This window comes from Nicotiana tomentosiformis, chromosome 6 (genome assembly GCF_000390325.3).
Source record: "Nicotiana tomentosiformis chromosome 6, ASM39032v3, whole genome shotgun sequence".
Lineage (NCBI taxonomy): Eukaryota > Viridiplantae > Streptophyta > Magnoliopsida > Solanales > Solanaceae > Nicotiana > Nicotiana tomentosiformis.
The window spans coordinates 12,142,096-12,214,184 of NC_090817.1; the positions used below are offsets into that span (position 1 = coordinate 12,142,096).

General features: G+C 38.0%; 1 protein-coding gene and 1 long non-coding RNA gene across 7 annotated transcripts; both read left to right on the plus strand.

Moving 5' to 3' along the window:
• Positions 1 to 899: 899 nt before the first annotated feature.
• LOC104111425 (protein ELF4-LIKE 3) lies at positions 900 to 3,140 on the plus strand. 2 transcript variants are annotated; one of them, XM_009621121.3, is made up of 2 exons: positions 900 to 1,036; positions 2,614 to 3,140. In XM_009621121.3, exon 2 carries the CDS (start codon positions 2,657 to 2,659, stop codon positions 2,972 to 2,974), a length of 318 nt encoding a protein of 105 aa, XP_009619416.1. In that variant the 5' UTR covers positions 900 to 1,036; positions 2,614 to 2,656; the 3' UTR covers positions 2,975 to 3,140. The 2 variants fall into 2 exon arrangements, with proteins under 2 accessions (XP_009619416.1, XP_009619417.1); XM_009621122.4 differs by having other exon boundaries at positions 2,629 to 3,140.
• A 3,989-nt stretch (positions 3,141 to 7,129) lies between these two features.
• Positions 7,130 to 56,652, plus strand: LOC104111428 (uncharacterized). 5 transcript variants are annotated; one of them, XR_011408353.1, is made up of 3 exons: positions 7,130 to 7,259; positions 19,189 to 19,556; positions 56,404 to 56,652. It is a non-coding gene; the product is annotated as an uncharacterized lncRNA (long non-coding RNA). The 5 variants fall into 5 exon arrangements; XR_011408354.1 differs by lacking the exon at positions 56,404 to 56,652 and adding an exon at positions 33,699 to 36,247; XR_011408352.1 differs by lacking the exon at positions 56,404 to 56,652 and adding an exon at positions 23,246 to 23,654 and having other exon boundaries at positions 19,189 to 20,305.
• Positions 56,653 to 72,089: the final 15,437 nt, after the last annotated feature.

Consider the following 72,089-nt stretch of genomic DNA (forward strand, 5'->3'; position numbering starts at 1 on the left):
AAAATAATAATAATAGGTTCGTCAGTAAACAGTTACTTAATTCTCAGAAATTCAGAATTAATTTCGTAAAAGAAATTTTAGAAATAACACTTAAACTTGTTATTTTAATTGTTTTGTTGTTGTTTTTATTAGTTTCTTCTCATGCAATTCAAATTCTTAATTAGTATGAAACTCTTTATTTTCCTTTTTGGATTTGATCATAGGTGAACCCACTGAGCAAATAGCAAATAAGTATGTGAACAAAAAAGTTAATAGGTTAAAAATTCAATATACCAGACAAGTTAAAACAAATTTTAAAGATTTCCAAAAAGAAGAATCTTTCTTGAAAGGAAAAGGTCAAAATACCTTTTTATAATATCTTAATTTTACCTCTATTATATTTTAGGATTAATCATATCTTTAACGTTAATAAATTATTTCGTATTTGCTCTTTAACTCTAATAGGTTCAGCTGAACTATAACTGAATTATAAGGGACGGTAATTATAACAATAGCCAAAAGTATTAAGGGTAAATCTAGATTTTTCTCAAAATTTTTTGACACGTGTAATTCATCCGTAACACATTACTCAGTTAATATTAAAGATAAATATAAGATTTTTTACTAACAAACTACTAAGGGGTGTGGTGAGATGGATGAATTTCTCGAGCCATTTCCTCTTTAATTTTCTTACGGGATGCGGATATGAATTTATTAGGTCAAAATAATAAATACCAAATAATTATACAAAACAAGATAATTTGCTAGATAAAGTGTATGAATAATTAAAAATCGTAACAAAAAATCAAATTAAAATTTATTTTGTATTATAAATAGATAAATTTGGACATTTTCTTTGTGAAAATAAAATAAGAGAACTCTCCATATAAATAGGCGAGTATATTAATAAATTCAGAAAAGGAAGAAATAAACGGGACTGTCAAATCTACATATTCTTTTTCTCTCTGTTTTCTTCCCTTCTCTCTCTCTCCGATCAGTTCTGCCGTTTAAATTTCTGTCCTCTCTCTTTTCAGAATCATGTTCTCAAATCTTCAAGGTACGTAAAAATCCAAACATAATATTAGTACATCATTTTAATTTTGTGTATTTCAATCTTTTTTCCCTTCATTTATCGAGTGTAAAAACTTACATGAAAATTTAATAATTTCTAGTCTACTTTTGGAAGTTAATATGAGTTCCCAAGTTGGTAATTTGTTAAATCTATCATCAGCTAAAAAGAGTCTTGATTTTTACACTTTCAGACATTGGATATTTTTGTTTCTATGCATGTTAATATTGTATGAAATAAACTTGAATGAATTTTCAGACTTTGAAGTATAATTAAGATTAATTTTCTTTTGCTACTTGATATCATCGTACAGCTCCTCAAATTTTTAGTAAGTTTTTTCCTTTTTTTTGGGGGGGGGGGGGGGTTATTCTATGTTCTTGATATTTATGCCTCTGCAACATTGAACAAAAATCCAACTTTGAAAATTCTTGATTTTGGCTTGTTTGTTCTTCAAGATTTTGGTTAGGCAGCCTTTTGATAATGCAAATGGTTTTGACTTTTCAATTTTATCCAAATTTTGTTTCAAGTTTTTTTTTTCCATTAACACATCTATTTTTCTTGAGAAAAAATGGTGTCTTGAAAGGATAGCCATTTGAGAGTTATGGCCAAATTTGTAATGAAATTTTTTTGACTGGTCATATCTGAGATTCTTCTTTTGAAACTCTGAGCTTAGGCCTTTAGCTGAGAGTATAATAGAGTACACACCAAAAAGGTTCCTTTTTATGGAAATGGGATCTGCTTTTTTACATTTTATCATCCCTTAAGTTAATAAATAGACAATAATAACTAAAAATAATAATGATATTAATAATTGCATACTCCATGTTTCATACATGATTCCCTTCTTTACAACCGTGGGGGAAATCATGATGTATCAGGTTCAGATGTTGTCTCTTGTGCACAAATTGTCTTTAAACAATTCAAGTAAAAACTTGTTGAGTATCATGTTTTGTCTGTCCCTTTTCTTGATACTATAGCCAAGTACATATGAGAAGATATGATGATGAGTTCTCAAACTAATAAAAAATAGTTTAACTTATATATATACAGGTAACATAAAGAAATGTTTATTCTATCAGGTCATATAAAACATATCACATATAATTTTTCATAATTTTTACACTATCACGTCATGTAAAACATATCCACACATATAAAATAAGGGCAGACCGATGCACAAAGTATTTTGCGTTCACGCAGAGTCTGGGGAAGAATCGTATCTAAGGGGTGTGACGTAGGTAGCCTAGCCTAACTCATGCATTAGTGGCTAATTCCACGGCTCGAACGTGACTTATAGGTCACACAAAGACAACTTTACCGGTGTTTCAAATCTCCCCTTCAATATCCACATATAACATTTCATAAAAAGTAAAAATTATAGTCTTGAAAATAACGTAGATTACTTGCTACAACTTGTAAAAATAATCTGATAGTGTAAAATCTCTTTATACTGTCGGTGTATATAAGTTAATATAAACTCATAAAAAATCATCAAAGTTGTCTCTCTCTCTTCTTTTTTTCTTTCCTCATATTGTGTTATGTTTTTTTGGTCCTTTTGTTTATAGGATCTACTATTGCAGAACAATCTTTGAACTGAAAGAGGAGAAAATGGAGGGGGATACATTTTCTGGATTAGGCAATGGTACACAAATAGATGGCAAAGTTGTGCAAACATTTCAGAAGAGTTTTGTACAAGTTCAGAATATACTAGATCAGAATAGGCTATTAATCAATGAGATTAATCAGAATCAAGAGTCAAAAATCCCTGATAATTTGAGCAGAAATGTTGGATTAATCAGAGAGCTCAACAATAATATTAGAAGGGTAGTTGACCTCTATGCTGATCTTTCAACTTCTTTCACTAAATCTGTTGATAATTCATCTGAAGGGGATTCAAGTGGACACAAGAGGAGCAGGCCTATTTAGAAGTCGTGGATTTCTCGATTATTATGTAAAAAATTTATGTGTACTTTTTTAACATCAACCTAGTATTCAAGAATCTCCCACAAAAATAATGACCCCCCTCAAATATGTTACATTGTTCATGTGTAACCGCAGATCTAATTGAAGCAAAATTGCATGTATTTTCTAATCTTTTTGGTCAAATTCTTGTTTCTATGCAACTTCTTAATTTCAAGCAGTTAGGATTATGTAACACGGTAAATTGACTATTTTTATGCTGGGAGAAACTAGAGTGCTTAGTAAAAGAAAAAAGAAAAGAAGGATCAATTCTTGGATAGTGCTTCTATCTGACCGTACAAAACAATCTGCTACGAAACTACCGATAAGGGACACAAACATGTTCTATCCTCCACCTCCATCGGTCATTAATTAGTAATCTCAATTCACTTTTGCTATTCACTAATATACCTCACTACAACTAGCAGCCCCTTTACTAGGTTGGGAAAATGCTAGATTGAAGCTATTCATAAAAATGGAAACATTTAGTATAAAAAAAGCCACTTGAAATCCCACCCGTATCAGTCTAATGTTACTCTCCTCCTTTATTCGGGTTTAAATTTGTGTTATTGTCTATATTGATAATTGACACTTTATTAACCTTCTCTATGAATGCACACAATTATGTTGATTCTTGTTAAAGGAATGCTGCAAACTTCCCCCTTTTTTTTTAATTAACTTTTTCAGCTTGTCAAGAGCCTAATGATGGAGTATTTGATAAGGGTCATCTTGGATTTTCTCTATCATTCTCCTTTAAATGAATTTCTTCCATTACCTTTTGTAGATCTACTTTTGTTCCTTTTCTTACTCTCTACTGCTTAAAGCCAATTTTCTTTGTCATATTCCATGAGTGGTGAGAAGTGAGAACTGAAGAAGTGGCAGACAATGTTTCAATGTTCTTAGGATTTAAGTTATATATAAAAATAAGGTAAAATATTTTACAGTAGTTTAATATTGGATAACAGGCTGATTACTATTTTTATCAGGTTATTAATTATTATTTATTTATCATAAAAATTTACAGATACTTACTTTATAGATGACCAAATTATGTAAATATTTTTTGAAGGTAACACTATTACACTATTTACTGCATAGAACGTACCGGTAATATTGAACGTTACCGGTAATTTACTGCGTAGAAGTTAGAACTTACACTATTTTTAAGGGAAGAAATTTGCATTTTCCTTTTTGGAATATTATAGTTAGGAATTTATTTAATATTTTAATATATTCGAAGTTCGAGCCGTAAAATTAGTCACAAATATTTAGATTAGGATAAACAGAATATATATTTCTGTTTGATCGCAAAATACTTTTTACACCAAATTATCATTTCTTTTTAAACATTAGGGTGAGAAAGCAACTTTGGATAAATCTTCTCATTAGTTGCCAATCACAGAGAACCACAAAATCAGAATCTTTATTAGAATGATGATGAATGTATTGACCCAAACGTTAGTAAAAAAAAATCCTCATTTCTTTATGATTTCTTGTTTGTCCCATCTCAAAGTGATAATCTCTTTGGATGACATTGAAAGGGAACAAATAAGTAAACAATTCAGATGATGGCATAAATGAAGAAATAAATAAAGTAGCACTGAGTTAGTTCGATCAAATCATGTAGAATTTGAGAGAACCAATATAAACAAGAAGACAAAGGGCCCCAAAATGAGAGTAAACTTATACATGCTTATCCCCTTCCTATTTAGGTTTCTTTTGTTTGCTTTTCGCTTGGTCTCCTTTTGCAATAAATGCACTTTTTTTTTTGTTTGAATAACGATAAAGTTATCTTTATAACATATATGTCATAAATTTTGAATCGTGAAAATAATCACTAATATTTATATTAAGATAAGTTGTCTTTATCGCACTTTTTAAAATACAATCTTTTTTTAACCCTACTTAAATGTGGGTGCTTTGTGCCATATCCTTTTCGTCCTTTCATGACTAGCTTCCCTTTGATCTCTCAAATTATATATATATATATATATATATATATATCAATTAGCATGTAAATAATAATTAAAATAGCAGTATGTATCATATAAAAAGGCACATGAGTGATTCATGTGGTTGCCCCCTAGTTGTGTTATGAATTTAACCTATCAGGCGCACCCCACTATTAAAAAAGAAACCATTTGATGTTGGTCCACAAATCCAAGCCAAGACAACACTAAACTTATAAATTATAAAAATAAAACATTACATGTGAAGAGGGAATCTACTTTTTCTTCTCCTTTTGTTGTTTCCGGTACATTAGGCCGAATCATGATTTTAAATTTGTTTATTCTAAATTTCTTAAATTATTCATAACCCATCTTAATTATAAATGCATAATTAAATATTTATATATAATTTTTTTAAATATAAATATTATGTTTAACCAAAAGTAATTGAATTTGTTGAACCCACACCTAACTAGCTTCGCCTCTACCAGCATATAGGTTACCTCCCCACCCTAAACCCCAAAAGGGTTTTTAGTCCTTTTTACTCTTTAATATTTCCCGTACCCCTATGATTCAAAAGAAGAAATACAAAAATGGATCTCTCCTTGTATAGATTAGCAGCCTGCATTACATCACTCTTTTTTTTCTTTTATGTATTCGGTATTTAAAACTCATTAACCCGACTAATTAAAATTCATACCGCGCATGATTATTTAAAAGAGAAGTATGCTCTATCAAAGGTTTTTTCATTTATACACCGAACTGAGACTTTAATTAGTTAAGGATAAAGTAATCTCATTTATTTGGATGCACTCCTTGGTGCATAGTATTGGAATAAAAATTTTATTCGCATTTGATGTTTATATTAAACTAATAAATGTAAGATATGTATTTTTTATATAATACATATATCATTTAACGATGACTAATAAGTTATATGCGTTCTCATTTTATTTTTACTGCCAAGATTAAATTATTTGAAATGATATAAACACGGGATAGATAATTTATCCTAGCATATCATATCACTTTTTTACTCACCTAGTTGGATACAGTTGCATTTGTCTCGTTATTAACCTATGCCACACTAATGCATGCACATGCTTCTAGAGACTAATTATGACCTAATTAAAGTAATTAATCACTACGACACAATATTATACTCCCTTCGTCTCAAATTATATTTCTAAAAATAGTTATCTCAAATTATTATTTTAGAGGTTTAAGACTAAATTAATTTTTTTCCCTATTCTATCCTTAATATTAATTGTTCTTGGAGACTACAAATATTTTAATTATGAATAAATATTAAACGAAGAGAGATATAAAACATAAATAAGAGTAAAAGTCAAAAACCTCTCTTATTTAATATTTTTTTAAGGGACGTGTAAAAGTAAAATACAACAGATAATTTGAGATGGAGGGAGTATATGAATAAGTTATTGTTCACAAATTAAAGAAGTATAATATATGTCTATTTTTTGGGGGGGAGAGGGGTCAATAAATGTCTTTTCATTTTACTAGAATAATAGAAATTTTCATGAGTATCTTAGTATATTTTCATTTTACTAGTGTACTTATATTGATTCTCCCTCTGTTTTGTAATTGTCTTTTGTAATTTTTAACCAAATATCATTAGAGAAAAGCTTTTTCCCAGTTTTTGAAAAATTAAAAAGCACCTTTGGAGTGACAAACCTTTTTCTTTTTTACATTGTTTGGTTAATTGTTTATAATTTTGCAAAATTGAAAATTACAAATTTTGGGAAACTTTTCACTTGTTTTTTAAACAAAACAAACAACAAATGAGTCCCGAACGAGACAATCAAGTTAAATCAAAATAGCTTCAAATATGAGCTAATAAAAAGTACTCCATTCATTTTCTGTTTATATGATATTATATTTTATTTTTTAGAAAAAAGAATAATATATTTTTATATTTATAAATAATTAACTTTACGCCTTTTATTTTACGCATAATAAAAATCTTCTTTAGTCACACAAATACTATTATATATTTAAGGCTATACGTTTCAATTTTTTTTTAAACACATAAATATTATATCATGTTTAAAATTATTACTATATTCTTTTTAAAATCCAAATTAGCCGAATAAAGTCATCAAGCCAAAAAAATAAAAACAAAATAAGAAATGAAAAATAAAACAGAGTTAAGGGCGACTCGGGAATATATTGAAAGGTAAACGGTTACAGCGTCTTCGCCAAAAACAACAGACCGTTTTCAGCCCCAAAAATTGAAGGAGCTCTATTCAGTTTGGCGCATCTCTACTCTGTCATATTTACGGGTAACCCCATATTTCTCTTCTCCTTCTAATACTATACTCTTATTCTTCATATTCTTCTACTGTTTACTGTGCTTCTTATTCTAGAATTTACGGTACTTGGAAGCTAAATTCGGAACAATCTTTTGGGTTATTACTCTTTGGAGATCAACCAATCCTATTTTTCTAGTTCATATCTTGTAAATTAAATGGTGATATTGGTTCTATAATTGTTGTTGTGGTCAGAAGTTTAATGATGCTGGATCGAGTAGGAATAGGCGGATCCATGATTTGGAGTTTATGATTTCCTTCAGTGACCTCAAATTAATATTTAAAAATAATTGAGCTCACAATTAAATATTTAAATATATTTAGTGAATTTTTTAATACATATATAGGATCGGCAAATGCTGCTGGGTTCACGTGAACTAGGTAGATCCGCTTCTGGGTGCATGGGTGGTAATAGAAGTCATTTAATTTGTATGGCTTCAGTTCCCCGATTGCTTTCCTGTTTTAAAAGCAAAGTTTGTTAAGTTACTTCTTTGTCAGTTCGATCCATAATTGTAGCTTTTGAATAGTATAATATCAAAACTAATAAAAAGCCAGGGGAAATAGTTCAAGTAGTAAAGTGGACATTTTGGGACAATCCAAAACTATCTTGTATGGATAAGGAATAGTATTAGTTCTATATTTGTAACTAAGGAAGGTGGTCAAGTTTTTTTAATGACGAAGCGAGAAGGAAAGTAGGTCATTCTTTATTGTGGGCATAGTGAGCACTTCATTTGAATATGACTGAACTATTGTTTGAACTACTAGAAGAATAACGGTACATAAATTATCAAATCTGGTTTGAGCTTGAATTGATTCTTTAAGTCACAAATTGTATGTCAAGCACTAATTGATGGGCTGACGAAAGACAGATATGAAAGGTCATCAACTCTATCATATGAGCTACAGGAGAAATAGTTCCAAATAGATTTACTCCTTCTGCCTGTAGTGAAAGACAACCAGACTTTCTGAAAAACCTGCTTATTGTAGAATAAAGGGCAGCCCGGTGCACTATGCTCCCGCTCTGCGCGGGGTCCGTGGAAGGGCCGGACCACAAGAGTCTATTGTACGCAACCTTACCCTGCATTTCTGCAAGAGATTGTTTCCATAGCTCGAACCCGTGACCTCCTGGTCACATGGAAGCAACTTTACAAGTTATTGGTGGGAAATGGAAAGATCAAGCAGCCAGTGCAACCTAGATGATAGGTGTATAGAAGTCCATAGCATAATTTTGATAAGAAACTAGAGAACACAAGGTCCAAAGCATAGATTGTTTGCCGATAGTAAAGCAGAGAAAGGTACTAATAGCTCTGAGGCTATTATTATGCAAATACAGAAATTGTTTACTGATAGTCTTTAAGTTTCTTGCTGGATAGGAAGTTCATTGCATTTAAACCATGATAGTCACACTTCTCATTTCTTTTGGGGAGTTTCAGACTTCTCGCTTCTGATGTACCCTAGCTCAATCACAAGCTCCTTTGTGTCCCACTTATCCTTTCTCCTTCTTGAATTCTGAAGGTCTGACATCCATATAAACTGAATGTCCTTGAGGGTCATACTTTCGTCCAGCTTTTGCCTGCAGCATACAACATCCACCTGCACCAAGTATTATAAAAGATTCAGCGGCAAAGCACAACCTTTTCTACATTTCGTTTTGTATGTATAAAACAATCTGTTTCACTGTTCCATACATGTTTATTTTGTCCTTTTAATTCGAGTCATTAAAATGTTTTGCTCCCCCTCTCATTCATAGGTTCTATGTCTATGTGAAGGAAACATTAGTATATAATCCAAATAGAGGGTAGTTCCTAGTTCTTGATGTATCAATGGTAGTTAAGAAATGATTATTATCTAACTAACTAGTTCAAATAAATGCAAAATTTTGACAATGCATTAAGGCATAGATATTTGTCATTAATTTTCTAGTTACCGAGGAAACTGAAGAGACAGCTGGTTGGAGTGAGTGCTCAGATGTCTGGTTTTCAGATCTTAAATCGTATTTTAGCTCACTCAATTGTTTCCCAACCAAATAAAGGCTGACTTTTTTGTGTATTCTCTGTAAGCTAAGAAGGAAGAAAGATTCATTTAACAGATAGAGACTCTTGAAAAGAAAGCTTAGATCATAAGTTTTTAAGTAATTATGGGGGGTCAGAGGCAGAAGTCTGGCTAAATATATAGTTCACGAGTTGTTTTTGCTTGTGCACTTTGTACAGTGAATTGTGTGATTCCCCTTTAAGAATTTCGAATGGGTTTGCGCTTCTTTCAAAAGTTTCTTTCCCCTTTTGGTTGTTCTCTACGTGAATAAAGGCAATACTTTCTCGATTTTAAAAAAAAGGCAATACGTTGAAATTAGGTTAGCACTCTGTATACAAAATCATTACCTCAGTATGATCATTTATATTTAGCTTCTGTGCGAGGTACTTCTGGATTGCAGATACGGTGATCCTACTGTCCCTGCATGTGATGCAAAATCAGTCATTTCATTTTACATGGTGATGAAAATGAGATTTAAAAATATAGGGGTTAGATCAATATTGAAGACAATTTAAATGCTAGTATTAGATGCTATCGCGTGAAATGCAATTAATAGCTTGGCCCGTCTTGCATGCATGTATCTAATTAAGATTTCAATCTGCTCTATACTTCAGTCTATGCTAAAAGAATAGATGCATAGGTATGCATGTGAAAATCTTACTTGAGATGGATATAGGACTTATTAATGGGCGGCAACCTACGTCCACTCCTGCCAAGAGTAAAAGAACAAAGTTGTGTCAGATCAGTGAAACAAGAATCTTGAGAGCGATGTGACTGGTCGGGTACGTACTTATCTCCCTGTGGTACAAGAGAAAACCAGAAAGAGCAGACTTCCTTTTGTTTTTCATCCAAAACTTGCTTTTTAGGTGTTGAAGACTCTCTGTCTTTGGCATGCTCGTCCTTATGAATGTCATCTGGCCCAATGTCTGACTTTTTCTCCTGAGTCTTACTAGTCTCACCTGGTGTAAGCTGGCATGCTCTTCTGTTCTTGTTCCTCTTTTTCTTCTTTTGCCCTCTGATCTCCTCCGTCTTGGACTTACCTACTTCAGCATTGGTTTGAGATACACCGCAAGCAACCTGAGGCATCTTCAAAGAAACAGACTTTTATATTGAGGTTATGTGAAATACATCTAACCAACAGTACGAACGTAAGGCCAAATTCCTTTCCAAAATATATATGCCAAACACAGTGAACTTTTGATTGGAGAAAAGGAAAAGAGCCGATAAGGCGATAACTACCTTAACTGCAGATGCAGTTGTAGAGAAAGCTGAGCTTTCTTGTGAGGACGTGCGATCTAAGGTATTTTCTTTCTCTGCATGTGCAGGGTTGTGATGAAACTTCTCCTCAGAAATTTCATGATCCTCAAGCTGATTATTAGTTCCAGATCCTTGCCTCACATCATTAGCTTCTGATCCCAGTTGTCCTTCTCCATTAAAGAGGAACTGAATTGTGTGTGCTATGGACCGTATTTTCTCATCATCTCTGTTGAAAATATGCAGTCCATTGGCAAAAAGAAGAGATAAGGTTAGTAAAAGAAAAGTAGGGGTGAAGTTTCCACCCTGGTGTGCCTTCCTTCCATCAATAGAGCATTAACTTATTGGAGTCCAGACATTCTGATCCGGCGTACATGCTGCAACGCTTTTAAAAGCGAAAAGGGCTAAAAACCCACAAGAGTCACTGGACTTGAAGCGAAAAGCGAGAAGTGAAGCACTCTTCTTTGAAGTGATAACCACTATTTACGTAAAATTTTAAAGTACCAACATACACTATGATAAATAATTACGTTGCATTAAAATAACTAGTTTCAGCATTCAGTATACAATTGGATGTGACATTAGTCCAACTCCTCAAAGTTGAGATTAAAAACACCGACTGCTTCCCATTTGGATCACTTTGCGCGTCATTGTTTTAAACACACACTCTACACTCTACTGAAGCACATGGCTTTACTCATGAAGCGATAACAACAACAACAACAACATGCCCATTGAATTCTCTTCTCACAAGTGGGGTCTTGGGAGGGTAAGATGTACGCAGCCTTACCCCTATCCTGGAAGGGAGAAGAGATTGTTTCCGATAGACCCTCAGCTAAAGAAATGATGAAAAGAAGTAATGGCAACAAGTAGTAACAACAACATTATAAAAGAAAACCGAAGCAAAGGTAGCAACTAAAGGGTAGGTAATAATAGCAATCTAACTGTAGAAAGATATCAAACTAGAACTAATGCTACCGAATGAAGGAAAACAAAAGGGAACGCTTGCCTACCTACTAACCTTCTACCCTAATCCTCGACTTTCATACCCTTCTATCAAGGGTCATGTCCTCAGTAAGCTTCAATTGCGTCATGTCTCGCCTAATCACCTCTCCCCAAGACTTCTTAGGCCTACCTCTAACCCTCTTCATACCCACCAAGGCTAACTCCTCACACCTCCTAATTGGGGCTTCTGTGCTTCTCCTCTTAACATGCCCGAAGCAATCTCAACCTCGCCTCCTGCATCTTATTTTCCACAGGGGCCACTCCCACTTTATCCCGAATAACTTCATGAAGCGATAACACTCGCTTTTTATTGCTTCATCGCTTTAAGCAATGAAGCGATAGCTTTTAATAACACTGATGCCCGTATGTGGTTAGGTATGTAGACTCAAAAAGATTGAGAGTTCTATCTGACATGATAGGTTCTTATCGACATAAATGATCTATCCAATTGCCAAACTTCTGGTGATGTGTCAGAAAGAAACTTCAGGTCCTTAAGTTCTGTGCAGCTACTTAATTATAGGTTTGTGTACCATTACTGAAGGATCTGAAGGAGAGGTCCCCATATACAGAATAATATCTCATTTATCCCAAAGTTTTATCGAAAATGGATATAATAGTCCAATGAAATATTCTTGTGCGTAGAGGCAGTTTCTGCTTTAAGAAGCAATAAATCTAACTGTGCAAGCTTTAAAGCTGCGATAATATTAGAGAAGCATTTTGTCCCAGTACTCCGTCATATCCTAATGAACACAGCCAATTTGAAGTGAAATTTGGAAGGGCTTTAAAAAAGGATCTTTGAACCGTCGTAGGCCTATGAAGTTCTCAGTTAATTGGCAAGTGATCATACTCATAAAAAAATGGCTGTTAAAGAACTTTGCGCCTATGAAATGAACTTCTGATTGGCTGCTGACTGTTCCTATTCTATCTGACGCGTGTCAAAAGACATAGGTCACATCAACTATCACATTATTTTTTATTTCTTTCTGCAGCTTCTGAACATATATTTACTTGAGAAAACATTGAGCTTTAAATGAAAGAGAAATGAGGCCAGCTATTACTTGAGATGCTCTTCAGGTGAAGAACCTAGGTCTTCCTTGCATTGTGGGCAGCACTTAGTTTCTTGAACTGCTTGATAGATGCACCTTTTGCAAACTGCAAGCAAGAAGGAATTGTTGTAAGCCTGAGATAAATAAGTTAACAATTTCATGTTCTTTCTTGATTTCTAGATGAACAAGAATCAATCATGGGGCTAATATTGACGAGAATCATAAAATTAAGTAAGCAAGTTAACTATTTTCTTTCATAAAGTAAACCAGCTAATTACCAGTCTCACTAAAACAAACTTATCAACAACAAAAGAAAGATAATGTCCATCTCAACAAATGAAAATACAAACATTGATAGCTGAAGAGATGCACTTCTTATTTGATAACTAGATATTTTCTTATTACTTTATGAAGAGGGAAGCATTCTGGAAAAGGATCAACGTACACCCTCCAAGTCTTAATGTCCAAATCATGAGAATAATACTGCCACTTTTTTTAGTTTAAAGAGCTTTTGGTCTGGAAATCTTATACTTCTGTTATCATAAAGTGAAGAGAATTAGGGCTCGTTTGGTATGAGGGATAAGGAATAATTAATCCCGGGACTAAATTTAAGAAGAGTTTATCCCATATTTGGTTGGTAGAAAAGTGCGGTATAATTAGTCCCGGGATTGTAGTATTTTTTTATCCCCATGGAAAGGTGGAATAACTAATCCCGGGATAATTAGTCCTGGGATAACTTCTTTCCAACCAAACGATCCCTTATATCTCAAGTTTGATAGCCTATAACATATTTTTGACACTCGTCTACCTTGAAGTGCACTTTGCTAGTTGGTTTGTGGTGCTAAACATGCCCATGGACATGTTAAGTATCTGAAGTTGTCTGGTTAAAAAGAAGAAACTGAGCTTTTCGTATTGATAATTCTATTATTAATTGTGTAATAGGATTGGTGGAATAGCTGCAGCTATTTCTTGCTCTTTTTGTGTACCATCTCGGTACCATTTTATATAAAACCTTTACCTTAAAAAAATATTTTTATTAATTGTGCTACTGTATTATTATGGTAATAATATCAAAAGTGAGAAGAGTATAGACTTGGTCACACAACATACGTAAATGTCTGTTTACGTGTGCATGCATATGAATGCAAAAAACACAGAGAAGCAACTCATTGAAGCTTACATGTGTGAAGGCAAAGGTTTACAGTGGTGGCTTCTTCAAACAGTTTACTGCATAGCATACAACATAAAGCTTCATAAATCTCATTGAGCTTGCAATCCATTGATGCATCTGCTTTGACTGATTTCCCAGAGTCTTTCACTTCAGATCTTTGGTCACCCTTGGCCGTATCCATTAGAGAACTTTTGTGTCCTCTGTTTGCCTGCACTATGAGGGTTATTTCCAACTTCTGAAATTATTTGTGACATAGATTACATATAGACTAGATTAGACAAGTTAGTCTTGATAACACGAAGAGCTGCAAGAGGAACCATTGATACATAGAACTATTGAACACAAAAGACACAAACATCCGAAAATTCTGTGGCCTTCATTATGTGTTATGATGCATTGACTCTATGGATTAATGCGATGAACATATAAATTATCAGGTGACAAGGATACTTATTTTCTCAGATATCAGAACAATGATTATCTCAATATGGAAAAATGTGTGGTTCCTTCCTTGCCTTTGACTCATACTTGTGTACCTAAATATGAGAAGTGGAGTATGACCGAGCAATTGTTAGGAACACTATTTTGAATTTTTGTGAGAGGATTAAAAGATAACTGTAGTTGAAACAATTCTAGATGGAATATAGGAAGGATTTATTTTTGAAAAAGATTATATGATTAAATTGTTTCGGCATCAGCTGTACCATCTCATAACCCCCTTTAAAATCATTGTTTAAGTCTCAATTGAGAAAGAAGAAAAAAGTCATCATTTGAATAACCTGGTGTCTAGTAGCTCTCATATGGCCCACTGAATAGGTTTAAATTGTCTACTCCTAGGGTGTCTATAAATTTTCCATTTCATGTTAGTGGATTAAAGGATTCAGGTTGTACAACCACTAAGTATAAACTGGAATGAGCAAGTGATATAACATCTATTCAGTTGGACAAGCTTACAGATCTTTCACACCTCAAATTGGATTTAGTACTAAGCTACATCGAGTTATGAATAATGTATTCCTATTTTGTATGTCAGATCTAGTATGGACCAAGCTTTTGGATTCTACTCTTTAATATGATTTAGTTCTAAGCACATCTTGTAATAAGGGGACACGCTATTTCTTTAGATTCTTTTGGTAAATGTATGTCAACTTTGTAAACTTAGTGTGAGTAATGAATAAGAATCATGTATTTTTTCCTATTAAGTAAAATAGTCTCTATGCAACTGCTGTGCCTATACGGTAGGAATGAAGGTAGTAAATGTGAGTTATATTCTACTAATTTAATGTAATTACTTTAAAAGCATTTTTAACATTCTTTAAGAGAATGGCATTTTGAGTAGGTTTTCTGAATGTTAATGTTATCTTCTGTGGCTAATCTTTCAATGGCATTTATACCTATCACTTGCCATGTAATTGTATATTCCCACATTTTATGCGGGCATCTTTGACATTTACCCATTAATTACATAGGGGTTAGTGCCCTCTTGTTTCATACTTCTTGCAATGCTAATTAGGGTAATTAATTTAACATAGTTGACGAGAAATTAGAAAACAATTAGGGATTAAAGTAAATCTATGTCACTGAAATTTATCTCTTGGAACCAAAGAGCTTTTAAAGTCTACTCAACAGGCTTCATTGAACAAGGATATAAACAATACTGCTAGCAAGAAGGAATGTGCTAAATGAATGACTGATTCACACCCAAGGGTGTGGCCAACTGGTCAATGAAGTGGGTGCAAACCTTGAAGACCAAGGTTCAAATCCCAAGTGACACAAAAAACAGTAGGTGCCTTCTTCCCATCTGCCAAAATCTTGATAGGCAGAATTACCCGGTACCTGTGCTGGTGAGAGATAGCAGGTATCCGGTGGAATAGTCGAGGTGCGCACAAGCTGGCCCGGACACTACCATCCTTAAAAAAAAAAAAAGAAGATTGACCGATTGAGAAGAGCTCAGACCTCTAGAAGGGTAAAACCTGAGTTTAATCTGCCGCTTGAGCAGCAGAGGAAAGATCAATAGTTAGTAGCAAATCTGAAAGGCAAATGTATAAAACTGAATATCATGCAAAGAGAGAGAGGGAGAGGGAGAGGGAGAGGGAGAGAGAGAGAGAGGGGAAAGAACAATTCTTACCAAGTGAAGGAAGTTCTAGTCTAAGAAAAGCTCCTTCCTTCAAGAAAGGATTGCTGCTATTTGTAGCAGCACTAGAGAGAAAATTGAGAAAAGAAATGACCCGAGGAGGGAGGGGGGTGGGGGGAGGGAGGAGGGAGGAGGGAGGAGGGAGGGAACAAGTGTAAACTGATTCTGTATGAGAAAGAACAAGTGTAATCTGATTCTATATGAGAAAGAACAAGTGTAATCTGACTCTATCTGAGATTACCATGATTATATGGATTTTCAGTTACTTACCTTTGGCATTTTCTTGGATGCATTTAATTCTTTTTTCCTTTAAAAATTTCACTTTGTCAAATCTCAATAAACAACTTTTCTAGCAAAAGTATTCTATCTTTTTCACAATTTGAAGACAAAACGTCAGGGCGATGCTTTAACAGTCGGTACAACAATTCAATCATGAATTACTTGTTAGAAAGTTAGTGCACTTGCTTTAGTTTCTGATTGCAGATGCATCACAATTAAAAAATATGAAAGATGATTAATTATTAAAAGATTTTGCTAGAAGAACTTTACAACATATAGATCATCATCGGAACAAGGAAAGGATGGTGAAAGGGAAATTTGTCCACGTGAAAATAATAATGCTTCTCTAACAAATATTTACTTTAATGAAGAATTGAAACTTAAGGGAAGGAAAAAAAAAAATATACAGTTTCTCTTTTAAAAAGATAAGATAAGATGCAGCTAAGTACAAACTGGATTTCTTTAGAAAACTGTTTTCCTTAAATGATTAGCCTTTGAATTGTGTATGATTCTAGAGTTTCAACTGTGGTCACACTTCTCAAATAATTCTGACGTATATGTGCTTGTCAAGGAATGCATTGGATAGTCTGTCGGAACAAGGGGATTAGGTCACTCAATACAGTTATTTGCCTTTAAAAATATGGTAGCATGTTACACGAGTTGGAAAGAATGTATCATTCTGCTGAAAGATTTTCTTCTAGTATTTGTAATGCCTGTAAATAGATTCAGATCAGACTCCTTGTGGGAAGGTGGGGGTGACAACAGAAAGCACCATTTAGTGAAATGGTCGGCAGTCATGAAAGACAAAACAGAAGGTGGTAGGGGAGTTAGAAAATTTGAAAATAAACAACAAAATTTTGTTATAGAAATGGCACCGGAGGTTTAATGATGGAAGAGACTGGAAGAAAGTTATGAATGTAAAATATATGAGATGGAATCTCCCTAGTACACAAAGCCGGTGAAGGCTCCTTATGGAGTAGCTATATGGAAGTAAATTCAAAGTTGCTGGGATGAATTTAATTCACATACAGGCTTAAAAGTCGGAAATAGAAGAAATATCAGGCTTTGGCTGGATAAATACTGCCTTGGGGACGTTTTTCCAGATTTATATTAACTCGTCATTAACAAAACTTGTTACAAGCTGCTTTTCTGAAGGTGGATGGAATCATCTTTCCGGAAGAAATTTCAATGATTAGGAGATTGGGAATGTGAGATGCTTAGTACAAAAATGAGCACGGTATTCTTGTATAGTTGGTGTAAAAGGTGTAGCAGCTGATTTTGTTGATATCCTGGTTCTTTTGGACTACTTACAGGCAGAAGTAGAAGACTGGTACTGTTTGTAAAGTTAAGTACCTCCTTGGTGCTACTCATTTTATAAAATTTTACCTTTTGCCAAACATTTTTTTTTAGTTTTAGCTTGGTGAGAGAATTCCCTGATTCATACGTGTCTGTTTGTAATTAATGTAATTTTTCTTTCTTCTGAGATAGACAGATAGTTCAAGAGTGCCTCGTAAATGAATCACAAGCATCAGGTCTTTCTTTGGGGTTGGAGGGGTGGTGAGGATGGTGCTGAGTGAGGAGATATGTTTGCTTAACTGATTACAGTCTTAAGGTTTCATAAATCCTCGTCCGTGAACAATTTACCACTGAGCAAGGTCTAATAGAGCATTATGGTCCTTTATATCTCTTGGAAAGTCAGATTGAATGAGCTCCTTCTGGATGTGTATTTCAGTTTGAGCTATGACTAGGTGGTTTCTTGAAGTTCAATGTTTCTTATTCTAGAGCTTAACTTATTTGGCTTTCATCTATTACGATCACATGCATGTTGCTCTCACCTTTCCTTTTGTGCACGGTGAAAGGCAATGATAATCTTTTATCCGCTTTCTAAGTGCTTAGCAGGAAAGTTTGAGGACCTCTTAGAAGCGACGACAGTATGTCTGAGTTTACTTATTGTGTAGCTAGATCTTGGTTTTGTAGTTATTGTCTTTTGCCCTGATTTATGTAGTGATTGTTGCAACTTCTTTATATGTACGGTCCTTTTATGCGATATGCACAAGTTAATGTGCTTTCTTCAGATAAACGATATCTGCACGTTTAGCATGGTAATGCATCACTGTTGGTGCCAGTTTTGCTAGACCTTGTATGAAGCAAAGTTGAAGGGTAATTGTACTATATTATTGCATCATGCTCAAAGGAAAAGCAACTGCAAGTAAAGGATAAACAACTAAAGACTATGAAGTTCCCAAGAACAGATTTATCTATTATTTCCATCACATTTTAATGTTTTGACATGCTAAAACCTATGTAAAGGTCCTTCATATTGTGATTTGTCTTGACCTGCTAACAAACAAGGCAAAGGTGTAAGCCTTGAGACCTTAGTAAAAGTCACAGATGTAGATTGCCTTCAAAGGTGTAAGCCTTGAGACCTTAGTAAAAGTCACAGATGTAGATTGCCTTCAAAGGTGTAAGCCTTTAGACCTTAGTAAAAGTCACAGATGCAGATTGCCTTAGTATTACCAAAGCACAATATGTAATACCAGTTGTAAAACAAATGCATCTGTTTGTATTGCCATTCTCTTTTCTTTTCTTGTACGGAAGAGGAAATTGATGTCATAGTTGGATCTTTTAGGGTTGGGGGTTGGGGGTTGGGGGGGGGGGATTATGCATTTCTGTAACAAACTTTTCGTATTACTACCATCTATATTGAAAATTTTGTTTCTTACCCTACTTTTGGGGATATGTTTGTTCCTACAAACTGCTGATTTTTCGTGTGATGGAGTTTAAGTGCCTTTCTCATAACATTGCGATGACCATGAGATTTTCATGTATTTTGGTGGTACCACTAGAGTTTGAATGATTTGTGTGCTTCAGTTATGGATTCGCAAGTTATCTCATCTCTTATTCATTACTCAAAAGTTTCCCAGAATAGCTTAATGAATTTGCTGTTAACTCACAGTGTCTGTTTTTTTCTTTACATGTTAGGTATATTGCTTCAATAATGGAGACGATATCAGGAAGGAGAACAAAGTAACTCAGATACGCCATTGATGCAAAGAGGAGAAAGGAAAAAGTGAAGGCGTTTGATTACTGATGATCGAGAAGGGGATGTCAACTCCTAATTATGATGAAGGGTGGGTTCCAAAGAAAACTGCACCAACCAAAGCTTTTGACGATTTTTGTTTTCCGCCAGACCACAGTCTTGACCTTCGATCGCGCTACGAGCACGGGCAGATAGGTGGTTACAGGAGGGCCTGCCTTTCCAATCAATCTTTGGCTGCTCAATGTCGCTATTGGTGCATGCATTTATTTTAAAAATCTCTGAAGTTCGATTCAAAGTGTGTGAAAACGAGGTAGCGTTTCAATCCTTCCAGAATTTTCTTTAAGATTAGGTATGATCCACACTAGCTTCAAAGCAAAAAACATTAACATTTTCACAAGAAACCAAATACTCATTTTCAAGTCTCATTATAGAAATTTTTCATATGCATCATCTCAATGCTCATGCTTTAGTATTTAAACATCTTTTTTCTATTTTAAAAAAAATAAATCCAAAGCCTAAGTTGCTTAGACTAGGGTGTGGGTATCCGATACGGACACGGATCATAGTGTCGGATTCGGAAAAATCTAAATTTTAAGATTCGGGGGTGCAGATCCAGGTATGGATACGGGTGCGGGGATTCGGCTAAAAAAATTCAAAATTATAAAAAATAGAGCTATAAAGAGAAAAAGAAAGTCATTCAAGGCCTTCCACCAACTCTCCATCTATATCACTGCTATTGTCTACCAGAAGTCCGAATTCAGAACACGACCCCTTGAATTCTTGATTTTTCTAAAACACAAAGCAGCAAATATGAGACAAAAGTACTACAATATTGAAGGTATGCCATTTCCCATGTCTTAAGTCTGTTTTATTTTTAATTTTGAGAAATTAAAATCTCAATTTTCCCCCAAATTTCTCAATGGACTCAGGTCATAGTATCCGAAGGTAGTTGATCGAATCCGGGATGTATCCCGCTCCCATCCCGTGTCGAGACGGGTGCTGCACCAAAAATCAAGAGTCCGCGCAACTTAGTCTAAAGCTTGATTCTTACAAACTCGAGTATGTTACTTTTGTTGCATTGTCAACTTGCAACTTAAAAATTCCCATAATGTTTTTTAACTTCTATTATTATGTGTTGCCTTAGACTAAGGAGCGATTAGCAAATATGCATACTCCTAGGATAGAATGAACTCGACCAGTTAAAGAAAGTAAATCTACCAACTTGAGATCTTGAATAGCGAATCTAAGAAATCTCACAGTACTGACTGGGGCATTTCTCCTAAACTAGTTGGGTTCGCTATGTAATCATCTATATTTATTATGCTTTATTCGAAACTCTTTCATATGTTAAATTAGTCTTATATTAACTTCCCAGACATGTACACAATAATATCTATTAAAAACATCCAAAATCCAGTTTTGATTATATTGTGCATGTGAGAATGCACGAGAGAAAAATCTATTATTGATATTCTATGTTACAATGAGCTTTATTTATATGTATACATAACACACAACCTACTTATATTACATAAGGGACTAGGAGTAATTACATATATTCACATAACTATTCTAACACTTCCCCTCAAGATGGTGCATATAAATCATATGTACCGAGCTTGTTACATATGTAGTTAATACGAGGACCAGTGGGGGACTAGGTGAAAATATCTGCAAGTTGATCATTCGACTTCACAAACTTTGTAGCAATATCTCCCGAGAGTATCTTTTCTCTGACAAAGTGACAGTCAATCTCAATGTGTTTAGTTCTCGCATGAAATACTGGATTTGACGCAATATGAAGATCAACTTGATTATCACTCACAAGTTCCATCTAGCCGAGCTCACCAAATTTCAAAGCAACTGTTTGATCCAAATTAGCTCACATGTCACGATAGCCATTGCTCGATATTCTGCTTCTGCACTAGACCGAGCAACCACATTCTGTTTCTTACTCTTCCAAGACACCAAATTACTTCCTATTAAGACACAATATCCAGACGTAGAACGTCTATCACAAGGCGATCTTGCTCAATCAACATCTGAATATCCAACTGTTAGTATACAGATATGTACATAATGTAGTCTTGTCCCACATTGGAATAAGAGTAATATGTCCTTGTAGAGTATAGCTATAAATAATGACCTCTTGTATTATATTGAGCATCTTATATCAATAATATATTTTCTCCCGTGCTTTCTCACATGGTATCATAGCAATCATGAGAGATTTATCGCTGTGTATAAATTCCAGCGGCTCCGGGAAGAGAAATCAGTCAACCAAAAGTCTTTTTTCCGGCAAACATAGGTCTGTCGTAATTAAAAAAAAGCCATTTTTTGTCAATGTTGTGCAAAAACCAACACCACCACGAAGTAGATCGGCCTTCGGCGATCAACCCATAAAAATATCTCCGTCAGAAGACCCTCCACGCGCTCCCATGCGCCGCCGGGAAAAAAATTTCCGGTGAAGTTACGACGTCATGCGTCGGCGCGTGGGGCCCTTTCCGGTCACATTTTGGAAAAATTTCTTTGGGACAGATTATTCGCAAAGGAATTCCGAGCCCACCCATCCAGGTTACACCAAATTCCGACCACTTTTATATTCTTCCAGCGTGAACATTGTTTTTTCCGGCAGCTACAGTAAGATTCCAACGACTACAATATTTTCTTACTCTGTTTTAGTGGATTACAGTTGATTCTTTCTTTTATTTGGTAATAATTTGCAACAATATCTTTGAGATTTGATATTTTTGGGTCTAGAAACATGAGTTCTGGAAGCTCTAGTGTTATGATTACCTCGGAACCTTTAATGGGAAGTTCAAACTACTTAGCTTAGGCTTCATCTGTCGAGTTGTGGTGTAAAGGTCAAGGTGTCCAAGATCATCTAATCAAATAGTCTAGTGAATGAGATGAAAAGGCGATAACACTTTAGGCAAAGATCGAGGCTCAGTTATATAGCATCTTGTGGTGATCTATTGATTCCAAGTTGATGTCCTTGTTTCATCCATTCCAGACATGTTATTTGGTTTGGGCAAAGGCTCGGACCTTATACACTAATGACATATTTCGCGGATGACAAACTTAAAGAAGTATGGATTAGATATGTCTACTTACTTGGGTCAAGTACAGGCAATCATGGAGTAATTTGAGAAGTTGATGCCAGTTTCTGCTAGTGTTGAAAAACAATAAGAGCAGCAACAGAAGATGTTTCTAGTTCTTACTCTCGTTGGACTTCCTAATTATCTTGATTCAGTACACGGCCAGATTTTGGCTAGTCCGACTGTCCCCACAGTTGATGAAATACTCTCTCGATTACTCCGCTTTGCTGCAGCACCAAGTCACTCAGTGATCTCATCACAGATACTCGATTCCTCTGTTCTCGCATCCTAGACAGTGGATGTTCGGGCATCTCAAACTATGGAGAATAGACGAGGAGGAGGTCGTTTTGGAAGATCTAGACCCAAGTGTTCTTACTGTCACAAACTTGGACACACTCATGAAATGTGCTATTCCTTACATGGTCGTCCACCCAAAAATGCTTACATTGCTTAGACCGAGACTACAGGTAATCAGGGATTTTCTTTATCTAAAGAAGAGTATAATGAGCTCCTTCAGTATCGAGCAAGTAGTCAGACATCTCCACAAGTAGCCTCGGGTGCTCAGACTGATACTTCTGTTGCTCGTAATTCTTTTGCTTGTGTTTCCCAGTCTAGTACTCTTGGATCATGGGTCATGGACTCAGGCGCTTCTGATCACATCTCTGGTAATATATTACTTTTGTCGAATATTGTATATTCAGAGTCTCTTCCCACTATTACTTTAGCCAATGGATGTCAAACTAAGGCAAAAAGAGTTGGACAAGCTAATCCCTTGTCTTCTATCATCCTAGACTCCGTTCTTTATGTCCCTGACTGTCCTTTTATTCTTGCATCTGTTAGTCGTTTGACTTGTGCCCTCCATTGTGGTATATATTTTATTGACGATTCTTTTATTATGCAGGACCACAGTACGTGACAAACAATTGGTACAAGACGTGAATCAGAAGGCCTTTACTACCTTAACTCACTCAGCCCTTCCACAACATGTCTAGTTACAGATCCTCCAGACCTAATCCACAGGCGTTTAGGACATCCGAGTTTATCCAAACTTCAGAAGATGGTGCCTAGTTTATCTAGTTTGTCTACATTAGATTGTGAGTCGTGTTAGTTTGGCAAACATACCCGAGCCTCCTTTCCGCGTAGTGTTGAGAGTCATGCAGAGTCTGTTTTTTCCTTAGTTCATTATGATATATGGGGTCCTAGTAGAGTCAGTTCAACCTTGGGATTTCGTTATTTTGTTAGTTTTATTGATGATTATTCAAGATGTACTTGGCTTTTCTTAATGAAAGATCATTCTGAGTTATTTTCTATATTTCAGAGTTTCTGTGCTGAAATCAAAAACCAATTTGGTGTTTCTATTCACATTTTTGCGCAGTGATAATGCCTTAGAATATTTATCTTCTCAGTCTCAACAGTTTATGACTTCTCAAGGAATTATGCATCAGATATCTTGTCCTTATACCCCTCAGCAAAATGGGGTTGCAGAGAGAAAGAATATGCACCTTATTGAGACTGCTTGCGCATTTCTAATTGAATCTCGTGTTCCGTTGCGTTTTTTGGGCGATGCAGTTCTCACAGCTTGTTAATTGACTAATCAGATGCCTTCATCTCCTATCAAGGATCAGATTCCGTATTCAGTATTGTTTCCCCAATCACCCTTATACTCTCTTCCTCCTCGTATTTTTGGGAGCACGTGTTTTGTTCATAACTTAGCCCCCGGGAGAGGTAAGTTAGCTCCTCGTGCTCTCAAGTATGTCTTCCTTGGTTATTCTCGTGTTCAGAAGGGATATCGTTGTTATTCCCTTGATCTTCGTAGGTACCTTATGTCAGATGACGTCACATGTTTTTAGTCTAAACCTTTCTTTACCTCTGCTGACCACCATGATATATCTGAGGTCTTACCTATACCGACCTTTGAGGAGTTTACTATAGCTCCTCCACCACCACCTTCGACCAATAAGTTTCACCTATACCAACCGTTGAGGAGTCTAGTGTTGTTCCTTTTAGATCCCCAGCCACAGGAACACCACTATTGACTTATCATCGTCGTCTGCGCCCTACATCAGGCCCAACTGGTTCTCGTCCTGCACCTGACCCTGCTCCTACTACGGACTTGTCTCTTCCTAGTACACCGATTGCACTTCGGAAAGGTATACGGACCATACTTAATCCTAATCCCCATTATGTCGGTTTAAGTTATCATCGTCTGTCATCTCCCCATTATGCTTTTATATCTTCTTTATCCTCGGTTTCTATCCCTAAGTCTATAGGTGAAGCGTTGTCTCATCCAGGATGGCAACAGACTATGAGTGACGAGATGTCTACTTTACATACAAGTGGTACTTGGGAGCTTGTTCCTCTTCCTTCAGGTAAATCTACTGTTGGTTATCGTTGGGTTTATGCAGTCAAAGTTGGTCCCGATGGTCAGGTTGATCGACTTAAGGCCCGTCTTGTTGCCAAATGATATACTTAGATATTTAGGCTCGATTACAGTGATACCTTTTCTCCCGTGGCTAAAGTAGCATCAGTCCGCCTTTTTCTATCCATGGTTGCGGTTCGTCATTGGTCTCTCTATCAGCTGGACATTAAGAATGCATTTCTTCACGGTGATCTTGAGGATGAGGTTTATATGGAGCAACCACTTGGTATTTTGCTCAGGAGGAGTCTCGTGACCTTGTATGTCGCTTGCGTCGGTCAATTTATGGTCTAAAGCAGTATCCTCGAGCCTGGTTTGATAAGTTCAACAAGGTTATCCAAGAGTTTGGCATGACTCATAGTGAAGCTGATCACTTTGTGTTTTATCGGCACTCTGCTTCAAGTCTCTGTATTTATCTGGTAGTCTATGTTGATGATATTGTTATTACTGGCAATGATCAGGATGGTATTACCAATCTGAAGCAACATCTCTTCCAACACTTCCAAACTAAGGATCTAGGCAAATTGAAGTACTTTCTAGGTATTGAGGTTGCTTAGTCTAGCTCAGGTATTGTTATTTCTCAAAGAAAATATGCTTTAGACATTCTTGAGGAGACATGGATGATAGGTTGCAGACCTGTTGACACTCCGATGGATCCTAATTCTAAACTTCTGCCAGGACAGGGGGAACCGCTTAGTGATCATGCAAGCTATAGACGACTGGTTGGTAAATTAAATTATCTCACAGTGACTAGACCCAATATTTCTTATCATGTGAGTGTTGTAAGTCAGTTTGTGAATTCTCCCTATGATAGTCATTGAGATGCAATTGTCCGTATTATTCGGTATATAAAATCGACTCCAGGAAAATGGTTATTGTTTGAGGATCGAGGTCATGAGCAGATTGTTGGATACTCAGATGCTGATTGGGCAGGATCACCTTCTGATAGACGTTCTACGTCTGGATATTGTGTTTTAGTAGGAGGAAATTTGGTGTCTTGGAAGAGCAAGAAACAAAATGTAGTTGCTCGGTCTAGTGCAGAAGCAGAATATCGAGCAATGGCTATGGCAACATGTGAGTTAGTTTGGACCAAACAATTGCTCAAGGAGTTAAAATTTGGTGAAATTAGTAGATGGAACTTGTGTGCGATAATCAAGTTGCCCTTCATATTGCATCAAATCCGGTGTTCCATGAGAGAACTAAACACATTGAGATTGATTGTCACTTCGTCATAGAAAAAGTACTTTCAGGAGAGATTGCTACAAAGTTTGTGAGGTCGAATGATCAACTTGCAGATATTTTCGCCAAGTCCCTCACTGGTCCTCGTATTGGTTATATATGTAACAAGCTCGGTACATATGATTTATATGCACCGGCTTGAGGGGGAGTGTTAGTTTACAGATATATACATAATGTAGTCTTGTCCCACATTAGAATAGGAGTAATATGTCCCTGTAGAGTATAACTATAAATAAAGACCTTTTGTATTGTATTGAGGTACTAAAAAGTAGTAGAAAGTATACTTACAAATTGAAAGTTTATTGGAAAAACTTCATTAAGCAAAACATAGGACCATAAGAGAGAATATAAAGATAGTTGTGAGAGAGGTCTTAGAAAATTGGGTAATTTTCTCATGCCTCTTACAATGGGTAAGTGAAGTCTTATATAGATCTAGGGGAGTTTTAGTTATCTCTAGGATGATAACAAGTGGACGGCTTAAATGTTGCCGACAAAAGTAAAGGCCTTGTGGCCGACTATTACAAAAGAGAGATGGTTACTTTTAATAAAAGGTTACTTTTAATAAATTAGGTAATGCTTTTGTCTTTGATGATGATAGATAATAATAGATCCCTTTTAAGAATAGTAGAATGCCCTTTGGAAAAAGCAATTCCGGCTCTTTGAACTTCTACCTTTTCTCAAGGGTCGTTTCTTTTATTCATAATTGGGGTCCATGTAGGCAAGTGCCAATCCTTTAGGATTACATATGTTTCCATTGCTACTTCCTCCGGATGAAGCAACATCTTCGATTAATTGCATAATCTGTTGCTCTTCATATTTATCAACATTTTGTAGAGCTTGTCTGAGTTTTTCTCTAAGCTCTGCTTTTGATGGTGAATCCTTTGTAGAGTTCGGTAGAACACTCTTATGAGGCTTGGGAGTTTGCTGTTTAGGAGTCCAGCCTCTGATTTTAATTTCTTTGGACAAGAATCCGATTCTTTCGAATTCTGTTTTTGAGAAATTTCAACTAATAATAAAGGATATTCTTTATTGAATAAAATATTTGCACATTTTAATATGCTCTGGTAGGGATGAGATTTCTTCTTTGGTCTGAAAATCTTCGAACCTGCTGAGAAATTGTTGTGGTAATATTCTTTTGTTACCTCCGAAAAGATTCCACCACTCGTAGAACCATCTTGGGATAACTGATTTGGTGACTTCAAGACAATATTTAACGAATCAAGTATGTCCTGGCCTGATATATAAAAAGTTGAACCAAGTAGCTTTGTAGTCATGCTAATTGTGAGTCTGAGGTCAGTGTGTCATTGACAATGCTATGGTGGTGTGCAGATGATCTGCAAACCATTCAAATGGAGATAAAATCTTTTTGATAGTAAACCTGGAGTAATTGATATACTCTGGATCCTTTTCATTCACGGGGTGTTCCACTTCTATGGAATCAGTATCTATTTGGATGGACTCATAATATCTTCTTGTTTTGTATGGATTTTCTGTATCCACATAATTAAAATTTGTGTAACATGGCTTGATAAGGTCTTCTACCTTGAAACCTTCATATTCTTTATCAATTGCCATTAGAGGCAGTACCTGAGAAGTGATGAACTCGAATTTTTCTTCTTTAGAAGGAGATGTGCCATCTTGCGGCTTTTTTGGAGTCAATGATGGGTTGACTGCTTCAGCAAAGGTTTCTGGGGCCTTCATGGCATAACTTTCTTTGGTTTGTACCGAGGAACTTGATGATGCTCCTTTTTCAAATGGTTTTGCTGATTTAAGATTAATCACTTTGGCTGATAGGACTGGTACAAGAGCTGATAATTTGGGGTATTCAGCCAGCGTTGTGTACCTATTTTGAAAAGGAATTTGGGGTCTTTGCGAGGTTGTAGTTTTGGTAGGGAAAACAGGGGAAGTTCAAATGGTCTAGCCATTTGGTGATTTTTCGATTCTTTTCCTTTGAGGGAAGGGTCAGGTTTGAAGGGCCTCATTTTTTCCCTGTAGAAATTCTCTAGTTAGAAAATTAGGTAAAGAGGTTTCCTCTCCTTTAATGAAATCAATTTTGTAATCAAAGCTAGATAGTAGAGCTTGCCATCTAGCAAATATTTGTTTTGAAACAAGATTTTTAACATCCTTTTGAAGAATTTCTTTGGCCGATTTACAATCAACTCTTACTAAAAATTCTTTATTAGTAAGATTATCTTGAAATTTAGTGATACATAGCACTATAGACAAGACTTCCTTTTTAACAGTAGAATAATTTTTTTGAGCGGAATTCTAGATTCCTGAAGTAAAACGAATAAGTTGTTCAGAGGACTCAGGGGTCATTCTTTGTTTAAGGATTCCTCCATATCCGATATCTGAAGCGTCCGTCTCTACGATCATAAAGACTTATGGGTTGGGAATACCTAGACAAGGAAGGTTTTGAACCGTTCTTTTGATTCAGATTATTGCCCGTGTTTGCTCAGAACTCCAAGGGATAGGATTCTTCCTAACTCTTTTGTACAAAGGCTCACAAACATGCCTGATGTTAGGAATAAAGTCAGCTACATAGTTGAGACTTCCTTGAAATCTTTGAAGCTGGGTCTTATCCGTAATTTCATTGGGAAACTTGGAAGAGAACTCTATGGCTCTACAAATGGGTTTATAAGAACCTTGATACAGGTCATGGCCTATAAATCTGATAGACTTTTGAAAGAGTTTTTATCTTTTTAGCGCTAACAACTAAACCATTAAATTTTACCACTTTAAAGAAGGTATTAAGATGTTTGAAATGTGAATCGATATTTTTGGAAAAGATAAGAACATCATCTATATAAAAAATAGACATATGACTAAAATTATTAAAAATAGAGTTCATGACATTTTAAAACTGAGAAGGGGCATTCTTGAGCCCAAAAGGCATAACGTTCCATTCGTATTGTCCGAAGGGTACATTAAAGGCCATTTTGTATGTCTTTTTCGGCTACTTGAATTTGCCAAAAACCATATTTCATATCAAATTTGCTAGACATTACCTTTATTATAGGTTCTTTTTAAGAGCTCTCTTTTGTTAGGAATTGGGTACCTAATCCATTTTAAAACAACGTTTAAAGGTTTATAGTTGATAACTAGTCGTAATGCTCCTCTTTCCTTTTCTACATTGTTATTAACATAAAATGCAGAGCAACTCCACGGAGATTTAAAAGGATGAATAATTTTATTTTTTAAAAGATTTAAAATCTCTTTTTTGCGAATTTTCATTATTTCATGATTCATTTGGATAGGTCTTGCCTTAGTAGAAATGACATGTTCATTGAATCCTTCTATGTATGGAATTTCAATCACATGCTTTTTTTTCTTTCCCAAAAAACGTTAGAAAAATTAGAGCATATTTCTTTCTCAAAACGTTTTTGAAGATCGGCTATTTTAGTAACCATCTCCGGGGTTTTTAAAATCGGCTCGATTTTCTTGACCTTAATTTCATCTTTTAAAAAGGTGATGCTGAGAAAGTTGGTTGATTCTAAAAACATTATTTTTTCTAATAAAATTGCTTTCATCTTGTGAAAGAGTTTTAAAAAAAGGAAAATATAGATATTTTTCTAGGATGGTGGTAGTTATACCATTTAAATCAGTGACACAGGGTTTTATCTGGGTGATAAAAGGAATTTCTAAGATGATATCTTCGTTGATATCTTCTGTAATAACAAAATTATTTGTTAGGCAAATACCATTGTTGCAAATATGAGCTTTAGACAGTTTATAGTTAATGCGTAATTGTTCTCCTCTAGCGGAGTAAAACCTAGAGGTACTTTTCTCTAAGTGATGAATAGGAGCAATACCTTTAATTATACAATTACGGTCAGCTTCGCTGTCAAGTAAATCGATTTTGTTAATCATGAAACTCTTATCTACTACTATCCTTATGGGGATATGATGACTCTGAGGCCTAATAGAAGTGATAACGGTGATACCGGGAGTTTCGGAAGTTGAGGTCCTTTTACCAGTGAGGCCGAAGTCAATAGCAGTAGATTCAGTCAAATGATCATTATTGGGGAGGACTTCTTCCTTTAGAGAAAGTTCGTCGTTAGACTTATGATCATAGGAATTAGCATGCCTGAGGACTTGATCTGTAAGAGCATCAAGCTCTACCTTTCCAAGTCTAGACTTTATGTCTCTGATTTCTCCTTTGAGTTCTGCAACTTCATGTCTTAGATCGGAGATTGAAGGTTCGGAAGGTTTATCAAAACGAGACATAATTTGTTTCATGCTAAAAGGTTCAATGATGTCCTTAGTTTTGGGTTTATCTTCTTGATGATTGAGGATAAGATTTTTGAGTTCTAGAAGATAACGTTTTCTAGATTCTTCATCATTGATGTGTTGGATGACATCGAAGAGAGCTTGTTTTGAGTCATTAGTTAAAACTCTGATTCTGGATGAGTTATCACAAATGCATATGGCTTTAGTGCAATTGCATTCACCACTTGATTGACTAGAATCTGAATCATTGGCGACATTGATATTTTCCTCGGCACTATATTCATATGAGGAATGATGAGGTGAGGGATCAGAATAAGCTTCTTCGAGAATAGAGTAAAGCTCTTTCTTTGTGTCATCGTTGATTTCAAGAAGATTGATTTTCTTTTTCTTCTTGCCTGATTTGCATTCACTGGCTCGGTGACCGGCTTTTCCACAGTACCAACAAACATCAGTGTTAGAATTCTTAGAAGGTCTGTGAAATTTAGATCTTCTTTTTTAGTGGGGGGGGGGGAGGTTTGGAATTTTTACTTGATTTTCTATTATTATTTTTCCTATATGATTTTGATTTTTTGTCTTTTTTGGAAGAATGGTTAGAAGGGGCAGAAATATAGGTAAATCCGAAGTCTTGGCAAAATGTGCTTAACTCTCTTCTAGATGAAGATCGCTCTTTTTTGAGCTGGTGTTTCAATTTAATGTCTGTACAGAGTACGAACCCTACTACATTAATGATGCTGATAATGTCTCCATATGTCATTTGATGGTAAGAAATTTTACCATCACATCGATCTTGAATTTTGGTTCTGACCTTTTCTGCGAAAAGAGGAGGTAGTTCGCTAACGAAGCGTTCTTTCCAGAAATCAAGATTACAGTCTGGTCTAATCATAACTTTGCTGATGAATTGGTTTTTATACCATATGAAATCGTCTAGGGTAAGACACGACAAATTATTGAGGATTTGCAAGCTTCTATCTTGAAAGAGTTTGGGTTCTCCAATGAAGTGTTTTGCGATATGATAAACGAGGGTAGCGCAAGCATCCTCTCTGGATACCTGAGTGGTAGTTTCAGAGGTCCCTTCAATCTTGACGACTGTTTCAATAGTTGTGGCATCATAGATGGCACGTTTGATATCATCAGTGAAATAATTATCCCTCCAATGTCTTAACATACCAGTGAAACATGCTACTATCATGGAGGTTGCTTCTTTGTCAGAGGAACCTCTGATTTTGTAAGCAGTTATGGAAACGCTCATTTCATGGAGTTTGTTATATATCTGATGTTCAGCTAGTCCATCGATATTCCATTATGGGATGCTTCTCCCTTCATGAGAGGAGGTAAACAAGAAGGCGTTTTCTTCGTACTGTAGGTCAGGAAAAGAAGGACGTTTGTGATAGTTTTTTCGGTTATGATACCGATCAATAGAGAGTTTTTGGAGAAGAATATCTTTTTCCTGGATGGTAGAAATTCTTTGTTTTTGACTCGTTTTGGTCAGAAATATTGAAGTTGGATAATTGCTTGTTGATTTTGTCAAGCACATTGCCAGAGATCTCAAAAGTTTCTTTAAGCTTGGGGAATTTATCTCTTGAGAATTCTGTAATTTTGAAAACTGGACTAGAATCAATATCTTGACTAGTGTTGGCTTTTGAAGGAGTAGGTTTATGACTGAACGAGGATTTTTCTTTTGTTTCTTCTATTTGTCTAGAAACGATGTTAAGAAGTTGGTATAGTTGTTTTATTCGATGACTCGATCGAATGTCTGAACATGAAACTATAACTTGAGGTTTTCAACTTTTTGTTTTAAAGGGGGAACCTGTAATAATAATATTGGAGACTGGAATGTTGATTCCTTCAAGGAGAGGAATGACAGATTCAACAACTTTGTTTGTGGTGGTATACCACTTGTTGATGATGACTTGGAGGGAATCCTTTTGGTTTTCGAGTTTGCCAGATATCTCAAACCATTTAAAGAACTCGATTTCACATCTAATTCTTTTCATGCCTGACATCCAACAATCTCTAAAAGCTTCCCTTTGCTGAAGAGAGTAGGTGGCGATATTCCAATTTCTATTGGTTTGGTTGTTAGGATCTGTTCAGAGATTTTTGAGAATCTTGGGATTGGGAGTAAATAAATCTTCTGACCTAATCATTTTGACGAATTCAGGTGTAGCAGGAGGAGGGTCCATATCACATCCAACAGAAGAAGGTCGCGCTGATGACGTTCTTCTAAGGGAAGAGGTTCGACTCATCGAATTTTTAAGAAATTTAGGATCGATTGAACCATCAGGGAATTGGATTTCCCTTTCTATTTGAGATCTCTCAGAATGGGAGCGTAGTGGTTGAGTTATGGCATCAAAGTGCCAATCATTACTGGAAACTATGTCGTTCCAGTTGAGGAGTCTAGGTACGAAGACCGTACTGTGCTCATGGTTCGCTTCCATAAGCATGGTAACTACTTTTTCACTTTCAATTCTTGCCTTTGGGGCAAGGGTAGTTGACATAAGCCTATAATATACCTTGTAGATAACGGCTATCTCTTGAGTATTGGCTTTGCTATTCATATTCTTGTTTTTGACATTAAGTGTTAAGGCATCTATGACGTTGGGATCATTGATGTCAACCGAGAAGTTAGGATAGCAATTAAAGTATACCGGGCCATCGGCGAGGTTACTTTGAAGAACACCTAAGAGGGAGTCGTCGAAGTTAAGAAGACGATCGTCTCTAAGGAGAACACAAATAGGAATATCTAGGCCTTTTCGAAAGAGAGGCTTGACAACGACTTGTACGAGTCCTATATGAAGATAATTAAACTAGGTTTTATACCGATTTATATCATGCTCGTTTAAAAGTCTAATAATTTCTAGGGAATTATTGATAGCGGTGGTAGACTCACAGGTCTTAATATTATGTCTTTTAATGAAACTAAAGTTACCTAGTTGGTAAAAGGTTTTGAAAGGTTCTTCTAAAATATTCCAGTTTTGAAGATCATTTTCAAGTTTGGCAATCTTAGTTGCCTTAGAAGAAAGATTAACACTATTCAAAATATAGAAAATATACCGTCTAGGGTCTATATATACTGTTTGGGGCATAGAAAAATTATAATTTCATAATGTTATAGTCGACAATTTTTATGCTATAGTTTTATCTATTTTCAACTGTTACTTATAATCGTGTTCTATTATTGCTATAGCTGTTAGTGTGAGGTATTCATTTTCTCTAAGTGTGTGAGGTAGACGAGTAATACCCGGCCCATACGTTGGCTAGCAAAAATGATAGGTCGTAGCAAGGAGTGCGTTTAGACCTTGTAGGTGATCCCGTAGCCAAGATAACTCTAGAGAAAAATAGATGTAAAGCCAAGAAAATTTCCAGCTTAGCTCAAAAGATCTCTAATTATTTGTTACTAGTTTTCTTTAGATATCTGTATAACATATTGCTGCGTATTATTCATTATTAAACTATTCCGCGGTATTAGCAGGGTCAGGTGCAGGATGTGAATCAGCTGGGCATGATGCTGGGCGCGGGCGACGATGATAAGTTAGGAGTGGTGGAGTTGTAGCAGGTTGAACTGGACTAGGTGGTGGCACTGGAGCTATAGGTGGTGGCACTGGAGCTGTAGGTGGTGGAGCTGCAACTGGAGCTGTAGGTGGTGGAGCTACAACTGGAGCTATAGAGGAATATGAATGGGAGATAGTGACTGAATCTCCAAAAAATAGAACTGGTAGCACCTCAGAAATATCTAAGTGATTATCTGGACCTGTGAAGTATGATCGAGTTTCAAAGAAGGTAACATCAGCACACATAAGGTACCGCTGGAGGTCAGGAGAATAGAATTGATATCCCTTTTGCGTTCTCGAGTAACCCAGGAATACGCACTTAAGAGCACGAGGAGCTAACTTATCTTTTCTTGGAGTAAGGTTATGAATAAAATACGTGCTCCCAAAGACACGGGGTGGAAGAAAGAACAAAGATAAGTGGGGAAACATGACATAGAATGGAACTTGATTCTGGATAGCGGAAGATGTCATACGATTAATAAGATAACAAGATGTAAGAACTGCATCCCCCCAAAAATGCAACGGAACATGAGATTGTATGAGTAGGGTACGAGCAGTTTCAATAAGAGGTTTATTCTTTTTTTCAGCTATCCCATTTTGTTGGGATGTGTACGGGCAAGATGTTTGGTGAATAGTCTCATGAAAGTTCATAAACTGCTAAAATGAGGAAGACAAATACTCTAGGGGCATTATCACCATGAAATGTGCGGATAGAAACCCAAATTAATTTTGAATTTCAGCGTGGAAAGTCTGAAAAATAGTAAACAACTCAAATCAATTTTTCATCAAAAATATCCAAGTGCTTCTGGAATAATCATCAATGAAACTAATAAAGTAGCGGAATCCCAAGGTAGAACTGACCCGACTAGGACCCCAAACATCTGAATTGACTAAAGTAAAAAGTGACTTTGCTCGATTATCAAGATGTCGAGGGAAATGTGAGTGTGCATGCTTACCGAGCTGACATGACTCACACTCTAGAGTGGACAAGTGAGATAAGCCATGTACCATTTTCTGAAGTTTTGACAAACTGGGATGTTCCAACCGTTTATGTAATAAATTGGTGAATCAGTAACAAGACAAGTTGTTGAAAGAAGATAAGATGTGAGTCCATGTGATTTTGTAAGGATAAGGTAATAAAGTCCATCTGATTCACGTCCGGTACCAATGATCCGCCTTGTACTACGTTCCTATATAAAAACAAGGTCATCAAGAAATAAAACAGAGCATTTAAGTGATTTGGCTAAGCGACTAACGACTATGAGATTAAAAGGACTGCCGGGAACATAAAGAACTGAATATAAAGGTAAGGAAGGAAGTGGATTTGCTTGACCTATTCTAGTTGTTATGGTTTGGGACTCATTGGCCATTGTGACTGTTGGCAGAGATTGAGAACATGAAATAGTAGTGAAAAAAGATTTGTTACCAGAAATATGATCAGATGTACCTGAATCAATGACCCAAGACTCAGAGCTTGAAGATTGGGAGACACAAGTCACGCTACTATCTGTTTAAACAACGTAAACTATCCCTGAAGATGTCTGTTTACATGCATTGTACTCAAGGAACTCAATATAATTCGGCAGAGAAACCATCCAACTGTTCATAGTATTGGATCCCATTTTTCTACAATCAATTTTTCAAATTCTTAATAAAAAGTTGTATCGTTAACCTTGGAATGCCAAATTAGAACACCTTTTTTTGTTTGTTGAGAAAGCACTGTTCACTCGCCGGAAAAAATAAAAAATAAAAAATAAAAAAGGATGTCGGAATCTGATGAAACTTGAATGAAAAGACTCGGAATAATCTCCTGAGTAATCTGTCCAAAAGAAGCTTCGTCGAAAAAATCATTATAGCCGCCGAAAAATCTCAAAGTGATCGGAATAAAAAGAAAAAGGTGTGGGTGGGCTCGGAATTACTAGGCGATCAGACTGTTCAAAAGAAAGTTTTTCAAAATCTGACAGGAACAGGTCACACGCGCCAACGCTTGTGACAAACGCACCGCCGGAAGCATATCTCCGACAGGCGCGTGGATAAATATTTTCCGGAGAATCTTTTTGGGGTTTGGTTGGAACTCTCTTAGGAACCTTGTTGAACCTTGTTGTGGTGTTGGATTTTACACAACACTGATAAATAGTGACTTTGGCGCAATCAGTTACTTAGGTCACCGAAAAATTACATGGTGACTGAGTTCTTTCTTCCCGGATGTCACTGGAATGACGCACATCGATCTTTTCTCATTGATGCTCTTATACCATGTGAGAATATACGGGAGAAAAATCTATTATTGATGTTCTATGTTACAATGAGTCCTATTTATATGTATACATAACACATAACCTACTCATATTACATATATTTACATAACTATTCTAACAATGCATGAAATTTTCAAAGGTGTACTAACATGAAGAAAGTCATCGCTTCTACAAGCGAAGAGTAACACATCGGATGAAATGTGATTCCAAAAGGTAAAGAATCAGTTGTATTTATTGTTAGAAAAGTTGTGTAGTATCTCAAAAGGAAGTTGTCCCTTGTGGATTAGGAAGAACTCTCTTTTTCAAATTTATAATGAGTTGTTCTTTATTGGTCTGGTAAAAAGAGTGAGCTCGGCACGTGAGAAATGAGCTTGAAGGCAAAACTGGTGGACGAGCTCGGCACGTGAGAAATGAGCTTGAAGGCAAAATTGGTGGATTTGCCCCCCTCATATGCGTGAGATATACTTGGGGCCTAATCTAAATTTGGCTTCACAAATATTAATTTTGACATTTGAGCGTACCAGAAAAGTGTCTAAGTACATGTTTACAATAATATGTCCAGATATATTCTCTTAGAGATTAATTATGCCATTTATAATTCCAGAATTTTAACCGTTCGGTCTTTTATGACAATTAGTCAGGCCTATAATGTTCATATTTTCTCCACTCCTATAAAAACAAATATTGGTTCCTTTGAGAGAGACCATTTGTCACGACCCGAAATTTCCACCTTCGGGACCGTGATGACACCTAACATTTCACTTATTAGGCAAGCCAATGTTAGAATAATTTTAACTATTTTGAACAATTCAATTTAATTAATAATAAAGAAAACAAATAACTGGAATAAAATCTGAACTAAAGTGAATAAACCAAAATAATAGCGATGTCTAAATACCATCCCAATCCGTTCTTATTCGCCTTGGTGATGGATGCGTTAACCCACGATATTCAAGGGGAGGTGCCATGGTGCATGCTATTCGCCGATGACATAGTTCTGATTGATGAGTCGCGAGCCGGTGTTAACGAGAGGCTGGAGGTTTGGAGACAGGCTCTTGAGTCTAAGGGTTTCAAGTTGAGCAGGACGAAGACAGAATACCTGGAGTGTAAGTCCAGCGCTGAGCCAGGGGAAGTGGGCGTGGATGTGAGGCTTGGTTCGCAGGCCATCCCGAGTAGAGGCAGCTTCAAGTACCTTGGTTCGATTATCCAGGGAGGAGGGGAGATCGATGAGGATGTCACACACCATATTGGGGTAGGATGGATGAAGTGGAGGTTATCATCTGGAGTCCTGTGTGACAAGAGAGTGCCACTGATACTCAAAGGTAAGTTCTATAAAGCGGTGGTTAGACCGACCATGATGTATGGGGCTGAGTGTTGGCCCGTTAAGAACTCACATATCTAGAAGATGAAAGTAGCAAAAATGAGGATATTGCGGTGGATGTGCGGGCACACTAGGATAGAAAAGATTAGGAATGATGATATTCGGGAGAAGGTGCACGTGGCTCCCATTGATGACAAGATGCGGGAAGCGAGGCTTAGATGGTTCAGACATGTTCAGAGGAGAAGTCCAGATGCTCTGGTACGGAGGTGTGAGAGGCTGGTTGTGGAGGGCACGAGAAGAGGTAGAGGGCGATCTAAAAGGTATTGGGGAGAGGTGATCATGCAGGATATGGCGAGGCTCCAGGTTTTCGAGGACATGACACTTGATAGGAAGATGTGGAGGTCGAGTATTAGGGTTGTAGGTTAGGAGGTAGTTGAGTCGTGCCTTACTTCGTACCATTGTGGGACTAGCCATGTAGGGTTTTTGTCTAAGATAGCTAGTGGCAATGTTGTGTCTTACTATTTTGCTTTTTTGTGCAGGTCCAATTTACTAGCTATCGTTTTTGCTTTGCATCTTTCTTCTGGATTTCATGGTGTTCCTATTTTTCTTATGATTGTTGTGGTGATACTAATATTGTATCCCTTTGCTTTGCATCTTTTTTCTGGATTCCATGGTGTTCCTATTTTTCCTATGATTGATGTGGTGATACTGATACTAATATTGTCTCCCCTTGTCTCCTTTTGTCCTTTTGTCTTTTTTGTTTTCTTGAGCCGAGGGTCTTTTGAAAATAGCCTCCATACTCCTTCGGAGTAGGGGTAAGGTCTGCATACACACTACCCTCCCCAGACCCCATTAGTGGGATTTTACTGGGTTGTTGTTGTTCTTGTCTAAATACCATCCCATAACTAGTGTCACAAGTGCGTGAGCTTCTAGAATAATACAAATAAGGGTCTGAATAAAAATAAAGTTGTCTGAAAGAAAATAAATAGCTAAGATAAAATTGAAGGGGACTTCAGAGCTGCGAACGTCGTGCAGCTATACCTCAAGTCTCCTCTGGTAGCTGAATCCGAGTAAGTCTATGATACGATGTTGGGACCAACTCTGGTATTTGCACAAGAAGTGCAGAGTGTAGTATGAGTACAACCGATCTCATATACTCTCTAAGTGCCGAGCCTAATCTCGACGAAGAAGTGACGAGGCTAAGGCTTGTCGCTTACATTAACTTGAACGCAATAATAATAATAATAACAGGAATGGAGGTAAAACATGTAACTCATATCAACAATCGAGGCCAATTCGACAGTCACAATCAATTATTACTTTTATCATTCTGTTGCGGCGTGCAACCCGTTCTCATAATATAATCTTTCAGTTAAATTCTGTTGCGGCGTGCAACCCGATCCCTCAATATAAACCTTCAATTAATTCTGTTGCGACTTGCAACCCGATCCCACAATATAAACTTTCAATTAATTCTGTTGTGGCGTGCAACCCGATCCCACAATATAAACTTTCAATTAATTCTGTTGCGGCGTGCAACCTGATCCCACAATATAAACTTTCAATTAATTCTGTTGCGGCGTGCAACCCGATCCCACAATATAATCTTTCAAATAAATTCTTTTGCGGCGTGCAACCCGATCTAACAATATAAATTAACAACACTTATACCTAATACTACTTCAATAAATGCTACAATTAATATGAAACTATTAGGCAACAAGGTTTACAACTATTATAAATTATGTAGGAAACAAATAGGGATAAGTCATAAATAAATATAGAATCAGGGAGGAGATAGACAATTTAATATATAAAATGCTAAATGTCAAGTAGCAATTATGAAATAAAAGTCAGATAAGCAGGTAACAATTAAGGCATGAATTCAAGGCATAATAGTCGGCAATGAAAATAAGAGAATCAATTAATATAAAAATTATTCATGAAATAAGGCAATTGGTAAAATACGTAAAAACATGGAAACAAGCAATTTGACGACGTATAGACACTCGTCACCTACGTCTCTACACATGAAATTCACATAACACATAGTTCAAGGGTTTTATTCCCTCAAGTCAAGGTTAACCACGACACGTACCTTGCTTCGCAATTCAAGTGATCACTCGACCACGACTTTTCCTTTCGAATTAGTATCCAAACCAATCAAACCTAGTAATTTATTTATCAACAATTCAATTGGAGCTTTAGAAATTATTCATAATTCGAAAGAGACTTAATTTAAGTTATTTCCGAAAAAATCAACCAAAAGTCAGCTTGGGGCCCACTTTTCGGAACCCAACAAAAAACATTCACGTAATCCGAACACCCGTTCCGATACGAGTTCAACCATACAAAAATTATCGAATTCCGACATCGGATCGCCTTTCAAATCTCCATTTCTCATTTTCGGAAGATCTTACAAAAACCCCATTTTCTTCCATTAAATTCACTTATTAATGATATAAATAAGTATGAAATCAATAAATATAACTAATTTCGGATAAAGAATACCTACCCAACTCAAACTCGTGAAAAATCTCTTTGAAATCTCCCAAAACTGAGGTCTAAAACTCTAAAAATGAACAAAAATGTCAGACACCGGACTTATACATTCTGTCCAGGCAAGTCGCGTGTGTGAAATGCGACTTGTCTCATTATTTCCAGGCAAATATTTGCAATGCCAGGCTTCAGTAAATCGACCATAACTTTATGTAAAAATAATGTCCAAATGATGAATGGTTTACCTTTTTGGTAACTAGATTCCAAGGGTTACCATTTTCATGTTTTGATCATCTTCAAATCTTTTATATATTGCGAGATATAAGCTTCCAAAGTCAGCCATGTGCAACAGAAGTTTCTCATGATGCACACTGCCAGGCAAAACAACTACAATACAAGTATTCAGTAAATCGACCTACTCGAGGTCTCAAATCTCAAAACATATTACGGACCTACTCGAGGTCTCAAATCACACATAACAACGGCGAAACTACAAATCGCGCGTCAGAATGAACTCAAATTTTACGTACAAGTCCAAATGCCATAACGAAGCTACTGAAATATCCGGAACCATAATCCGAACCCGATATCATCAAAATCAACTCTCGTTCAACTTATAAATATTTCAAAACTTCAATTTTCCAATATTTTGCCAAAATGCGCCGAATTGTCCTCGAACGTGCCAATAGTTGTTCCTAAACCTTCAAATCATTATTCCACCTTACCACGCACATACCCGGGGGTGATCCCACGCCACCCTATTCCATATAGGCCTGACAACACAACATAATTGAAGATCATTATTTTAACCTTGGTCCGTAAAACTTAAAACCCAATCTCCAACATCCAGAATTTCTTACCAGACCCGAATCTCACATCTACACATTGTATAAGTCTGAACAAGTTGTATCAAGCCATAACTATATCCCCAGATATAATCACATAACATACTACACAACTCGCAACAACATTTCTGATCACAGTAACTACTCAAAACCAACCCGGTACTAGTATTAAACCGCATATCAACAAAACCTCATTCCAAAACCTTCATACACTAGTGATAATGAAAGAAACACTCAAAAACTCATAACCACTTATCAGATCAACTAGTCATGGAGCTTTCTCGCCCCAACCAGAACCAGAATCACTTTCTAAGCCGACTTTCGATATTATCCTCCCAAATATACCATAATCAAATATGATAGTAACCCTTATAGGTCCAATGACCTTATATCATCAAACACTATTCTACAGTCACGCCATACCAATATAACTCAAGCCACAAACTGCGCAATCCATGCACTAAAGAATGGAAAATGTCTTAAAGAAGAGAACCGTTTCACAAGTTCAACAAGAACCACCACAACTGCAATGCTATGAGCTCATCATACATAGTATAACCAAGACACATGAATCTAATAACGGTTGGCAGCTCTCCCAGAGCTCATATAAACATCAATCGCACGGACAACTCACGTGCCAATAATATCAGTGTATGGATCCGCACATACAACTCTTTTTTTGGCAAATTATGCTACTAGGCAGGTTGCCTAGTAGGTATTATATTAATAATAAAAGAAAAACCACAATGGAAGAGTACAAGTAAGGGGGGAAAAAGCTACAGTAGTGTTGTCTCTATGCCTTGGCTATATAGTCATCCCACTACGCCTCCATTGCCTTAATGACTGCTTGATACGTGGCTACCGGCATAGTCTCACGAGGGAGAATAATCTCATAGCCGATTGGATAATTCCCTAAGGCATAGGACATAAGCAAACACATACTGCGCTAGACCTTACCTTATAATTCCTATTGAGGCATGAACAACCTCATGTACTAACTAGCATGTAATCAATAAGAAGTAGAACGAACTAAGTACTATATGATCATCGTAGAGTTTATAACATACCCTATGATGATATTACATATGATTATGCTAATAAAATGGAAAAAAATGATGATGTATATATAATAGTCTTGCCCTCTCTTATCTAATCTTGTGAACTCTTAAACTTGTAGAACCTTGTCTTCATCTTCAACCCTCTTCAAAATGTCTTCAAACTTCATCATTTCTTCTTGGATCGATTCGACTTATTGGACCTTGTGGAGGTGGTAGTGGCATCCACCTTTTTCTTTGCAACTCTTATCGGAAGTCGCCTAATGGCAGCCTCTTGTGTCACCTTACCATTCCAACTATGTTGTCTTTCAAGTGCCTTGTTCTTGCTTTTGTTGGAACAACTTCTCCGGTGTCTATGAGAAAGATCCCCTTCCCTAGCTACATTGGTAAATGATGCATCAAGTAATTCTTCCTCTTCCCATTCTTCATAGAAATCAATCCCCATATCAATAGTAAAGGCTTGAGTAGGATCTAACCCAGGAACTAAAGCTCGTTGCTCATACCTCGGATTATCAAGCGCTCTCAATGTGTCTATATCATGAGAAACAGGAGCATGGAGGATATTGGTAAGTGTCAAACTGTATTTTTCATCCATTGCACTTGAACTTCCAGTAGCACCATTGTTGTGCACAGATGACAAACCTACTGCTCTTGGTGAACGTTGCTGCCCAGATTTTGCGACATGTTTGGAAGCTTGTATTGTCAAACTAACACCCTCCAAAGCAACAACAACTGATGGTTTTTCTGATGCTTGAACATATGCTAATTCGTTATCAGTTGTAACTGCATTTTTGGAATTGGTAGGTACGAAGACAAGAGCATTGGGGCTTAAACCTCTCTTTCTCGACAAAGTAGACGAGGAATTAGGGACCTGTTCATCGTGACCTTTTACTGCCTTGTTATTTGTTTTGTAGCTGTTTGAGACTTGATCTACCTCAGCATTGCTATCATCTATGAGACTAACAACATAATCTTCTTCTTCCTCATCTTCTACTTGATCAACCCAAGTCTTACGATTCAACAAAACTGCATTTGTCACATCTTGTCGACTCTTAGAAGTAGGCTTCTCGCTTGTAGAATTAGATTATGAAATTGGAGCCATGAGTTTGTCTACTTGTTGGTTATTACCTGTAGATAGTAACTGCTACCCAGAGTCACCATCTCGCTCACCATAAGACTCCAATGACTGGGAAGAAATCTCCTGGACTGAAGTATTTAATGTGACCAATGACATGTTGCTCTTTAGATTGGTATGCATCATCATAGCCTCCTGGGATTCCTTGATCATTTTAGCTAATTCTGGACTGGAGAATTGCAGCGTATGAGTTGCATTAGGTACTTGGACATTGTTGTAATCATCTACAGGAATAATGTCCCTTGAAGCCACTGATCGCGCAACCGCAGACTTCATATTTTGTTACTACTTGGAGTGCTGTTTTTTCCAGTGATTGACCTCGCATCAGTATTCAACTGTTGCACATCCTTCCCATTTTCCTTCATAGTATGATTCTGCTCATTAACAAAAACACCAGCTACTCGACTTGCCTCACCAGTGTGATCATCAACAGTTACGATGTCAAGTCGAGCATCTATGCCATTTGAATTTTTTGATGATTTTCGCATACTGTAGAGTTGGTAGTTTTAGCTACTGATCTTGCCACATCATCCACATGCTGCAAATCCTTGCCAATTTTCTTCACTGCAACAACATTCTTATTAACCAACACATCAAAAGTGTTTGAGACTTCAATGTTCTTAGCTGCTAAAATCTGTTTTTTACGAGTTGTAGAATTATTTTTGCTTGGTGATCGATTGACCACTTCCCAATATTGATATACTAGAATTTTGTTTGACTGCCCAACTTCCTCCAGTACTGCCCTAACATCTGAATCATCTGCACTATCCAAGGAAATTATACTTTGAAAAACTTGCTCGTCCTCAGGTACAACAGTTGCCTCAGGTACAACACGGACAACTCACGTGCCAATAACATAATCCCCCCGTCATGGTCACAGGTCTCGAGTCCAAGCATATCATACAGGAGCAATCAAACAAGTACACACGTATATGATAAATGAAATACGATTCTCATGCTCCTAGACTGGTATAAATAACACGCCATAGTGTAGGCATGTGCAAAGTGTGCTACCACAGCTCAAATCGGCAAGTTATCGCAGAAATAGTAACTACCAAGTTTATTCAGGGAATTAACATGTGATGACCCAAAAGGTCATCTTATGTTTTAGAACTCGAATTTGCGCTCTTAAGCCTTTAAAATCTCATTTTTACCCTCATTGGTTTGCGTGCGCAGTCCGGGCAAGTTTCCGAAAAGCTTTTATGTTGAAAATTGATGTAAATAAGATTTTTATTTAATTTGGTGCTAAATTCGTAGTTCTAGGTGTTATTTTGGCGATTTGATTGTGCGAGCAAGTCTGTATGATATTTTTAGACTTGCGTTCATGTTTGGTTTGGAGCCCCGAGGGGTCGGGTGCCATTCAGGCAATGCGCGAGTTGAGTTCAAACCTCAACAAGGCTGTTGGTGCACCAAATCTGGTGTGCTTGCGCATGCGAGCCTTTGGTCGCAGGTGCGAGCGATAGCCCTACAGGTGCGACCCAAGCCTGGACTTCATTTTTCCGCAGATGCGGACTTCTCTCCGCAGGAGCGAGACCGCAGAAGGGGAACCTTGTCCGCAGGTGCGGTCCTAGTTGGCCCAGTCCTTTTCCGCAGAAGCGCACGTCCTTTCCGCACGTGCGGATGTGCAGGTGCGACCAAAGCACCGCAGGTGCGAAGGTCATTGGGCAGTGAGTTCATTTAATTCGGACTCTAACCATTTTTCTTCTCATTTCAAAAGGATAGGAGGCCTTGGGCGATTTTTCAAAGACATTTGCTTCTTTAAAAAAAAAATCAGTTACACCAAATCACAACGCATAATGAACCCCACACTGGTAGGGCACATAATTCACGATTTGTAATTAATTATCTGGAAATTACATCAAAACTTACCGAAATGGGTAACAGAAAGCTACCTTTAGCCTCACATCTCTTATTAGTGACCAACATGGAATGATAGGCGTAGTTATCTCCATAGAACCTCCCAACAGGAGTAAACACATAAGTAGATTATAAAATCACGAAGCTCACTCATAAGTAGAGCACAATAGGAGGACTCGTTTTGATACTCAGAATCGAATCAAGTTAAGGAAATTATTCCTTTATATTAAATCGAAGTCATACCTGTAATGATACCATCTGATGTAGCGACCTCCGCTATACCATAAAACAAATATAGCAATGGCTAGGTCTCCATCTCTAAAACGCCTTCTACTCGCCTGTCCTCCACCCTTTCTCTCTCGGTGGGAAGCAGAAGAATAGCATGACGGGCCAAATCCACAAAACGGGTCTCATACTGAGTAACAATCTTACTACCCTGCTGGAGACGCTCAAATTGACGGCGACGCTCCTCTCTCAATATGATAGGCAGAAACTTCTCTATGAAGAGCTGAGAGAACTGGTCCCAAGTAAGAGCAGGCGACCCAACTGTTTTGGTCAACAAGTAATCTCTCCACTATTTCTTGGCGGAACTTGTCATCTGAAATACAACAAAATTGACCCCATTGGTCTCCACTATACTCATGTTTCGTAGAACCTCGTGACAGCTATCAAGATACTCCTTGGGGTCCTCTGAAGGAGCACCACTGAAGTGAACAGGAAATAGCTTGGTAAACCTGTCCAATCTCCATAAAGCCTCAGAAGACATAGCTGGCCCATCTCCGACCTGTGCCGCAATAACCGGCTGAACTAATCCGACTGGCTTAGCTGCCGGAGCCTGATACTGGGGAGCTATCTGCTTAGGAGCGGGAGTGGTGGGAGTCTGCGCTTCTCCTCCAGCCTGAGAGTCTGCTGGTGCCATGGGAAATGCTCCAGTCTGGGCCACAATCTCCATAAGGCCCACAAAACGGACCAAAACGTCCTAAAGTACTGCGGTAACATTGAACCCCTCCGGAACCTGAGCTGGTCCGGCAGGAATAGTTTGGGATGGAACCTCCTCGTCAAGCTCTAACTGAGGCTCCACTGCTGGGGCTGCTGCTCGGGCTCTAGGCTGAGCACTGTCCTTGCCTCACGGCCTCGGCCTCGACCTCTGCCCCGCGTAGGAGCTGCCAGTGGAGGTTGTGGCTGCTGCTCAGCTGAGGAAGCGATACGTGTTCTCACCATCTGCGAGAGAATAAGAATAGAAGAGTTCAATCAACTGGCGAACTTGCTGGGCTAGAATTTTCATCGGCTCCTCCTCGTAAGTCAAATCCTTGTCCAACTCGACAGAGCTGAAATCTAACACATGAGACGGATCACCGTGATACTTTCGAAGCATGGACACGTGGAATACCGGATGAACAACTGCTAAACTAGGTGGCAACGCAAGCTTGTAAGCCACATCTTCCACTCTATCCAGAATCTCAAAAGGTCCGATATACCTAGGGCTCAACTTGCCCTTCTTTCTGAACCTCATTACACCTTTCATGGGTGATACCCGAAGTAACACTCTCTCTCTCCGACCATGAATGCAACATCATGAACTCTACGGTCGGCATATCTCTTCTGCCTGGACTGAGATGTGTGAAGTCGATCCTGAATAATCTTGACCTTATCCAAGACATCCTATACTAAGTCTGTGCCCAACAACCGAGCCTCTCCTGGCTCGAACCACCCAACTGGCGAACGGAATCGCCTTCCATATAATGCCTTATATGGAGCCATCTGAATGCTCGACTAGTAACTATTATTATAAGCAAACTACACAAGTGGCAATAAATGAACCCAAGAACCTCCAAAGTGTATAACACAAGCGCGAAGCATATCCTATAATATCTTAATAGTGCGCTCTGACTGCCCGTCCGTCTGATGATGGAATGCGGTGCTCATCTCAACCCGCGTACCCAACTCACGTTGTACTTCCCTAAAGAAGTGCGAGGTGAACTATGTACCTCAGTCAGATATAATAGACACTGGCACACCGTGAAGACGGACGATCTCTTGGATGTAAATCTCTACCAACCGCTCCGAGGAATAGGTAACTGCCACAGGAATGAAATGCGCTGACTTAGTCAGCCTGTCCACAATGACCCAAACTGCATCGAACTTCCTCCGAGTCCGTGGGAGTCTAACAACAAAATCCATAGTGATATGCTCCCACTTCCACTCAGGAATCTCTAACTTCTGAAGTAAACCACCAGGTCTCTGATGCTCACACTTTATCTGCTGGCAATTTAGGCACCGAGCTACATAAACAACTATGTCTTTCTTCATCCTCCTCCACCAATAATGCTGCCGCAGGTCCTGGTACATCTTGACAGCGCCCGGGTGAATAGAATACCGAGAACTGTGAGCTTCCTCAAGGATCAACTCACGAAGCCCATCCACATTAGGCACACAAATACGACCATGCATCCTCAAAACTCCGTCATCTCCAACAGTAACACGCTTGGCACCACCATGCCGCACTGTGTCTCTAAGGAAAAGTAAATGAGGATCGACATCTTGTCGATCTCTGATGCTCTCAAACAAAGAAGACCGAGCGACTGTACAAGCTAGGACACGGCTGGGCTCAGAAACATCTAATCTCACGAACCAGTTAGCCAAAGTCTGAACATCCAATGCAAGCGGTCTCTCACCAACTTGAATATATGCAAGGCTACCCATACTGACTGACTTTCTACTTAAAGCATAGGCTACCACATTGGCCTTCCCGGGATGATACAATATGGTGATATCATAGTCTTTCAATAGCTCCAACCACCCCATCTGCGTCAAATTGAGTTCCTTCTACTTGAACAAATACTGCAAGCTCCGATGATCAGTGAATACCTCACATGGCATGCCGTAAAGATAGTGCCTCCAAATTTTCAGCGCGTGAACAATGGCTGCCAGCTCTGATACCAACTGTCACGACCCGAAATTTTCCACCGACGGGATTGTGATGGTGCCTAACATTTCACTTGCTAGGCAAGCCAACGTTAGAGAATCATTAAATCAATTCCTTATTCTCATTCAGTAATTAACAATAATTAACTAAGATGAAATATAATAAGTGCAGAATATCCTAAAACTGTATTAATTACTACCACCCGAATTCATAGTCATAATTCACAAGCATTATAGAATTTACTACAAGTAGTAATATGAAGAAATACAACGGTCTGAATAAAAGAAACAGTAGAGCAAAAAAGATAGATCGGGATTTCAAGGTCTGTGAACGCCGGCATATCTACCTTGAGTCTCCGGACAGCGGACCAATAGAAAAATCCCAATCAACCCGAGCCGATATCAAAATCTACATAGAAAGTGCAGAGTGCATTATCAGTACAACTGATCCCATGTACTGGTAAGTGTCGAGCCTAACCTCGACGAAGTAGTGACGAGGCTAAGGCAAGACACCTACAAATCAACTTGTACAATTTAACAGTGTGTATACAAATAACATAAATGAAGAATTAAACAGGAAATGTCGGGAGGGGAACATACTGAGGGGAATACAAGATAATGAACTACAACAGAATGATCACCGGAGCAGTCAATATACCATGAATCAACAGGAATAGTGAATACAATAAGGAAAAATGCACGGCATCACCCTTCGTGCTTTTACTCTCAATCTCACCATAAAATTAATAGAAACGGCACGGCATCACCCTTCGTGCATTAACTCTCATATCATGGCACGACATCACCCTTCCTGCATTAACACTCTCCCTTACTATAATGCAATGCATAAATAACAACAGGGAGATAGAATAACAAGTACAAACCTTACTTCAATATTTGGTTCCACAATATAAATCTCAAATTTTAAATAAATACTCGATTACCAACAAAAAATCCGTAAACATGATAATGACAATCAATTTAACAACACTAGTATAAACATGTAGCAATTAGTCATAGGAAGAGACAATATAAGAAAACGGAAGAAACATGGAAAAACAAGTAAATTGGCGGCGCATAAGTACTTGTAACCTCATATATATGCCGCTCACATGAATTTTACTTAGCAAGTAATCTAAGGTTCCTAATTCCCTTAAGTTAGGGTTAAACACAACACTTACCTCGCTCTGAAGGCCACTTAATTCTCAATCACAGCTTTTCCTTTGGAATTCACCTCCAAACCACTCGTATCTATTCAAAAATGACTCAATAAAATCAAATATTGCTAAAGAAATCAATTATATTTGCATGAATTAAATTTCTCAAAATTTCCTTCAAAAAGTTGAAAAATTGACCCCGGGCCCGCTTGGTCAAAATCCGAGGTTCAGACTAAAATGCACTTACCCATTCACCCCCGAGCCCGAATATATAATTAGTTTTGGAATCCAATCTCAAATTGAGGTCTAAATCCTCAGATTCTCGAAATCTCTAGTTTCTACCCTAACCCCTAATTCTACCATGAAAACTCTAGATTTTAGGTTGAATTCTTGTAAAATGAAGTGAAAGATTGAAAGAAACGAGTTAAGGAACACTTACCTATGATTTTGGGAAGAAAATGTCTTTGAAAAATCGCCCTAGGCCTCCTATCCTTTTGAAACGAGAAGAAAAATGGCTGGAGTCCGAATTAAATGAACTCACTGCCCAGCGACCTTCGCACCTGCGGTGCTTTGGTCGCACCTGTGCATCCGCACGTGCGGACAGGACGTGCGCTTCTGCAGAAAAGGACTGGGCCAACTGGGGCCGCACCTGCAGACAGGGTTCCGCTTCTGCGGAAAAATGAAGTCCAGGCCTGGGTCGCACCTGTGGGGATATCGCTCGCACCTGCGACCAAAGGCTCGCAGGTACGGGCACACCAGATTTGGTGCACCAACAGTCTTGTTTAGGTTTGAACTCAACTCGTACATCGCCCAAATGGCACCCGAGCGCTCGGGGATCCAAACCAAATATGTACGCAAGTCTAAAAAATCATACGGACTTGCTCGCGCGATCAAATCGCCAAAATAACACCTAGAACTACGAATTTAGTACAAAATCAAATGAAATTCTCAAGAACACTTTAAAGTTACTATTTTTTCAACCGAAGGTCCGAATCACGTCAAATCAACTTCGTTTCTCACCAAATTTCACAGACAAGTCTTAAATATCCTAATGAACCTGTACCGGGCTCCGGAACCAAAAATACGGACCCGGTACTAATAATGCCAAACATCAATCATTTCTTAAAAATGAATAATTTCCAAACATTTAATTTTCATAAAAAATTCATAACTTGAGCTAGGGAGCTCCGAATTCGATTCCAGACATACGCCTAAGTCCCATAATTCGATACGGACCCACCGGGACCATCAAAATACGGGTCCGAGCCCGTTTACCAAAAATGTTGACCGAAGTCAACTAAAATCAACTTTTAAGGCATAAATTCTTATTTTCATTAATTTTCAACATAAAAGCTTTTTTGGAAACTTGCCCGAACTGTGCACGTAAATCGAGGAGGGTAAAAATGAGATTTTAGGGCATAAGAGCCCAGATTCGAGTTCTAAAACATAAGATGACCTTTTGGGTCATTACATTCTCCACCTCTAAAACAACTGTTCGTCCTCGAATGGACATAGAAAAGTACCTGGGCTAGTAAAAAGGTGGGGATATCTACTCCACATATCGGACTTAGACTCCCAAGTAGCTGCCTCAATAGGCTGACCTCTCCACTGCACTCGAACTGAAGGGTAATTTTTTGATCTCAACTAGCAAACTTGCCGGGCTAGAATTGCCATCGGCTCCTCCTCGTAAGTCAAATCCTTGTCCAACTCGACAGAGCTGAAATCTAACACATGGGACGAATCACCGTGATACTTTCGAAGCATGGACACGTGGAATACCGGATGAAGATCTGCTAAACTAGGTGGCAATGCAAGCATGTATGCCACATCTCCCACTCTATCAAGAATCTCAAAAGGTCCGATATACCTAGGGCTCAACTTGCCGTTCTTTCCGAACCTCATTACACCCTTCATGGGTGATACCCAAAGTAAAACTCTCTCTCCGACCATGAATGCAAAATTATGAACTCTACGGTCGGCATAAATCTTCTGCCTGGACTGAGATGTGCGAAGTCGATCCTGAATAATCTTGACCTTATCCAAGGCATCCTGTACTAAGTCTGTGCCCAACAACCGAGCCTCTCCCGGCTCGAACGACCCAACTGGCAAACCACATCACCTTCCGTATAATGCCTCATTTGGAGCCATCTGAATGCTCGACTAGTAACTATTATTATAAGCAAACTCCGCAAGTGGCAAGAAATGATTCCAAGAACCTCCAAAGTGTATAACACAAGTGCGAAGCATATCCTATAATATCTTAATAGTGCGCTCTGACTGCCCGTCCGTCTGATGATGGAATGCGGTGCTCATCTCAACCCGCGTACCCAACTCACGTTGTACTTCCCTCAAGAAGTGCGAGGTGAATTGTGTACCTCGGTCAGATATAATAGACACTGGCACACCGTGAAGACGGACGATCTCCTGGATGTAAATCTCTGCCAACCGCTCCGAGGAATAGGTAACTGCCACAGGAATGAAATGCGCTGACTTAGTCAGCCTGTCCACAATGACCCAAACTGCATCGAACTTCCTCCGAGTCCGTGGGAGTCTAACAACAAAATCCATAGTGATACGCTCCCACTTCCACTCAGGAATCTCTAACCTTTGAAGTAAACCACCAGGTCTCTGATGCTCACACTTTACCTGCTGGCAATTTAGGCACCGAGCTACATAGGCAACTATGTCTTTCTTCATCCTCCTCCACCAATAATGTTGCCGCATGTCCTGGTACATCTTGGCAGCGCTCGAGTGAATAGAATACCGAGAACTGTGAGCCTCTTCAAGGATCAACTCACGAAGCCCATCCACATTAGGCACACAAATACGACCATGCATCCTCAAAACTCCGTCATCTCCAATAGTAACCCACTTGGCACCACCATGCCGCACTGTATCTCTAAGGAAAAGCAAATGAGGATCGTCATCCTGTCGATCTCTGATGCGCTCAAACAAAGAAGACCGAGCAACTGTACAAACTAGGACATGGCTGGGCTCAGAAACATCAAACCTCACGAACTGGTTGACCAAGGCCTGAACATCCAATGCAAGTGGTCTCTCACCAACTAGAATATATGCAAGGCTACCCATACTGACTGACTTTCTACTCAAAGCATTGGCCACCACATTGGCCTTCCCGGGATGATACAATATGGTGATATCGTAGTCTTTCAATAGCTACAGCCACCTCATCTGCCTCAAATTGAGTTCCTTCTGCTTGAACAAATACTGCAAGCTCCGATGATTAGTGAATACCTCACATGGCACGCTGTAAAGATAGTGCCTCCAAATCTTCACCGCGTGAACAATGGTTGCCAACTCTAGATCATGAACATGGTAATTCTTCTCGTGAACCTTTAGATGCCGTAAAGCATATGCAATAACCTTGCCACCATGCATCAATACCGCACCCAGACTAATACGAGATGCGTCACAATATACTATATAAGATCATGAACCTGTGGGTAATACCAATATCGGAGTCATAGTCAAAGCAGTCTTGAGCTTCTGAAAGCTCGCTTCACACTCGTCTGACTACCTGAACGGGGCACCCTTCCGGGTCAATCCAGTCAACGGGGATGCAATAGATGAAAACCCCTCCACAAATCGACGGTAATTGCCCGCCAAACCCAAGAAACTACGGATCTCTGTAGCTGATGTGGGTCTAGGCCAGTTCTGAACTGCCTCAATCTTCTTTGGATCCACCTGAATACCCTCTGCTGATACAACGTGACCCAAGAAAGCAAATGAACCCAACCAAAACTCGCATTTTGAGAACTTAGCATATAACTGGCTATCTTTCAGAGTCTGAAGAACGATCCGAAGGTGCTTCTCATACTCCTCTTGATTGTGGGAGTAGATCAAGATATCATCAATAAACACAACCACAAAGGGATCCAAGTAGGGTTTGAACACTCGGTTCATCAAATCCATGAATGTTGCTGGGGAATGTGTCAGCCCAAATGATATCACTAGAAACTCATAATGCCCATACCGAGTCCAAAAAATTATCTTAGTAACATCGGATGTCCTAATCCTCAACTAATGGTAGCCAGATCTCAAATCAATATTTGAAAATACCTTGGCACCCTGAAGCTGATCAAATAAATCATCAATCCTTGGCAATGGATACTTGTTCTTTATGGTAACTTTGTTCAACTGCCGATAATCTATACACATCCTCATCGATACATCTTTCTTCTTCACAAACAATACGGGTGCACCCCAGGGAGAGACACTAGGTCTAATGAAGCCCTTATCAAGAAAATCTTGCAATTGCTCCTTCAATTCTTTCAACTCTGGCGGGGTCATGCGATATTGCGGAATGGAAATAGGCTGAGTGCCCGGAGCCAAATCAATATAGAAATCAATATCCCTATCGGGTGGCATCCCCAGCAGGTCTGCAGGAAACACCTCTGGAAACTCACGAACAACCGACACCGAATCCATAGAAGGAACCTCCCCACTAATATCGCGGACATAAGCCAAATAAGCTAGACACCTCTTCTCGACCGTATGCCGAGCCTTCACATAAGAGATAACCCTGCTAGCATAATGGCCAAGATTCCCTCTCCACTCTAATCGAGGCAACCCCTGCAAGGCTAAGGTCACCGTCTTGGCGTGACAATCTAATATAGCATGATAAGGTGACAGCCAATCCATACCTAGTATGACATCAAAATCAACCATATCGAGTAGTAGAAGATCTACACGAGTCTCAAGACTCCCAATGGTGACCACACACAAATGATAAACACGATCTACAACAATAGCATCTCTCACTGGTGTGGACACATACACAGGAGCACTCAAAGAATCACAGGGCACAACCAAATAGGAAGCAAAATAGGATGACACATAGGAGTAAGTAGATCCCGGATCAAATAGAACTGAAGCATCTCTACTGCAAACTGAAACAGTATCTGTGATAATAACGTCAGATGACTCAGCCTCATGCCTGGCTGGGAAAGCATAACATCGGGACTGGGCCCCACCACCCTGAACTGTGTCCCTGGGACGGCTTCTAACTAGCTGGTCTCCACCTTTAACGGTCTGACCTCCACCTCTAACAGTCTGGCCTTTACCTCTGGCTGCCTGACCCCTGCCTCTGGTTGGCTGAGCAGCTGGTGCAGCAACTGGTGCCGGAACCATGGCACGAGAACTCTGATGCTGTGAGTTGCCCGTTGCTCGAGGGCAAAATCTAGCAATGTGCCTCAGATCACCACAAGTATAACATAACCTCGGCTGCTGTGACTGTTGACCCTGAAACTGAACCTGTCGACCAGAATAACCACCCTGATAACTGTAGAGTGGAGGTGCACTAATAGAAGCTGGTGGTGCACTATAGGCTAGTTGGTCGGAATAATGCATCTGAGGGCCACGACCACCTGAGGCACCGTGGGATGCCTGGAACGCTGAATGAAATGGCCTGGGAGGATGGCCTCTACCAAAAGTACTCCTGCCTCTAGATGAGGCACCACTGAACTCACCGGAATGACGAGGTCTCTTGTCAGACCCCTAACTCGTCTGGCGACATTAGTAGCCACCTGAAAAGAAATCTCACTCCTAGTCTCCTTAGCCATATCATACTGCCCTACTGGAGATGCTCAAACTGATAGCGACGCTCCTCTCTCAATATGATAGGCAAAAACTTCTCTATGAAGAGCTGAGAGAACTGGTCCCAAGTAAGAGCAGGTGACCTGGCTAGTCTGGTCAACAAGTAATCTCTCCACCATTTCTTGGCGGAATCAGTCATCTGAAATGTAGCAAAATCGACCCCATTGGTCTCCACTATATCCATATTTCGTAGAACCTCGTGACAGCTGTCAAGATACTCCTGGGGGTCCTTTGAAGGAGCACCACTGAAGTGAACAGGAAAGAGATTGGTAAACCTATCCAATCTCCATAAAGCCTCAGAAGACATAACTAGCCCATCTCCAACCTATGCCGCAATAACCGGCTGAACTAATCCGACTGGCTGAGCTGCTGGAGCCTGATACTGGGGAGCTATTTGCTCCGGAGTGGGAGTGGTCGGAGTCTGGGCTCCTCATCTAGCCTGAGAGACTGCTGGTGCCATGGGAAATGCGCCAGTCTGGACATACTCCTAGTCCTTTTCCGCAGAAGCGTGCGTGCAGATGTGCAGGTGCGACCGAAGCACCGCAGGTGCGATGGTCGCTGGGCAGTGAGTTCATTTAATTCGGACTCCAGCCATTTTTCTTCTCGTTTCGAAAGGATATGAGGCCTAGGGAAATTTTTCAAAGACATTTTCTTCCCCAAATCATAGGTAAGTATTCCTTAAGTCGTTTCTTTCAATCTTTCACTATATTTTACAATAATGCAACCTAAAATCTAAAGTTTTCATGGTAGAATTAGAGGCTAGGGTAGAAACTAGAAATTTCGGGAATTTGAGGATTTAGACCTCAATTTGAAGTCGGATTCTAAAACTAATTATATATTCGGGCTCGGGGGTGAATGGGTAAGTGCATTTTGGTCTGAACCTTGAAATTTGACCAAGCAGGCCCGGGGTCGATTTTTCAAATTTTTGGAGGAAATTTAATGCATGCAATATAATTGATTTTTAGCTATATTTGATATTATTGAGTCATTTTTAAATAGATACGAGTGGTTTGGAGGTGAATTCCAAAGAAAAAGCTGTGATTGAGAATTAAGTGGCCTTCGGAGCGAGGTAAGTGTTGTGTCTAACCCTGACTTGAGGGAATTAGAAACCTTAGATTACTTGCTAAGTGAAATTCATGTAAGCGACGTATATGTGAGGTGACGAGTACTTATACGCCGCCAATTTACCTGTTTTTCCATGTTTCTTCTATTTTCTTATATTGTCTCTTTCTATGCCTTATTGCTACATGTTTATACTAGTGTTATTAAATTAATCGTCACTATCATGTTTACAGATGTTTTGTTGGTAATCGAGTATTTATTTAAAAGTTGAGATTTATATTGTGGAACCAAATGTTGAAGTAAGGTTTTTACTTGTTATTCTATCTCCCTGTTATTATTTATGTATTGCATTATGGTAAGGGAGATTGTTAATGCACGAAGGGTGATATCGTGCCATGATATGAGAGTTAATGGACGAAGGGTGATGTCGTGCCATATTGTGAGTGTTAATGCACGAAGGGTGATGGCGTGCCATATTGTGAGTGTAAAAGCACGAAGGGTGATGATGTGCCATAATATGAGAGTTAATGCACGAAGGGTGATGTCGTGCCGTTTCTATTAATTTTACGGTAAGATTGAGAGTAAAAGCACGAAGGGTGATGCCGTGCATTTTTCCTTACTGTATTCACTATTCCTGTTGATTCATGGTATATTGACTGCTCCGGTGATCATTTTGTTGTAGTTCTTTATCTTGTATTCCCCTCAGTATGTTCCACTCCCGACATTTCCTATTTAGTTCTTCATTTCTGTTATTTGTATACACATTGTTAAATTGTACAGATTGATTTGTAGGTGCCTTGCCTTAGCCTCGTCAGTACTTCGTCGAGGTTAGGCTCGACACTTATCAGTACATAGGGTCGGTTATACTGATACTGTACTCTGCACTTTCTGTGCAGATTTTGATACCGGCTCGGGTTGATCAAGATTTTGCTATTGGTCCGCTGTCCGGAGATTCAAGGTTGATCTGTCGGCGTTCACACACCTTGAAGTTCCCGTCTATCTTTTCTGTTCTACTGTTTCTTTCATTCATACCGTTGTATTTCTTCAGACTATTACTTGTAGTAAATTCTAGAATGCTTGTGAATTATGACTCCAGATTCAGGTGGTAGTAATTAATACAATTTTATGATATTTCGCACTTATTATATTTCATCTTAGTTAATTATTGTTAATTACTGAATGAGAATCAGGAATTGGTTTAATGATTCTCTAACGTTGGCTTGCCTAGCAAGTGAAATGTTAGGCGCCATCACGGTCCCGTCGGTGGAAAATTTCGGGTCGTGACATAGCCTCTTCGTACCCTCAAGTATAGTCCAGATAGTTTTCCACAAAGGTACGAATATGAGAACGTTATAACTTTACGCTTAACCGTCAACTCTAGGCATATCATAGCCTAAGCATTTTTCCGAGTATGAATACTTGCCCTGACGCCCACACATGGGCTCAAACCTCACATATATACGCATTTGTAGCGCGTAGCTATCAAAAATAATTAACGCAACTAGCGCCTCCACCGATTTTAAATAAAATACTCACCTCAAACATGTCGCAACCCTGAAACAATATGCTTCTGAGAACTCTTAGTCTCCAAATTCAAAGAACACATGAATCACCGTAATTGGTCCCAACTCCAGCATTCGAATGACTAACACATCTTTCATGCACGATCACCCCACGAGGAATACTTCTATAATTCTTCTGTGCCACATAGAAATTTTTTGAATATTAGCAGTCTACCAACCAGGTGAGTACTGCAATACCGATGAACATCCGTAAGTCAAAACACAATGCGCCTTCTGAAATGCGCACCCTTCTCAAGGGTTACCGAGCAGTTATAACATTCATCTAAATATCTAAAACTGACCATTCTGTCCAAAATTCGTGACCTTCCCTTCAAGATTGAACTGTCATCTTGTACATGTAAATCTTAACCCCGCACAACACACCACATCTATCATGCCATCATGTGAAAAGCACGAGAATCTCATTATCAATTCTGAGTCACCAGCAAATTACATACCCGGTTAGTTGGAAACCTTCCTCTTGCTTCCTTCCAAGAGAAAATCACAATACACAACATGTTCCCCACACCGGTAGACAATATCCGGCTCAAACCATGGTAGAAACCATCAAGAACACTTTGAAATCCATTTGCACATAACCAAGCTATCAGAAAATCATAATTACCCATCATAAATACCACAACCGAGACACCCACTCTGAAAAGACCTTATGTGAACTTAAAATTGTTCTTTTACCTTTCATATACTGGAATGTAGAATCCATAGTCATACAGAATTACCGCAAGTCCTAGCACCATCAAATGTAAATCTCAGATTCTATCCATATGCAAATCTAAAAAGAATTCTTGATTGCTATATATAAATCTCGAACCCATTAGAACATTCTCGAAAGTCATCCACTCTGCTCAAATCTAAATTGCTCCGCCCAAACGGGCCGAAAGACACGTTCCCCATTAGCACAACAACAATCAAAGAGGTAATCTCGCCCTTAACACCACCAATCAAATTCATACTCAGTGCGCATTATATCCTTCACAAATAACAACTCAGTCATCCCTATGATTTTCATATACTTATAAAGTGCAATATAAGCCGTATCCAGGAATTTTCTTACTCGAGTCATCCTCGATCTCAACCTCTGCAAGTCATAACTAACCCACAAGTATGCCTAAGACCAAAACTAAAATTTAACATATAACCATGAAATTGAATTGTCAATAGCAGGCTTCCCTACTTGGCTCAAAGCCACAAATTAAAATGCTCGATAACTCACAATACTCATACTCTATTACTGCCATAATACCGCAGTCAATTCAATGAAACATTTTCTCAAGCTCATGCAACACCAACCATAAAATACCTCAATCATCCGCTAAGCTCGCATTCATTCTCTTGACAGTCAAGTCAACTTTCTCAACCAGATTCAAATTCAAATCTCAACACATATACCCCGTTGGTAGAAATTAAACTCTCCAATCAACATTATAAGGAACACACCTATGTAGATTACTCCGCATGAGATAATTCACTTGCTTAGCCTCAAATTGGCATCTTGTTATACCCTTTCACAACCACAATTACTACGCAATCACTAAATCTTTCTGAGTTTGAACTCATCAACACGACATGAAAATCTACTTCGCTCCACAATTAAACCGCATGACAGATCCTTCAACACACTCACAACTCGAGACCGTACGTCACATCAAAACGAAAATCAAGCACCCAATGGCCTTTTTTACATCTCAAGGAAACACTTCTCATCACATTCAAACCATCTTAACACATCCCGCTGTTACATCATACTTATCATATAGCTATTCAACCGCTCATCGAGCCACAAATTCCACTCATAGGGACACTACCGGACATATGAGTCCAAATGTACAAGTTCACACAACTGAAGCTACCGAGCCTAAGTTGTAGTCTAAACCTATCCTCAAATCCTCCAGACTGGCACATCGCCAAAACACAGAATACACATCTCGAACCTCGTTCATGGAATCACAAGATGGTGATGCACAACTGATACCATGCGCACACGAATGCGTGGAAAAAAATTCAAAGAGTTATGCTTCAAGCTGAATGAATTCCGCACGATAAGGAAAGAAATATAGGAAGTTTATCCTAAAATACCATGTAGCCTCTCGAAGATAAGTATGGACGTCATCATACCGATCTGCAAGACTCTACTAGACACTTGCTCATGACTTGTAGAACCTATGAACCTAGCTCTGATACCAACTTGTCATGACCCAAAATCCAACTAGTTATGATGGCACCTAACCTCACCCGCTAGGTAAGCCAAGTAACAACAATTCGATTCAATTAATATTTGGTTGACTCTAATACACTCCCCAAGGACTGGTAGTATAAATCATGAGCTTCTAAGATTAGAATTTACAAAACTTGTGTAAAATAAAAATACGTCATTTGTTTGAAATATACATGAACAGATTTAAAAATTCTAAAGCTACCTAGAATAAGAGGCAGTTGTGACTGGATCGTAGGTACATCTTCAATGCTACCTCCCGCCATCTACAGCAGCATCAACATCCGAAATTTGCACACAAGGTGCAGAAGTGTAGTATGAGTACAACCAACCCCATGTACTCAATAAGTAACAAACCTAACCTTAGGTTGAAAGTAGTGACGAGTTGGGACAAGGGCTAGAGTCCAACTCCAATAATCCGCAACAATTCATAACAATATAATAAAGCTGGTACAAGAAATAACTCAATAATAAAATGCTCAGCTCGTATACAATTCCGGAAAATAAACATTTTGTTTTCAAGTATTACAGTAAAAACTCAAATCTTTTGCCGAGAATCACCGAAAATATGACTAAGTCTGAAATCTGGGATTTTTCTCAAAAGCTTTAACGGCAGATAAGAAATCTCATTATCAGATGGCATGAGGAAAAATACTTCTCTATGCCTACATATCAAGTATGCATGTCTAATGCAATGCAGCACAATGATGAACTCATGTACTCACACTCTCAGAGTACTCAATCACTCAGTATTGTATATGGCCAATCTAGCCCAGGGAAGATCCATCCCAAATATATACATAATAATTGACATTCAGTCACTCAGTACTGTACAGGTCAATCCAGCCCAGGGAACTCCATCCCAAATATAAATGTATAGGGCAACTCTATGCCCAGGGAACTACATCCCAAATATAATGTATAGGACAACTCCATGCCCAAGGAACTCCATCCCAAAAGTGAATATATATGGCAACTACATGCCCAGGGAACTCCATCCCAAATATAATATCCATTGCGCTCATTGTGGGGGGGGGGGCAGATTCCATAAAGGCTCATTCTGCCCAAGCGCTATAATAAGCCAATCTGGCCTGCTGCGACGTGCAACCCGATCCCATAAATATCCTCACAATTAGTCCCTCGGCCTCACTCAGTCATCAATCTCTCTAGTTTGTTGGGCTCACAATGTCATGAAAATCAGCTCAATAATGATGATATGGTGTGTTAATAAATAGCAATAGAGACTAAGATATGATATGAAATGAATGAATATGACTGAGCATGTAATTTCAATTTAATCAAATAACTCAACAGCAAAAATGATCTCAATGGGTCCCAATAATACCACCATAATCCTAAGCATGATTTCTAACATGAGTCACAACTCAGTTTCTCTAACACATGGAAAAATACATGGAAAGTAACAAGTTACTTGACTGCACATCTCTACAGAATAGACTCAGTCACAATTTCTACGGTGCACGCCCACACGCCCGTCACCTAGCATGTGCGTCACCTCCAAACAAAATCACATAACACATATAATCAGGGTTCAAACCCTCAGCTCCAAGTTTAGAAGTGTTACTTACCTCGAACAAGCTGAATCAAATTCGAGCAAGCTAAACAGTACTCCGGAAAAATCCATTTCGCGCGTATCAACCTCCGAACGCCTTCATATCTCCTCAATTCCAAGCCAAACGATCTGAAGCTAGTCAAACAACGTGCAAATTAATCAAAATACGCTCCAATGCTTACAATTTAATAATTTATAAAAATTTCCAACTCCGCTCGAAAAGTCGATAGTGGGGCCCACATCTCGGATCCCGACAAAAAACACACAAAATCCGATAACCCATTCAATTAAGAGTCCAACCATACCAAATTTACCAAATTTCGTCATCAACTCGACCCTCAAATCCTCAATTTAACCTTAAGGGTTTTCACAATTTTTTCAACTTAAAACACCAATTAAATGCTAAAATCAACAATAGATTCGGGTAATTTGACCAAAATTGAGTTAGGAACTCTTACCCCGATGTTTTCCTTGAAAATATCCCGAAAATCGCCTCTCCCCGAGCTCCAAATCGTCAAAAATGGACTCATTTTCAGAACTTACGTTCTACTGCCAAGTCATTTACCATATGCGATCACGGAAAAAGTTTCGCGATCGTGAAGCACAAATATTTTCCAGCACACTTTTACTCTATGCGATCGCGGCCATTCCCCCGCCGGACAGCATCTAGTATATTGGTCATAATATTTTATACAAAACTTCAAATAACAAATGGTTTAACTTTATGAAAATTAGATATCAAGGGCTACAACTTTCATGTTTGGATCATCTCCAAATTCCTTATAGATTGCGAGATATAAACTTCCAAACTCAGCCATGTGCAATAGACTTTTCCTACTACACGATTGCGATTCACAGACCAATTTTTTCCATTTTTCTCTTCACGATCGTGGCCAATTCTATGCGATCGCATTGCACACTGCTGTAGCCAGAAACCAGCAACTAAAAATGGCCTAGAAATGGTCGGAAACCACCCTGAAACTCATCCGAGCCACTCGGGACCTCGTCTGAATATACCAATAAGTCTCGTAACATAACACGGACTTACTCGAGATCTCAAATTACATCAAACAACGTCAAAATTACAAATTGCACCTCGAATCAAACTTATAAATTTTTCCAAATTTTCAAATTTATATCTTGTGCCGAACATGCCAAATCAATCTGGAATGACTTCAAATTTTGCGTACAAGTCATAAATAACAGAAATAAGTGTTTCCTATTTTCGGAATCGGATTCCGACCCCGATATCAATAAAGTCAATTCCCGGTCAAACTTCCAAACCTTCAATTTCTTACTTTCGCCATTTCAAGTCAAATTCAACTACGAACTTCAAAATAAGTATCCAGACACACTCGTAAGTCTGAAATCACCATACGGAGCTATTCGAACCATCAAAACTCTATTCCGGAGTCGTTTGCTGAAAAGTCAAACTTCGGTCAACCCTTTTCATTTAAGCTTCCAACATGAAATTCATTCTTCCGAACTAATCTCGAAATACCTGAAAATCAAAACCGTAAATTCACACACGTCATAATACATCATATGAAGCTATTCAAGACTTCAAATAGTTGAAAGGGGCGTAAATATTCAAAACGACAAGTCAGGTCGTTACAAAAGCCAAGGGATGAATCAAGATAGTGTATATACATAAAAAATAATTTTACCTAAATACACAATGTAATTTTTTGATGAAAGGATGTCGGTTTCCTTGAGTACATGTGGCTCCGTCGCTATCTATAGGCAATAGTTGGTAAATACTGCGTTCTTAGTGACGCTAAGAGAAAACGAATTTTACTTTCAAAAAGAAACAACGATTGATATAACCAAGTGTAATGTACAAAATGCATTGTCAATTTTTAGTGACATAACATCAGTTTGAAACATAATATAGGCTTCACCACCAAAAAAAAAGAGTCCCACTGAGCGTGCCTGAATTTGCAGACAATAAATTTACGTCAAGAAAATAATCAAGACCGAAAAATGTTGCAACAATCATAGTATTTGATTTCAAATAATATAAGCGTACAACCTCTATGAATCCTCTGATTCTTCTTTTCCAATATAAATTCAAGGGACTTTGAGCTTGATCTTTAACACTCAATTACTCTCATATTCTTTCTATATATCGAAAATGATCTCATCAAATTTACAAGATTCAACAAGGTGATATCTTCTTTCTTCTATTTTTTGTCCTTCGTTTCATTTTTTATTCTTTGTTAGATTTCCAGAAGCGGACTAATTCTTGTGGAAGGGGGTCTTTAAATACATTCCAGGTAAAATTAAATGAGTTTTTTGTTAAAAATTAATACTACTATATATTGTTAAATCTAGCTCCAAGATTAAGTTCTTCTCTTATTTGAATAAAATGGGATTCAGTGAAAAATATAATGAGGGAATTGATAAATGTTTAGAATTGCGATGAGTCTGGAGACTTTTCGTTTTTTCACTAAGATGGCATTTAAACTTGATTTTAGTTTTATTTCTACAATAACAATTTCTGAAGAATATTGTGTTTCGCACTTTTGGACTTTTTCTTTTCTCTCTCATAATATTTCTTTTATGTTTTATAGTGAGTTTTCTTCTTTGTAAATTTTATCGAGAGATAAGGGATAAGATTCTTCATTTGTATGCAAAAAGTTAATTTTATAAGTATTTTACATTGAATATTTTTGTTTTCTTAATACAAAAACGTTTGTATATGACAATGTATATTCAACTATGCTTTGCTTTAAATAAATCGATATTGATGCAAATGTATGATGTTTATATGCGTTTTCTTTCTTTTAGAAAAAAAAGAAGCAGATGATATTTAAATTCTTTATTATCCTATGCATCTCTTCGTGAATTCAAAAATATTTCTTATGAATGCCCAAAGCGCGAATAAATTTACTAGTCAATAAATAAACTAGATACCAAATGAGAAAATTTGATTTATAACATCATGTAAGGAATATTTGCTTCCTTTCTATTTCTAACTTTAATTCATTTCATAATTGGTGTATGACTTTCTACCGTTCTCCTAGTGAATATAGGAAATTATTAATTATAAATAATATGGTAATTGCATAACTAGTATAATAAAAGAAGAAAAAGTTGTTGCAGAAATTATATATTGAATATAACCAAGATAAATTTCAAAAATCAAATCCATATTATGTTTTATCCTTTTATTACTATAAACTTAATTATTTGCTTTTCCTTCAAGATACTTTGCTTATTTTAAATAGTTGTATGCTTTGTTATACTTTCAAACTAACATAGTGAATTGAAGATTCATTCACTCATCTTTCCTTACAGTAGCCAAAAACTCTTTCTTTTCTTTCGTTAATAGTTTCATTAATTGCTTCTTCAGAGTTTCCATATGATAATGTTCTTGAGATATTATCTTGAACATTCTTATTTAGAAGCACGAGATGTATGCAAAGTAGTAAGTAAAATATGAAAAAGGATTACATGTGAATCAAGATTCATGCAATGTATTTTCGAAGAACTAATCATATTCCAGGTAGGAGTGGCAAAACATACCCAAATCCATATAACCCGTCCAACCCGCCCAAACCCGCCCAAGTATTAATGGGTTTGGGCTAGAGTGATTTTGTTGATGGGCTGATTTGGACTAGCCCAAATTAACCCATGAAAAAACACTAGCCCAAATTGACCCATGATAGTAGGGCTGCTTATCGGACGGATTGGGCGGTTAATTACTCTTAACGGTTTGGCTTAATGGTTATCAGCTTTTAAATGTATTAATCCGCTAGCCACCCGATAAGATATCGGGCGGATTGGTAACGGTTTAGCTCTTATCGGGCGGTTATTGGGCGGTTTATCGGCCTAATTCAATCTATATTGCGTTCATTAATTGTTTGTTGACCGCCTAGCATACAAATTCAGAATAGAAAATTACACATTGAGTCCAAACATACATGTCTCTTAATGCCTACATAAGAATGATATAGTGTGTCATGTGTTGTAGAGTGAAAAAAGTTGTGGCACAATACTATTGTTCTTCTATTAAACATAGACAACAGGCATTAGCTTGAAAAAAATAAAAGCAGAGGTGAACCATAGACAACAGCTTAAACAATCTTGTTGTAGGGTGGGAGAATAAGCTAAGCTAAGCTAAGCCAAGCCAAGCCTATGATCTTTTGATGCATAGTATGTAAGGGTTCTGATTATTTAGGAATTAGCGTTAGAACTTAGAGATGGAGTACTGGAAGAAGTAGAAGGGTTTTTGATATTTAATATATATATATATATTCTCTTAACGGGTTAACGGATTATCTGTTAAGAAAATTGAATAATCCGCCCCCAAACCGATAAGCCGTTAATAAAAAAATTTCAATCCGTTCCCCATCCGTTAAACCGTTAACCCGATACCAATAAGCCATTAAGCTTCTTTTAACGTACGTCTACCAGCTGAAGCCTTGAAATATGAGAGAAATCTTTTAACCATTATTGCTACGTGAAGATTGAAGCATCCTCAAAGCAAGAGATTTGTATTGCATGAAAGAAACAAAGGACTATAATCATAGCCTCATATGCACTATTGCATTAGCAAATTCTAATACCTTATTTGGAATATAATTAGGCAACACTTTCTATTCTTTGGTACTATATTTGCAAATGTAGTGTAATGACCCAACCGGTCATTTTAACATTTGGAACTCCGTTTCCTAAAATAAAATTTTTCGTATGTGTTTTTAAAGATTTACGACTTGCGGGGATGGTTGATTCGGGATTTGGAAGTGTTCGGGTTGAAATCGGAATACTTGGTTCCTTAAGTTAGCCTTCAAAGGGCAAGTTTGACTTCGGTCAACATTTTTAGAAAACGATTTCGGAATCGGGATTTGATGGTTCCAATAGGTTCGTATGATGATTTCGGACTTGGGCGTATGTTCGAATCGGGTTTTGGATAACCCAGGAGCGTTTTGGCGATTAATAGTAAAAATTAACTATTTGAAGGTTTAATATTCTTTAAATTTGGTTTGGAGTAGGTTTTGAAGTAATCAAGGTCCGTTTGGAATTTCTAGCCTGGGAATAGCTCCGTATGGTGATTCTGATCTTAGGAGCGTGTTCGGAATTTTTATTTGGAACTCCGTAGTTAAAGTAGGCTTGAAATGACTAAAATAAAAATTTAAGTTTGGAAGTTTGACCGGGGAGTTGACTTTTTGATATCGGGGTTTGAATCCAGTTCCGAAATTTTTTATAGCTCCGTATTATCATTTATGACTTGTGTGCAAAATTTGAGGTCAATTGGACTTGATTTGATAGGTTTCGGTATCTAATGTAGAAGTTGAAAAATCTTAGGTTTCATTAAGCTCGAAATGGAGGATGATTCGTAGTTTTAGCATTGTTTTGTGTGATTTGAAGGTTCGACTAAGTTCGTATGATGTATTGGGGCTTGTTGGTATAATTGATTGAGGTCCCGAGGGGATCGGGTGAGTTTCAGACGACTAACATATCACTTTTGGCCTTTGGGAGACTGCTTATAGCTGTTGGTATTTTTCTTCTGATTTCCTTATACGCGATCGCGTAGGGTAATTTAGGCAGAGGCAAATCTGTTCTACGCGATCGCGTGAATAGGGTTGAGATCGCGTGAATAGGGTTACGATCGCGTAGGCTTAATTTGGGCACTTGGAAATTTGTTCTATGCGATCGCGTGTGCACGTCCGCGATGGCGTAGGTTAGACCAGCTTGTGCATCGCGATCGCGTAGGGGAAACTGGGGAGGAGCTGGGCCACACGCTTAATACTTTGCGATCGCATGAAGAGGTTCGCGTTCGCATAGGTTTGCGGAGTCAATGCTTCGCGATCGCGTGAGACTTTATGTGATCGCGTAGGGTTATCTTCTGGGCAGTAAAATTTGTGATACGCGATCGCATGAGGAAGTTTGCGATCGTGTAGAAGAAATCACTGGGCAGAGAGTTTAAGTTCTGACCATTTTTAACGATTTGGAACTCGAATTTAGGCGATTTTTGAGAGATTTTCAGAGAAAACAACGGGGTAAGTGTTCTTAACTCAATATTGGTTAAATTACCTGAATCCATCACTATTTTTAACATTTAATTGGTTAATTGAGTTGGAAAATTTTGAAAACCCTCTTGGATAGATTTGAGGATTTGGGAGCCGAATTGTTATCGAATTTTAGTGATTTTGGTATGGGTAGACTCGTGGTTGAGCGGACGTTCATATTTCGTAACTTTCGCCGGATTTCGAGACGTGGGCCCCACAGACGAATTTTTAATTAATTTCGGAATTTTTATTGAAAATGTAGTATTTTCTTATAGAATTGATTCCGATAATTTTTAGTGATTGTATCGAATTATTTTGGCTAGATTCGATTGTATTCTTTGCATAATTAATATTATTTGGTATATTCATATACTTCATTTTTTGTTTAAGTTAATTAATTGCTAAGAGAAATTATTCTTCCTCCTGAATTTATCTTATAATAAATATACCCTCATTCCGGAGGTAATAAGAAAATGTCCTCCTTTCTTGTGGAGCGGGCCGAACGCCTCGGTAGGATAGATAAATCTATGGATCGTGTCGCACGTCCTTCGGCAGTGTACACGACACTCTGGATCAGGTCGTACGTCTTCGGCAGAAATCGTGCTTAATAATAATAATAATCACACGATACCTTAATAGCTTATTTCAGCTTGCGAAGCTAATTGATAAATTGGAGAATCCTTGGAATTTAATGAATTATTATGCCTGCTTGTTAAGGAATTAATTGTTATTCCTGTAAATGAGATTAATTGATAAATTAAAAATTATTTGAATTGAAGGAATTTAATTAATATATTGAGAATTGTTGCATTTGAATGAATTTAATTATTTCTGTTGGTTAAATAATTATTGTAAATTCTGTGAATCACGCTGATTTAGATATTCTAGTTGTATTTCAATTATTATTATTGACCCATAGTGAGTGTCAAAGTCGGCCATCTCATCTCTACCACTTCGAGATTAGGCTTGATACTTACTGGGTACACGTTACTTACGTACTCATACTACACTTGCTGCACTTTTTGTGCAGGACCTGAGGCAAGTACTAGTGGGGGACCTATCGTCTTACATTCATGTTATCGAGGGGCTTAGTGGCGAACTGCCTTTCTGAGCCGTTCTGCAGCTACTAATGTCTCTCCTTGTACTTTTCATTCTGTTTATTTTTATTTCAGACAGTATTAGATGTTTTGTATAATCTACTAGACGCTCATACACTTGTGACACCAGGTCTTGACACACACATTGGTAGAATTTGGTATTTATATTTTTTTTGGATTTAAATTTTATCGATATATGTTTAATTTATTAGTTGGCTTGCCTAGCTATAGTGTTGGACGCCATCACGACCTATAGGTGGAACTGGGTCGTGACAACATGATATCATAGCACTAGGTTCACTTAAGTCTCACAAGTCATGAGCAAGTCTAGCAGAGTCTTGCGGATCGGTACAGAGACTTCTGTACTTATCTTCGAAAGGCTATAGGACTGTTAGGAATATTTCCCTTTTTGATTCCTCATTGTGCGATTCGATTCCTTTGAAGCTTATGCCTTTATTTCCTTCCTATTGAATCTTATGCGACGTGAAACGCTTGTTATAAATTGGGGATCGAGGAAATTTTTAATGGTACTACAGATGTAGTGCAAAATGCTACTCCCTGTGTAATTAATTTGGCATTGATTTTTATGACGATTCGTGTGTTGTTATCACACAGTGTTTATGAAATGTTAAATTGCTTGTCTATGTGTCAGGGCAGTAAACGACTTGAAAGAAGGTTTTTCTCAGTACATGATTCAGAGGTTCCATGATTTATTTCCAGCAGAGAAAAGGTATTCGGACTATGAATGTTCAGGTTTGGGTGGATGGAGTAACAAAGCTTGATATTTTCGAGCGTGGTAGAGTTCTCAATTGCGATGTGGTGTCATTGACTTGTTAAATACGTTAAGGTTCGTCGGTATTATGGCTTTTATTCAACTCGCCTTTACAGTGGGGTGTTAGGAATTGGTGTAGGGGAAGCAGTTGTTAGAGGTCACAGTGTTCCTTGTATTGATGGCTCGAGAAGGATGATCCTCGGAAAGGTTTAAATCTGGTAACAACCTATTGGTTCGAGAGCTACAGAGACGGATTTTTAGTTAAGGCAACAACTAGGGTAGCGAAGGATGAGGAAGGACGTGTGGAAGGTCTCTTATGGTGGTTAGGTTCCGAGAAGGCCAAGTGTAAGAAAACAGAAGTTGCGTAGTTGCTTAAAGGAGATGGTTGACCAAAGTGGGAGAGTGGCAAGGTAACATATGAGTTACGTGGTAGGATAACTACATGGCTTAAGGAAAGTTTGAAGTAATTTGGGATTTAGGATGGACAATGACTAGGTCTACGGACTTAAGTTGTAATATTAGCTCCTATATTGAGGAAGATTGGATACAACAGGAGGGAGTTGCTTGATATGAAGAAGGATACAACATGACTTTAGATTGGAATGTATTGTCACACCTTTAGTTGACGTCCATGAGGAGTGAACGAACTGGTGCAACTGGTGAATGAGCTCGGACTCAGGATGATCTACTGATTTCGTAGTAATTGCACCCAGTTCAGCTTCTTTGGAATATGTCGACATGTAATTTCCACATGTGGGTTATCTCCTGTGAGCAGGTTAGCGATCACGTGGGGTTGACGAAGCTTCTGCGAAATATTTTACTGGCTACCCGGTAAGAGATTTAATATGTAAATGTGGCTAGTGGTTCAGAGTGTTCGCGATCGCGTAGGGTTATCTTCTGGGTAGTAAAATTTATGCTACGCGATCGCGTGAGGAAGTTCGCGATCGCGTAGAAGAAATCATTGGGCAGAGAGTTTAAGTTTCCATTTTTAATGATTTGGAGCTCGGATTTAGGTGATTTTTGGGAGATTTTTAGAGAAAACAACGGGGTAAGTGTTCTCAACTCAATATTGGTTAAATTACCCGAATCCATCACTATTTTTATCATTTAATTAGTGAATTGAGTTGGAAAACTTTGAAAACCTTTTTGGATAGATTTGAGGATTTGAGGGCCGAATTGTTATCAAATTTTAGTGATTTTGGTATGGGTAGACTCGTGGTTGAGCGGGCGTTCATATTTCGTAACTTTTGCCGTATTCCGAGATGTGGGCCCACATACGAATTTTTAATTAATTTCGGAATTTTTATTGAAAATGTAGTATTTTCTTATAGAATTGATTCCAATCATTTTTAGTGATTGTATTAAATTATTTTGGCTAGATTCGAGCCAGACAGAATTGGATAATCGTGAAAAAGGCCTTCTAGTGGATTAAATTAGAGCAAGACGAGGTAAGTCTCTTGTTTAATCTTGTGAGGGGGAAATTTCCTCATAGGTGATTAAAAATTAAATAATTATTGCCGCACGAGGTGATGAGAGTCCGTGCGTAGCTACTATTAATGCTAAAGTCCAGGTAGTTTAGGACTCGAAGCATGAATTACTTGTGTAAATTGTATTATTTGTTTAATTAATATTGTTTGGTATATTCATATACTTCATTTTCTATTTAAGTTAATGAATTGTTAAGAGAAATTGTTCTTCCTCCTGAATTTATCTTATAATAAATATACTCTCATTCCGTAGGTAAATAAGAAAATGTCCTCCTTTTTTGTGGAGCGGGCCGAAAGCCTCGGCAGGATAGATGCATCTATGGATCGTGCTGCACGTCCCTCGACAGTGAGATCGGGCTGCACGCCGCAGAATATTTTATTTATTTATATCCCGATCTGGCTATTATAGCACTTGGCCTGAAGGAGCCCCTTCATAGTCTGCACCCCCATAGTGAGCGCAGTTGAGTTTATATTGAGGGATTGATCTTTTCTGGGCATGGATCTTGCCCGAAGCATTTTATATTGAAGGATGGATCTTCCCTGGACATGGATCTTGTCCGAATCATTTATATTTGGGGATGGATCTTTTCCTAGACTGGATTGGCCTTATACAGTACTCTGACAGCCAGTTGATGTGTGTGTGTGTATGTGTATATATATATATATATATATATATATATATATATATATATATATATATGGGGTGGATCTTCTGTCACGACCCAATTTCACCTATAGGTCGTGATGGCGCCCAAAATCACAACTGTTACACCCTATATTTTCGTACGTAAAACTGCCTCGTGAGCAAACTAATGTAGGACCAAAAATGAGATCATCTTTGAAAATATATAAAGTAAGTTAATCATGTTACCTCGGAGGTTACAAATATTGAAGATCATGAATAACAAGTACAAAAAGGGTTGGAAGGTTCAGAAGCTAAAGGAATTAAAGAAAATAATGTTTCGGCGAAAGTCGACAAGTTGGGAATGTTATTGTCACGACCCCAAATTAACCCTCTGTAAGGTGTCGTGAAGGCACCTAGTCTTTACGACTAGGTAAGCCTACTATTGTAAAAAAATATAAAGGAAACACAATATTTTAAAGATAAATAGTATATTTTAAATAGCCAAGAGTAGTACCACTTGGCATACACAAAATAATTTTCTAAGACCCGGAATATCACTAAGTCACAAGCTGCTATAATCTATGTAGCTCTATACAAAAGTCTAAGGATAATAAAGAAAGTATCTAGGCGAGGGAGTAGAAGGGGACTCCGAAGATCTGCGGACGCAAGCAGAAGTACCTTGAAGTCTCCTAGAATCAGCAGCACGTACTAACCCCGAGGCTGATAGCTCGTACCTGGATCTGCACACGAAAACATGTGCAGGAAAGGGCATGAGTACACCACAATGATACCCAGTAAGTGACAAACCTAACCTCGGTCGAGTAGTGACGAGGTCAGGTCAAGGCCCTACCAGAGTAAATATAATAAATTAAGCAGTAAAAGATATAAGTAGAATTTACGGTAGCACAATTAAAGAAATTTTCGAAAATTTAACAGCTAAGGGAGCCCTCAGCTCAAAACAAGGTAAACACAGTGGGAAATCTCTCGGGATACCGTCCCGTAGTTTCAAATGAATATGCAGAACAGGGGGATCTCCCGGAATACGTCTGTAGTCCTAAAGTAAATATGCAGTGCTGAGAGATCTCCCGGAATACGTCCGTAGTCCCAAAGTAAATATGCAGTACAAGGGGATCTCTCGGAATACGTCCGTAGTCCCAAAGTAAATATGCAGTACAGGGGAATCTCCCGAAATACGTCTGTAGTCCCAAAGTAAATATGC

Coding starts and splice junctions, on each gene's coding strand:
- LOC104111425 (XM_009621121.3), top strand. CDS start 2,657: ATGGAGGGGGATACATTTTCTGGATTAGGCAATGGTACACAAATAGAT.